Source organism: Strongylocentrotus purpuratus, unplaced genomic scaffold, assembly GCF_000002235.5.
Source record: "Strongylocentrotus purpuratus isolate Spur 01 unplaced genomic scaffold, Spur_5.0 spur5_contig_821, whole genome shotgun sequence".
Lineage (NCBI taxonomy): Eukaryota > Metazoa > Echinodermata > Echinoidea > Camarodonta > Strongylocentrotidae > Strongylocentrotus > Strongylocentrotus purpuratus.
Window position 1 is genome coordinate 1,019,169 of NW_022145526.1, and position 59,312 is coordinate 1,078,480.

Below are 59,312 nucleotides of genomic sequence, written 5' to 3' on the forward strand. Positions count from 1 at the left end.
TTAATTTTGTTTGTAAACTTTTGTAATTTGGCTACACGCCGCGATGAAAGTTTTATTTGAAATAAACCAATGAATGAATGAATAAATGAATATAAAAATGCCAGCCTCATAGTCAGAGACTTTTTCAAGTACCCCAAAAGTGCCTTTTCTTACGTAGGAAAAGTGCCCCTATAACTTCGTAAGAAGTGCCATTTTACAGAGCAAACGGGCCCATTTTACCTTGAAAAGTGCCCATTTCACTTTTGACAAGTGCTCCCCTTCCCCTCTGATAATTACCCTATTTACATGTGAGAGGTGCCCCTTTTACTTTGACCAGTGCTTCTTTTCCTTTGTAGGAAGTGCCTCTTCCCCTTTTAATAACTCTTATGTCAACTTCGGGACAGTTTAACCGCTGAGGTATTGAAATCCAGAACGTTTTTTGGCCAAATCTACGGGCGGTCTCACTGACGACCCAAGTGAATAAACAACCAATCAGCAAGCTTGTACCATAGATGGTATGGGCATTTCGTCGTTTTATAACGAAGGATGACGAATTTCAACGCGAACGGCTCTTCGGTGATTTTTGTTTTCGATTATTGTTTGTGAACTATAACAACATGAACATGGATATATCATAAATTGTTTTAAAACTTGATGATAAATTGTTGAAATATGATGAAAAAAGTCGTTATGTGGCTTGGTCGAGACAAGTTGTGCTAGTCGTGTAGTCCCGTCTCGTCTGTACTGTATTGTGTGGCATGGAATAGGCCATTTTCGTAATGTAATCAGATTTAATAGCCCCCCCCCCCCCAACATGATTCTTTGTAAAGTTCCTCAATTCAAACTATATTATTCACCTGATAAGAATAATAGTATTTCAACATTCAGAATGCAAACTGCATGTATTAAGTGTGGCAACAGCTAATGTATGTATATTTGATTATGTCTATTGAAATACTATTATTCTTATCAGGTGAATAAAATAGTTTGTATCGAGGCACTTGATTCACCTTGAGGCGTCATTGAGAACGCCCGTAGATTTGCTCAAAAACCGTTCTGGATTTCAGTACCTCATCGCACGGAATCTAAACTTTCGATTTTTGTTTCTTCTTTTCATTTGATATAATTGATTGACATTCGCATTCTAATAACATTTCATGTTTGATATCATTTACATGTTGAGGCTTTTTCATGTAAAAACGTGGAAGAGTCTCAGAAAATAATTGTACCGTGTTTGTTTAATCATTTGATTATGATCTAGGAGTAAGTTGTATGAATATATATAATTTTTAAAATGATATACTAAAAGGAACTAAATGTATTTAACATTTACATCGTGATGTTTTGTCTTTCCTTTTTTTTTAATTTTGAAAAACCCACTTTCACGGCGTGGTATAAACGGCCATTTTCATTTCTATGGATTTTTAGTGATGTTTTTGTACAATTATACGAAAATAATATCGACCTGCAACATTTCCGTTTAAATAAACTAAAATTGACATTGTTTTAAAATAATGTAAGCTTTGGAATAAAAGACCTAGAGTGGTTTTCATTCATGTTCCGTTCGTTGCTATATTTTCGCAAGAATTGATTTATTTGATTACAAATCTTTAGGCTAATTAACACCATTTTACGTTATACTATAGTTCTGTCCTGTTATATTTGTAACTATATATATAACAAATGTAGCGAGACATTAGAATGACTTTACTTATTGCATGTATGTTGCTTCATTTAAACACTTGAATAATATGGTTTAATACCGATTATAACGTGAACCAAAAAGAAAGTGATTGCATTATATTTTAAAAACTTGTACTTTCATTCAATGGAGTTAAAAACATAATTTCAACGGCATATCTACGGTTTGGGTGGGGGAGGCACTTGTCCCCACGCAGAGCCAAGAACTCATTCTGGCATAATTTCACTGCAAACGATACATAAACAAAAATGGGGACTACTTCCACAAAGTCATCTCCGAACAGTTTTTGTGAGTCGCGTATTGAAATGCGAGAACATGACAATAACGTGTTAAGTAATCTGAAAATGATTTCTCTGGAACAGCAAATAGGGTTAAAACATTCCCCTCGAGTTGATGTTTTGAAAAGTAGTTGAGATCATATTTAATATGCTTCTTGATTATGTACCTGCAACGAATTTATACACTCAAAAGATATGTATGCTACCCCGTTAGTTTGTTCGTTAAAAAGAAAATCACCTCAGGTTTAAATTGTGCACACTTTTTGTTCGATTCCCGTTTTACGTGCAGGCGAATCATTTGCGATTACAACTCATGGAACAGCATTAAAGATCACGATTTCCAAAGCGGTTCCACTCCTTGAATTGCTAAATTATGTTCCTTTACGTAAACAAAAGATGGATGAATTAAAAGTAGTATCAACATACAAGTGGATCCCCCTTTTAATTCTATTATCTCAAAATTGAACTTTTTTACCTGGTAGTGAATGTAAATGGAAATATATATAATGAAAACAAATACGAAAATAAAAATCACTCAAAAAAACACAATCGATCAAGTTTTTCTCTATTTATACTGAAGTGTGTGCGTTTGTGATGTTGTGTGGTGTGTGTGAGTGTATATTTTGTGTGGGAGGGGAGGTCTTTTATTTTGTTGAGTGTAGGCGTTTAATGTTGGCTTTGATTTTTTGGGGGGTAAATGAGAGATAAAAGTGTATATGGAGAGCTAAAATATCCATAAAATGTCTATCGGATTAAGTGCCCTGTCGGTTTTAGAATAGACCAGATTCTAGCCGTTTTTTTAATTGTATCATCTTTGAACGCGTGCACCCACGCTCGACCCACGAATTCCTCATTTCCCACATATTTACCTAAGCCAAAATGCGCGTGTATTTCTTTTGTACATAATGTATAGCTAGTGTGTGAGCGAGCGCGCACATCGTAACAGTGAAGGCAGTTGACTAGTTCTCGAACACCGGCCCTTGTCATCTGTAGTCTTGAGTTTAACCCATTATACTTTCGGTGAATGCTTAATAATTAGCCATGTATATGAAACTAGTTATTTCATAAATCCATAAAACGCCAGGGTCTTTAATCTTCCCAGGGAAGAAATGATGAGGCAAAATGAGACCAAGTCGTTGACCAGGTTTGAACGACCCATATTTTTAAAGGAATGGGGACTGAAGATGATATCACCATAATAATCAAATAAGATTTTGTTATAATTGATATTGTAAATATCGTCTATAATCTTCAGTTTATTTGATTTGCTGAATTCTTGGTGATCAAGCGCTTCACAATTGCAATGGATATTTACAAAGCCATCAGGTTATCTGAAGAAAGCTGATTATCTGTTATCATTAAACCTTTAGCACTTGCTTTACATCTAATACAATCAATTCTTTGTTGGATTTAGATATCTAATCAATTATCCAATAAAAAAAGTATGTCATACACAATTCCTTATCGTCATGAAAAGTTAAGTGACAGCTGAAATTCACTGAATTGTAAAATAAATTAGTAGAAGTAGTTTGACCGGTTTTGGACGACCTATTTTCTTCAAAAGAAATTAGACTAAAGATGTTGTGATAATTTTTTGTGAAGGACGTTGATACTTTCAGTTTGTTTTTATTTGCTGAATCCTTGGTGACGTTTGCTTATCAAGTGCTTCAAAATAGTAATTATTATTTGTCAAGCCCCATTAGATAATCTAAAGAAAGCTGATTATCTATTTTTATTAAAATCTTTAACACTTGTTTTTTCCAAAGTACATCTAATACAATCAATTCTTTGTATTATATTTAGATGTGTGATAAATTTATCTAATCTTATAGATAGGCATGTCACGCACAATTCCTTATCGTCATGAAAAGTTCAGTGACAGCTGAAACGCACTAAAATTGTCGATTTCATCTACTTTAAAACCCATTTCCTATTCATATCTTCATACATTTTGCAAATTGATTTGTTGTAAAGGCAGCTCATTAGATTAATTAAATCAAAAATGTGCTTCTTGCTTTCGTTCTTATCCATCTCTAAAGGCTTTAGTCAGTCCAAAATTGCCCGTGTTTTCAGCGAGGCAACCAAATGCCAGTGCCTATAGCGTTGAGGGAATATGACAGACACTTTGTCCCCCGTCCCCATCCCCACTCAGAGCATAGAGCCCAATCTGGCATAACTTGGCTACCAACGACAAAAGACAAGATGGCGACTACTTTCGCAAAATCATCTCAATGCAATTTCAATGGCCTCCGGTGCGTCACCTATTGAAATGCGCGAACATGACAATAACGTATTACGTAATCTAAAAATGATTTCTCTGGAAAAGACAATAGCGTTTTGAAAATTGTTGCGATCATATTAAAATATGCCCCCTAATTATGCCCTGGCGGCGAATTGAAACCCTAAAAGAAGTTACATGTCGTTTTTCCGAAGGTTCGTATTTCCGAAGTTTCGTATTTCCGAAGGTTCGTAATTCCGAAGGTCCGTAATTCCGAAGGCTCGTTACTCCGAAGGTCCGTTATTCCGATGGTTCGTATTTCCGAAAATGAAACATGGTTCATAATTCCGAAAATGAAATAGGGTTCATAATTCCGAAAATGAAAAAGGGTTCAAAATTCCGAAGGTTCATATTTTCGAGAAAAAAAAAAGGGTTCATAATTCCGATAAAGAAATAGGGTTCATAATTCCGATAATGAAATAGGGTTCGTAATTCCGATAATGCAATAGGGTTCATAATTCCGAAAATGAAAAAACGTACCTAAAAAGAAGGGAGGGGAGGACCGAAAAGACTGAACAGCCCCCCCCCCCCACCCTTTCCATATCAAGGGTCCAAAAGAGGGAGAGAGATAAAAGGGAAAAGAAAACTATTATTGAATAAGAACCAGTGAATTATGCGGCCGCCGGATAATCTTTCCTTATGTTATTCTTTGTTTTTATTCTTCTATCATTTCCTCTTTCTATCTACAACATAACATCAGGAATGAAAGAATTATCTGTCGGCCGCCATTATTTTATACCTTTCTACCTTTCTACCTTTCCTTATGTTATTCTTTGTTTTTTCATTCTATCTTCTGTTCTTTCTATTTTTCCGTATGGTACTCTTTTCTTTTATCCTTCTATCATTTCCTCTTTCTATCTTCATTTTTTAATCTTTGTTTTCCCTTCTATCTTTTGTTCTTTCTATCTTCCATTTTATCATTCTTTATTTTGATCCTTCTATCTTCTCTGTCTATCTCTCATGTAATTGTTTGTTTTCATTTTTCTATCATTTCCTCTTTTTATCTACAGCATAACATAAGGAAAGACAGCTAGATTATTTGGCGGCCGCCAGATAATTTTATCTATTCATATGTTATGTTGCTTTACTTCTATCGTCTTCTCTTTCTAATGCATGAATGCAAAGTAGATAAGCCTGGGTAATCAGGCTACACATGAAGAGAAATTATTCATTTTCACCATTAAAGTTCTAATAATATTTTTAACAGGTTTAGGTATGATTCAAAGCACAAGCTAACATTAAAAGGCGGACGCGGTTTATTTTAAAACGCTAAAGAAATGCCTAAAATACAGGCGTAGATCAAGGGGGGCCAAGCGTGCCTTCCTCCACCCCCCCCCCCCAATAATAACAAAATGTATATTTGAGAAATATAATTCGAAAATTTGAATGATAACATCTTTAGTCTACTTTCCTTAAAATGAAACAGGTCGTTAAACCTGGTCAAAGGACTTGGCCTCATTTTGCTTTATCATCTCTTCCCTGGGAAACTATAAATACCCTGGAGTTTGTATCGATTTATGTAATAACTAGTTTATACATGGCTAATTATTAACAATTTACCGAAATTATAATGGGTTAAACACAAGACTAGATATGAAATGTTGATAGTCTTTTTATAGTCCTGCATATAGTGTTTATGTAGAGGAACATAATTTTGCAATTTGAAAAGTGAAACCGCTTTGTAAATCATGATTTTTAATGCTGTTCCATTAGTTGCAATAGTAAACCATGCGCCTTTACGTAAAGAGAAAATCGAAAAAAAAGTATGCACAATTAAAATCTAAGGGGGCGGGAATTTTAAAAAAAGGGAGTATATTGCAAATGCCTTTCGAGGAGTATTCGTGCAACGAATTTTAAAATATAAACTTAAGGGCATTTTCAAAACCCTATTTTCTGTTCCAGAGAAAATCATGTTCAGATTACATAATACGTTATTGTCATGTGCGCGCATTACCATAAGTGACTCACATGGCCTTTAACATTTGTTTAAGATGATTTTGCGAAAGCAGTCGCCGACTGTTTTTTGTCGTTGGTACTGAAGTTATGCTAGATTTGGCTCTGTGCTCTGCGTGGGGGGAGGGGGAGGGGAGAGGAATACATTGCGCTTGGATATATTCCCTTAACGTTTTGGACATTGACATGAAGTAGTCTCGCTCAATGGGTATAGATAATCACCTTTCCTCAGAATATACGATGGGTTTGTAAATAAAACGAATGGTCGATGAACTTGCTATGCAAACATCACCAATAATTCTGAAAATTATAAACTGGACGGTATAAACCTTATGATCATACCAGATAAAATTTAAGTCAATATTCCAAAAAGAAAAGGCGAGCGACTGACCGATTTCTCATTCGACACCTTAACCCCAGAAAGCTTTAATACCCTAGAAGTTGTTTCACTGAGTACAATTTCGCCGACATCACATTGAAACGCATGTATTACAATTAAAGCCCCTCTAAAGTGTTGCGAGCCTCATAAAAATTGATGACAAAATGTCACTTATGTAGAACTTGGCATGAATTATGAATTATGAATATGTCATGTATGTCCTATCTGTGAAATTTAGAAGTTAGCAGTGTCCTAGTGTTCAAATTATGCAAGGAATCCCGTTTACCTTCTAGACTTCCCTGTCAGACACTATTGCATGACTGACTGACATCTTTTTTTCTTTGGTAATAACATACATAAAATGAGCTATAACAGGTACATGAGCATTTGTCTACATCAATAACCAACTACTTGTAATTGCCAAAGTTACACTGATTGAATCTTTGTGCAGCACAAAACGTACGACCATTCGGTACAATGGTCTGAAATATCAGACTATTATAGAGGATTGCTATCACTTATGTCGATTCTACAACTAATGGTCGTTATTTTCCCACATAAAGTCATTGCAATCCCTTTCGTTTTGAGGAAAGTTCTAAATCAGTATTGTCTTTCAAATGCCATTGGAATTTAACCTTTTCATGTTGTTGACCTGCAAGAGGGTCATAGTACCTTTAAGTCGACACAATGTTTCTATCTTTTCCCCCAAGGAAAATTGTTTCGGACATCCTGACGGCTTTTCTAAATCCCCAAAATTGCTAGGATCTTTTTAAAATTGTTACCCGTGCCAGGAATAGAACCTTCCACCTTTGCAATTCTGGTTAAGTGATTAAACCACTGGACCACAAAACCAATGTTCATGCTCAACCCCCCCCCCCCCTCCTTCCGTATATCTCCCCCTCTCTCTCCCTTTCTTACTATCTCTCTCTTTATCTCTCCCTCACTGATAATGACTTGTGCAAGACATAACTCTATCGATTAGTTTTAGATAAATCTATCTCCAAGACACTAAGTGTTGTTTGTATTTGAAGAACTTTGAAAATTACAATTGCGAAAGGTCTCAATGGGTATAGATAATCACATTTCCTCAGAATATATGATTGGTTTGTAAATATTACAAACGGTCTAAGGACCTTTTAATGGATAACATCTTAAGTCGACACTCCAAAAAAGGGCAAGCTACTGACAGTTATTTACTTCGACACCTTAACCTTGTAGTTGTGTAGTCTGTAGTAGTTTTATTTCCTACCTTTTACCCGTTTTATTTTACGTCTATTTTTAATGGCATGTGTATTTGTATTTTGTATTGTATCAATAATATCTTAAATGTTTAATATTTTAGGCCTTATATTCATTTTGATCTAGTTTTTAATTTTTTAATTTTTTTAATTTTTTTTATTATTCATTTGATAAAGTTTCTCAATCTCTCATGGTATGTTGTTTATATAATGTCTTTGTTTTCTACAATGTATTCTATTTTTTTGTAAATCTTTGTATGTACAGGGCTCTTTTGTAAATAAAACTGAATGAAATAATAACCCCAGAAAACGTTAATACTCTCGGAACTGTTTCACTGATACGCCATAATTATTACAAGTTCGCCGACATCGGATTACGGCAGTTTTTTTTTTTATACTTATAAGGCTCTCGTGAAGATGTCTATGCCTTTTGTGTAGTAGCTTTTACATCACCATTTTAATATTTATTTGCAATAGAAGTCTCGTGATTTAAGGCAATAGACTTGACATGCGAAGGGCAGGGGTTCGGGCACCAACAGGGTATACAGTCATTTCAAACTTAATCTCGAATTTCAATGTCAACATGCACCACTAGATACCAGAAATATCCCGAATCTTGTTTTCTTCTAGTAGAGGCCTAAAGATATGAAAGAGGAGACTCTCAACTTTACAATTATATGTAACTCATTAGCATTGGACTTTCCTTTCACAATAAAGATATAGTAAAATACCCAGTCCTATAAAGAAATGGGGTTTACAGTTTACAGTCTATAGAAACACTCTGACTCAAATAATAATAATAGAAACGGTGCTTTAATATAAAGCGCTTACAACCGAAGTCTCTAAGCGCTCTAATAAACAAAATACAATGATAAACAATTACATATCAAACACAACAAAAAGAAAATACAAATAAACCTACAAATTACAATACATATGAAATATACATCAATGTGAACAAATTAGTTAATCATCAAAAACAATTTTGAATAAATGTGTCTTAAGACAAGTTTTGAATTGGTTAACATTCTGGCATTTTTAAGTCGCTAGGTATTGTGCAATGGTGACAAAAGAACGATTAAAACTCTATAGAAATTCATATGAACATGATAAAGTGATTAGTCTATTCTCTTAAAACTTGGCGTACTATAAAATAAACACATCCTGTTCTGTATAGTTGACAAGTATCATTACAAGAGCTTACACTGTTTCAAAGTTTTGGGTAATCAGAATTTATCAAAGTATTTAGGGTCGTTTAAAATAAAATCAAGAGAAGACAAGCTTAGGTTTACTAAAAAACTGTCAAAATTACCACTTTTAGATTGTTAAGTGCTTTAAAAAAAAGTATTATATTTCAGGAAATACCGTATTATCTTTCGGGCCACTTTAAATTGATTTTAGACTATGTCAACCAAAAATACCTTGAGCTCGAATTGAAAGTCACACGGGGAACGTTTTGGTTATCTGGTGGTGCCTTGTCCTTTGCAATAAATTTTCAATAATTTATTGCATTTTACCCCGGTCCCCATTATAAACAAATCCTCAGAATGGCCATGCATTATGGCCCAAGGCATGGGCACACAGAGGATTTGTTTATGTTGGGAACCGGGGTAAAATGCAATAAATTATTGAAAAATTATTGCATTTTCTGTTTTTTATTTTATTTATGGAAACAGCCCCCTACCCTAGCCCCAGCTGCGTACAGTCATGGTTCAGTGACAAAGCAGTGGCCTCGTAACTGTGAGGCCCCAGGATCAAAACCGTGTCGATGTGCTATATTAGTGCCCTTTTGTGGGGCATTAATCCTCATTATTGTCATTTATGACTTAAGGGCGTAGGTCCCCTATTTGATAAGCATAGAAGCATACACATGCTTTAGCAGTCACGAAAAAAAACACATTTGCAAATTATTATTCAATACAATCTGAGAATGTATACTTTTATCTAGATCTATTATTTTAAAATTATTTTTAAAATAATTCCATAAATTGGGGTAAAAAAATAAATTTTCCACCTATATGAGCGACAGTGTATATATGAACAAAATGCAAAATAAAATATAGGTAGCATAACAAAAATGTAAATGGTATTAATCGTAAAGGGTATTAAAATGCGAATGTAAATCAATATTATAGAATTATCAGTAAATATCCCCAACATAACTAAAAGGTGCAAACTCCGAGCGATAAATATCCCAAATTTTAACTCGTATTGATATTGATAGAGGGTCGATGTCAAAATATGTACACCCCCCCCCCCCGCCCAAAGAAAATGGTTTTGACATTATTCTAAGGCCCAACAATTGCTGGAATCTTTTTTTTAATTGTTCTTCAGGAGTATAGTAAGAATGCTTTTGATTTTTTTCTTCCTCAAGTGAGGCCCCCCTGCTGACATGAATTTACCATTTTCTGTATTTATAATACATCGTGTAGTAGTTTGTAGTGTAAAATAACATTATATATGATGAGGGTGACTACCCTGCTCTACCAGCCCACACATCACAAAAGACTTGAAGATTAATCGCAATAGGTATTATCAAAGAAAGAAACATTTGTCCTTATTTATTTAATGTTTAAAAATAATTGTATTACAGTCTCTCCTATATACAAAACATACACGACAGATTTAATTGCTAAAAAAAAGTCTCCTTCATTCTTCCTGTTGAAATTTGTTCCCTTTTGAAGAATTAGCTTTAATCCAATAACCATACTTGAAAAAGTTAGCCATTACAGTGCCTTTCCTCATTTAAAGACAATTTTGGACAAAGATTGACATTTGTTTCATTAGTTTACCAACAATTGATTCCGCACCAAAAATTACAAGCTTCATCTTGTTAAAAAAAAATAACGTAAAAACCTGAATCGGACGCTTAAAATCGTAGAGGCCACTTGAAGTGTTAAGAGGGATGACATGTTTGGTTGTACATCAAATACCATATTGAGGCTGAATAGGACTGATGATGAGGTGCATGAAACGTAATTCTTAATTCACTTGTAGTCAGACGGATGCTTATACAGAATCCAGATCTTCTCCTTCCGTTCTGAACAAAAAATCGATAAAAACAGGGTCACTCTCAATTATGTGGCGATAGATAAAATGGATCCATCTCAGCTCAATAAAAGTGTGTTTTAAAAGTCCATTTTTAAATCGAAAAAGTTATACCCATTGAATTTCCTATTTTGAAAATCGTCTGGAAGAAATTTGTCCAGAGCGGGTGTTTCAAATGATACAGCAAACTTCTTGATCATATCGTACATGTTAACTGACAGAATGAAATACTATCTAGACTGAGAAAATCTAATGTAAATCAAGCACTAGAGAAAGGTATATTTAAATATCTTTCTTTTAAAAAGCAAAAACTCACCTGGATTCTCATCGATAAAATAGTAATCCTTTCGTCTTTTGGTCGATGGATAACTGCCCATCTGTCATTGATTTGATTTTAAACGTGTGGTCAGTTTTGTCTGTTTTGCGAGCATCCTCGACACCTTCGCCATCTTTGGGTTTCTCTTTGTAAGTTTTTACTGTTACCAATTTTTTACTCGTTTTAAATTGGACACGGCTACGTTTCCCAATGGCTGCAGTTTGGTATTCAGGATTGTTTTTACTGTCATTGTCATCATCAAAGAAATGTGCGGTCACGTAGATCTTACGATGTGAGAAATTTACGATCTTCGTCGTTTTAAAATGACCGACTCCTAAACTCCTAAAGCCATCTCGAATTCCTCTTAAGATTGAAAATACTCCCCTCACACCAGTTTCAGTCGCATCCGAAACTGTCTTTACTACTAAAGCCATTTTCCTCTCCCAAATATAGACTCCACTCCTGCGAATTAGTCTCAGTGTAATCGGCTGACTGCGCGCGAAGGTGATGAAGAAATGAGTGCTTGAGAGAAAATTGTGCTGTTACGGACAAAACCGACCTTTCATCCCATTTTAATGGTTTCGTTTAAATTGCAGTGCAGATAATCTGAGAGCCTCTCCCGAAATAGCCAACCCATTCTATTTGTCATGCACACGTGACCTTGTAACTGTAGGTCCGATTTTCAACAAAAAAAAATTAAAAGATGCGCACAACTCGAAAGAAAAAAGTCAGTGAGCGGACGGACGCCATCGATATGCGTTCCCGAACAATCAGAACAATAGTGGAGGGGGGGGGCATAATGCCCCGGCCTTATTAGGGTTACCTGGGTCGGGGTACCTGCCAAGTGCCCATTTTTTTAATGCAAAATAATGAGCTAGATAAGCAGAATAGGTAACTAGATCAATCATGGTGGAAATTAAAGATCATTTCACCCTGTATCACGGAAGACCACGGCCATCTGCTTTAATTGGTGGGTTGTGCCAGCCAGACGTACCAAATTCCATTTAATTTTTTTAAAGTTTTTTTAAAAGCACGGGGGCCTACCCTAGCCGAAGGACTGTTCTTCCGTAGGGCCGTGCATACACACAACAACAACAACAAATAATAATAATGAATACAATATTTACAAGTAAATACATTCAGGCAATAAATGAAAACAAATACGAAATACATACTTCACTTATTAATGTACCTTGATTCAAAAGATTTAATAAACAGTAAGTGTAACAAAAAGAAGAAGAACAGAAAAAGAGCTGAAGTGGCAAGAAAGTAACCAGTTCAAACTTAGAGAAAACTTATCGAAAACTAACGCCATGTATTATCAATGACCACTGTCAAACGTTTTAAAGGGTAGGTAGTGCCTGTCGGACACCCAAATGCTAGGCGCCCTTGATTAGTGCAAAATTTGAATCAATTTAAGAAAATACTACATTCATAGCGAGAAAGGTAAATGGATCATAACTCTCTTTATCATAAACGACCACTGACTGACGGTGAATAAATGTATTGGAATACATTAATAACGAGAACAGTAACTGGGTACCGCCTCATTGAAAAATTGTTCTCAGCCCGACGATGTCGCTCATAAAGGTGGAATATTTTACTTTTATCCCAATTTATGGAATTATTTTAAAAATCATTTAAAAATAATAGATCTAGATAATAGTATACATTCTCAAATTGTATTAAATAATAATTTGCCAATGTGTGTTATGCGTGACTGCTAAAGCATGTGTATGCTACTATGCTTATCAACTAGGGGACCTATGCCCTTAAGTTCTAAAAGTCAGTAATGAGGATTAATGCCCCACAAAAGGGCACTAATATAGCACATCGACACAGTTTTGATCCTGGGGCCTCACAGTTACGAGGCCATTTCTTTGTCACTGAACCATGAATGTACGCAGCCGGGGCTAGGGTAGGGGGCAGTTTCCATAAGTTTAAAAAAAAAAAAAATGCAATAAATGTTCAATAAGTTATTGCATTTTACCCCGGTTCCCAACATAAACAAATCTTCTGTGTGTCCATGCCTTGAGCCATAATGCATGGCCGTCCGGAGGACTTTTTTTATGCTGGGGACCGGGGTAAAATGCAATAAATTATTGAAAATTTATTGCATTTTCTTTTTTTTTTATTTATGGAAAGTGCCCCCTACCCTAGCCCCCTGCTGTGTACAACCACTGTTAAGTGACAAAACAATGGCCTTGTAACTTTGAGGCCCCGGGATCAAAACCGTGTCGATGTGCTATATTAGTGCCCTTTTGTGGGGCATTAATCCTCATTACTGTCATTTATGACTTGAGGGCGTAGGTCCTCTAGTTAAAGGGGCATGTTCCTCGTATTCCAGAGGGCGTTCAAAATACGTACCCGCTGGCGGACGGTGCTAACTGCCTATTGACACCAACAGAATACGGCTCTTACGCAGATGGCATGTTCCGAATGCCCGCACAATGCCGATTATCGCATACATGTGCCGAAGTAATATCAATCGCAGTTCGGCTCTAGGATTCGGCTGCTGTTTCCACCCACTTTCGTGACGACACGATCGGCAGCGATCAGCTGGCTTTGCGAATGCAGGCCAGGCCGCGCGTACTTTGATTGACAGCTGTATGCAAATTAGAAGTCGATCTTCGGAACCAAGATGGCGATGACTAGAGCAGCGATAACTAAACTGGCGGGAACGTGCCCCTTTAATAAGCATAGTATGCTTTAGCAGTCCCGCAAAACACACATTGGCAAATTATAATTCAATAAAATTTGAGAATATATACTATTATCTAGATCTATTATTTTTAAATTATTTTTAAAATAATTCCATAAATTGGGATAAAACTAAAATATTCCACCTTTATGAACGACAGTGTACTTCCGGCGCTCACATACTTAAGGACCGAACTTCAGCATCGCTGCTATATAGACGCTCTTGAACTTCAACGGAATTATTCATACCTTGAAAGCGTTTACCTCACCTGGGTGGAGCGTGGTACATGTAGATTCATGTCTTGCCATAGGAAGTCAGAGATATGGTAGGAAGTATAACCCCGCACCTTGTGATCCATAGTTCGGTCACTCCGGTGTCCTTTAGACCTCCACATACATGTCACCATATTTTGCTCAGTTGTACAGTGTTCATAAAGTTTTATCTTATTTTTTTTCTTTTCATCGCTACTATTATTATTTTAAGTAGTAGTTTTATTATTATTACAATAATTATCATCACTATTATAATTAGTTTTAGGCAAACACCTACATCCATGTTATTTGAAGACCTTGATTCAACATGTACATAATATTAAATATAAAAACTCATTAAATAAAGTGTCTTGCAAGAATTCTTTTCTGTCAAAGTTTGTCCATTCATTGTTAAAGCAGTAACACCACGATAAAACAGCATAACAGACATTTAGAGCGTAAAATGCGAGATTTTTCAAAAGAATAATTGAATCTTGTAAGACATGCCAAATGTCTATTCAGACAAGTTGAACCATAATGTATGCAGTCACAAAGTCTCTAAAGGCTTTTAAAAGAACTTGTTTTGCCTTATATCTCATAAACTTCAAAATGTCTGTTATGCTGTTTTGTCATGGGGGGGGGGGGGCAGCATAGTCCGATGACTTATCCGTTAGACCTCGGCACCTCTATCTGCGTTTTATCAAAATGCAATTATGTTCAGTTTTAAGGGGTTAACATAATATCAAGGATTTTTCTTCTTCTTTCTTTATGATGATAAGTTGGATTTCTGTTTTACTTTTATCTATAACTGAATGAGTGATACTCCGGTGGATAAAATCTGATTTCGATTTCCAGGCATTTCGTGGAAATCTCTCAATATCGCTTTATATGTTTAGGATGTTTCGTTTATAGGTCAAATCGAAGCGTTTATCATTGACAGTTTTTATCTCTTATTTACATATCTTTGAAGGGTTTGCGTTGCGGCCTTCTTATCATATCACCTTTTTTGATGGAGTGTTTATATGACATCAAAAAGGTGAAATACACTGCACAGCTAATAATAATTCTTTAATAGTAGATAAAACAGTCACCGTTAGGGGAAAGAAATGAACTTTATTAAGACTTACATTATAATAGTTAAACATGACATGACTTGTTTGTATTTTTTTCACTACTAAGAGCAGAGTATGACGAATTGTTGTAACATTATGAATATATATATATTCCAATCCTTAGAAGTATTTTATTATTATGAACTGTTTCACAAAATTATCATGAACTATACACAATGAGGTGGTTTCACAAGGATGTAATTTAATGTCCCCCCCCCTTTGCAAGTCTTTATTCAAGGGCGTAGCAAGGAGGCATTGCTTTAACGCGAGTAATACAATGGGGGAGGGGGTATGTTGGACCACTATAAGCTTGCACGTTAACACGCAAACTTGGGGGGGGGGTAACAATTAAGCGAAAGGGATAAGGTGCATGTTTAAGTTTAAAAACACCTCACATCGAATGCATGGCAGAGTTTACACAGTTATGCTTCAAAAGTCGAATCACATTTTGTCTGGTTGAGCTTTCACAATTTGTCAGTTAAAGCTCGTCTGGATATGACGTGAGGAAAACCACCGCGTTTTAAAAAGATTGTTATAATTCACACTTCTGTATTCTATAAAACTGACCTCAGTAAATACACGTAGGACCTTTGTTAGCTGTATTGCAATTCATTTACACGAAACAAAAATCGGGGCGGGTTTTCTCGGTAGTTTACTACGTCATATCTGAACAATATGTTTGGGAGCCGGGTTGGGTGGGGGTGAACGACCTCGGGCACTTGCCACTATTCCATGGCCCCCTCACACCCCTCTCCTCATTATGCCCGAGTCTGTCATGATATAAACCATAAAAGTATTCGGTTTATAAACATGGCATATAAGACAATATATACCATATACAACAATCAGCATATATCATTCGACCTCTCATCGTTACACCATATTATACATTTTACGAAAAGATATGTACACAACGAAACCACTGTCAAATTGGTTGATTTGTGAAAATACTATTCCGATACATAACATTATTATTCTCATGAATCCAATATTATAGAAATGAATTTCGTTCTTTTACCGATGAATCAACAAATAAATGATTGGTCTTTTCATTAATCTAATTTTGGAGTTGCTTTTTTTACTTTGAAATTGATTACATTATTTTGTTATCAGAAAACAAAAACATTTGAAATATCAGATATACTGCAATGAGTAACTAGTTACACAATAAAATTAAAGGAACATGTACATGTATATCTACAACAACTTGAAAATCAATAAATGATTCCGTGAAACGTCTGGAGCTCGATCCCTCTATTGCTCCTTTGAAATCGCTATTAATCAAATTTAACCACTATATGTGCGAAATGATTTAAAATTCTCAATAAACAAATATTCTATGACTGACCAATTGTTATGTAGATTTCTCTCCATGGACCTTGTTCTTTTGTCGTCGTTAAATTCTATGCTCATGTTTATTTTCAATTTTTCATATTATCATTCTTTTATTGTACATGTAGTTATATTGAAAGGACGCTCATTATGTACATTTTCTTTAAAAGATCAAATATTATGAAGAAAATTGAAAGTAAATTTGGAATCCTTTTTTTGTCATTAACAAATTAAAAACCTACGAAAATGATAAAACATTTGATTTATCATTACCGCACTCACTAAATTGAAAAAATGATTCATCATTTCAAATACCACCCCTGTTCAACAATAATAATGTTCTCATTACTGAAAGAAATTCCCATTTTATAGGCAATGACATGTAGAAATGGTTTTCAAAGGTGAATGACGTCACAGGGTCGTGACCTTGCGAAGGGTCATGCCCTTTAAAGCTGCATTTATTGTGTTGAACGTTGCTCCGTCACTTTGAGACGATGAACAGTACTCCACCTCTGCTCCTTGACGAGCCCTCATCACACAAACAAGGTTGGTCTCCCATGTTCTCCAGATTAACCATCCACCTGCGAAGAAGATGTTTAAGGGCTCCATGCCAGGTAGATCGACCAGAATTCCGTACCCGCCATCAATATCATAATAGTTGATGCGCGACTTTTTCGAATGGGTCCAATATAATCGTTGTGCTACGGAATTTAAGAGAAAAAAAATCAGTTAATAATACCTCAATCACACCAACGAGACCGATACTAAACCGACTACAGACCCAACATGCATGTCAGGTAGCTCGATCACACTTCCGGACCCGCCATCAATATCATGACATTAGAAAAACGACATTCTCGAATGGGGCCAATACAAACGTTGTGCTATGGAATTTTGAAGAAAAGAAAAGGTGCAACAGTTAATATTAATAGATCAGCCACACCAACAAGATCGGTACCAGACCGGCTACATACCCAATACAAAACTGCAATACGCTGGATAATACAATTAATTAATTCGTAAACGACATTACCTCTCAAAAATAGCCGTAGAATCAAAATGCTTTACAAACACAATTAATGTTTTTAGTATCATTTTTCCAAGCAAACGCTTATTGTGATAGCAGATTTATTAATGAATAATTCTTGATGTAAATATTTCTATTACACGTATTATTATATTGTGTATACGTTCAACAACAAAATTGTCTATGTTGTATCGTTCAAAAGTAATTAGATTTGTATGTATCACAAAAGAAAACAAATTTAATTCAATTCAATTCAATTAGAAAGTTGGAATCGTAGTTCTTATTTCCATGAAAATCTATCAAAACTTGTGTAAATACGAAAATAATAAACAATAAAGAAAAGCTTTGATTTAGAACGTTCTGAGGAGAAAATTCGGACAAAGTCGCGATAAGTATAAATGGATAAATCAAAACTGTATACAGAAGATTAGTACCATCGTAGATCCCAGTGACAGCTAATTTCATAACAATTTGCTTAATCAACCATAAAGAAAATTATGTGGAGAAGAAAAAGCCTACAGAAATGGATTTTGAACAACTATTTTCAAAACAACGTTGCTCAATATGTTATTGCAAAGCATACCATGTCTTCGTTATGAAAAGCAATGAATCAAATAAACAGCTCATAGTTTATTTACAATATCCGTCGGTTTTCGGGTTTTATTTTTTTCTGGGACGCACTGTATAAGCATTTTTAAGAGTTAACATTTGATAGCAATATAGTAACACGTAATAATAATGTACGTACAGTCAAATCAATTGTTAGCATCCAATTTAGCAGTTCGTCAATTCAAATTAGTCAATGTTCTTTTATCGTTCTTGTATTGAATAATCATCACATGTGTGCATGTTTTTCCTTTATAATGTATCTTGCAACAATTACAATGCCATCAACAAAGAAAAAATAATTTGAAACAAATTTTAATTATATAACTTGTTATGTATGAATTAATTTGTTGTTAATGTTTTCTTTCTGCTGTAGGTTCAACTTTATGATTGTCCGTTATGTATATTACTTTTGTGATTCTCGGACACCTACCCCCCTGGACATCCCCCCCCCCCCGATAACCACCCCCAGTCAACTACCCCCTGGGGCAACCACCCTCTAGGACGATTACCCCGGGACAACTTACCCCGGACAACTATCCTAGGGGGTAGTTGTTCTAGGGGGTAGTCGACTGGGGTTGGTTATCCGGGGTGGATGTTCAGGGGTAGGTGTCCGGATACGTACTTTTGTACATATTATTTGTTATCCAGGGCACTGAGGGACAGCATTTTTTAAACCGAAAGGGCAACCCTGTTTGAATGAAACTAAACAAAGAAAGGAAGAAGTTACTCTCTATCGGATGCCCCCCCCCCATACTTTAATTTTGGCTATGCTGAGCCCTGTCTTACAAAGAGTTGCGATTGATCCAAATCAATCGCAAGTCCTCTTATCAATCGCCAGTTTGCAGTCTCCTATCTCTTATATACATAGTCGCGATTGATATCAATCGCAAGTAAGTTGCGACTAATATCAACTCTTTGTAAGGCAGGGCCCTGGTGTCACCATCTGTCTTACCAGTTTCGTCCATTGTAAATCCATTCACAAATTTTAATTGAGTGAATGTAAGTAGCTCCGTATAGCCGTTAAAATCCATGTCGACACGGAATAGAGTGTAAGGCCCGATGAAATACATATACCTGTCAAATGACAAAATATACAAAACTTCAATTCAAATAATATTGTTTCCCTAACTCAATCAAAACATGAAAAAGATAGAACTAATATGAAATGACATTTGCAATATAACATAAACCATGCAATTTATTTGTAATTATACAATATTAAATGTCCAATAGTAAACAAGGCATGTTAGGATACCCACCTCAAACATTATTTATACATTTATTTATTCATTTTCATTTCGCATGACAAGTGTTCCCCATTGATATGATTGAAATATGCCCTTTACCGCTAAAGACTCGTTCAGGAATGACGCGGGAAACCGCCGCAAAAACCGCCCTCTTTGACGTGTAAATGAATGGCGACTGTAAGCAACAAAGAATGTACAGGATAGTTGATTTATACATATGTTTGGAGCATAAGTTAAACCCAGGAATGTCAAGCGCATAACACTCTACGTCACAATGAATGTTTAAAATATCCGCCGCGGTTTTGCCGCTTCATATCTGAACAACCGTTTAGTGTTTCGCGAAAGCGTCTTTGTGCGTGGCACAACTTACTGGATACGCTATTATCGTTCCATAACGTATTGAATGAGAAAGTTATGAAATATGCATTATACGCGTACACGAGTGCGGTCATAGGTTCAACGATGGAGCTCGAAATAGTTTCCTCCCCAATCCCAACCCTGTATGTGTATGGGAGTGAACTTTATATTGGGAGCTCAATGGAATGACTGACCAATCAGAAACAAGTTCCACTGTCGCAAAATTTGTACATCACTACGCTATGGTCGTGTTCAGAGCTAATTGATCTGATTTGTTTGGAGCGCTATGATTGAACCTATGACGGTGATCGAGTATAAGCGTAAATGGGCGTGTCACAACTATCTTTCTCAGTAGCTTTTCTTACCCCCCTGTTGGTCAATGATAAAACGGGGAAAATTGTCTACTGTATTGAGTACTTCAGATTCACCGTCATAAAAATCATCAGAAGGCAAAAAGAAGGGAGCTCGACACATTTCATCAACAGATCTCCAGTAAAGCATTTTCCCAGCACTATACACTTCCAGGTCGTTGATAACTTAAAGAGAAAAAGAAAAAAGAAAATGTCGTTACCTCTAGCTTCAATTTTCTTTTTAATGTGTTTTAACGAATTGATTGATTGTATTTCAGTAATAGATTAGAACGAATTACAAGAAATCTATGGCAAGGATTCCTGACGGAGGTGAATTTTTAGAAGATTGGAGGGTTTGTGTAGGCATTTATTATTATTATCATTATTATTATTATCATTTTCGTTTTTGTTAGTGTTATTACTATTGGTACCATTATAAGAAGTATTATTATTATTATTATTATTATTATTATTATTATTATTATTATTATTATTATTATTATTATTATTATTATTATTATTGTCATTGTTTATCATCATTATTACTACTAGTAATAGTAGTAGTAGTAGTAGTATTAGTATCATTACTATTATTATGACTAATATTATTATCATTACTATTGTTATGGCTAATATTATTATCATTAATATATGAACACTAATATTGTTACCTCCGCTACATCCGCTCCTGTATTGCTTCTCCCAACTTTGGGCCCCGTCGAACATAAATATATATAAGTAGAATGACGTTTTTGATGGAATCCAGTAGAGCGTATCATCGACGTCGTCGTACGCGAAATCGTTGATGACGAGGTTCGAATCGAAATAAGGTGTTAACCTCAAATCCGATACATTGGCTAGCATTACGTGTGTTTCATCGACGCTTTTGATTAGCAGCTGCACGACGAACTCTTCCGTATCAAATAAATAAATAATAATTATAGAACAGTTTATATATAGTACATATTGCCTTTGAAAAAGGGGGTATCATTGCGCGTGAATTCAAGTGAGAACGAAGTGAAACAAATAGAAAAATGGCTGGGAAATGTCTTTGTCTAATGAGTAAAATGTCAGAGGTAAAAAATGTAATTGGGAAACACATACATATATTTGCCCATGCAACTTTTTATGTCTGTATTGAAATTGAAAAAGGTTTATTTCTTGTTCTTCTTGATTTCTTGTAATATTCTTCTTCTCTTCGTTTTCCTTCTTCTTCCTTTTTTTTTCTACTTCTTCTTATTTCTCCTTTTACTTCTTCTTCTCCTTTTCCTAGTGATCATGTAAGGGCTATAAAGCCTATCATGAAGATGAACAGACCAAGCATAAGAGGTAGACAAGCGAGGTATAATGGCATAAGACGTGTCAAGGTCGAGTGGTTTAAGCACTTGACTTGAAATTCAAAGGTCGTGGTCCGATCCCCGACACGACCCTAATACCCTTTGGCAAGGTATTAATCTACATTTGCCTACATCAATCCCAAAGAACGAAATGAGGACAGACGAAAGCATTTGTTCTATTAATTGCCTATACCCTCACAGTGACCATAATTATGGTAGGAATACTCCCCAAATCCCCAGGGAGTGGAGATGGTGCACATTGTGCGTGAATGACTATGAATAATATCTGTAAAGCGCTTAGAGATGATATTCCGTATTAAGCGCTATATCAATCCGGATTATTATTTTTATTTTCACAAGGGCACCACAGCCCTCAGCTCTAGTAGCTGACAGCCAGTTATCATTGTGTTCATCGTGTGCTATATTTCCTTGTTGGATGTTAATATAGTACACGATCGCAGCCTAGAACACTTCCAGGGACTACTCCTGAGGCATCTTAAGCCCATCTTACACTATACGATCTGACTACGATGAGATATAGGAAGAATTGGCAATTGCAGCTGATTTGAAAAAAATTGAACTTCTAAATTCGGGCCATTGCCTTTGATGCCAGGAATTTTAAAAAGAAAAATAAGCTCAAAAATACTCACATTGGCAACAAATTGCAAGGTTCTGAATCGTAATTTTCAATCAAAACTTGCGATTTTTTTTTCTCAATTTTTTGTCAATTCCATACACATAAACATTTTTCTAATAGACCTTATGTTTCATTAGAACAATGAAGCAATAAAAGGAAAACATTATTGTTGCCAATTTGAAGAACAACATGTGATCAATGTAGCCCTAAAAATAATTTCTGTCTTGAAAGGGTTAAAGTGAATTACCGCATCTTTCTCCATCGTAACCAGGCGGACACTCGCAGCTGTGTAAGCCAAGGCTTCCATCAATACAGGTCGCTCCATTGAGACAGGGATCCAACGAACAACTTTTTTCTGTCGCTGATTTAAAACAAAAAGTTGATAAATCTATTTTGTTATAATAACATGATCACAGACACTTTCGAAAGATTATCTCAAAAGCAATGTCAATACCCTATTGTATGTCCTATATACATCATGTTCGGATTACAATATCATTCCAATGATTTACAGGTGACATACAAACCCATGCAAATTGCCTGAGGGTGGGTGCAGGGAATTGGAGACCGCAGGAAATTGGAGACCACCAAGCTTGAACCCATCACTGTCTGTCCGTGTTGACTCCAATATTGCTATAGCGCCATTTGTGGCTTTTCACAACACTACTGCATATATCCGATCCATTTTGAAGACTACGATATGCTCTTTCTCCGAGAAAATTGGGCAATTTACCAAGGTAACCAATGATGATAACGATAATGTTATAGTTGAAACATTGGACTGTGTTACTATGCTTGGACAGGTGATATAATTATCGGGTTTCCTGAGAATTATTGTTTCCTATTGCTAATTTTAATATTCCGTTCATGTTTTTAAAATAATTTATAATTAATCGTGAACGTGAAATATTCCGACATTAGTTTACCTAGATTATTGATAAACATTAATTTTCGGTAAGATCTATTATTCCTTTTTACCTTGTCATACAGAAAAAGTGAGACAAACCATTACATAATCAATCATCTCTTCATATTGAAATACTTGTAACTCCCCCCCCCTTCCCTTTCCTCCCCTATCCCCATCCCATGTTCCATCGCTCTCTCTGTCTCTCTCTGTCTTTCTCTCTCTCTCTCTCTCTCTCTCTCCTCATCCCATTCTCTCTCTCTCTCTCTCTCTCTCGATCCTTGTCTAACTCTTTCACTCTTTTTCTCTAAATCCTTTTCACCCTATCTCATTCCCTCTCTCCTCGCCTTATTCTCATCTTTCTCTGTCGGTCCTTGTCTAATTCTTTCTTTCTCTCTCACTCACTCTCTTCTCTCTTCTTCAATTCAAATGATTCTATTTCTCATGTAAAACATAGTACAAGACTATTTATATCACCAAAAATATGCAATGAAACGACAAATATAATGGAAACAGCACGAGAAAAGAGGAAACTAACTTGAAGCAGAGCTTGTTGAAGTGTTAGTTCCTCAGATGCTGTTTTACAATATAACATGAACAAAGTATGCTTAGAAATCAATAAATAGACAAATATGTAGCTAAGAAATTCTAAATTTGAGGGGAAAACATATTTTTTTCAAAGAAGGAAAAATTGGAGGAAAATAGTAGAATTCAAAAAGAAAGAAGATACAAAAAAGGGATAATGAAAGATTGCAAAAAGCTCTAGAAAAGGGAAAATGGATCAGTAGAATGAGGGAGAAAGGGATTGAGAAAGAGATTGAGTCGAGAGTCAAACAAACCGAGATTCGATCATGTATATGTCTTTAAAATTTTAATCTTTAGCTTTTTGACAAATCTCTAGACAAATCTTGGGTGAGCGCATAGGCATTTGCACATGTCCTTTGCTTGCTCTCCAAAAAGAGCTCCTGATTGCTTGTTATTCTTATGCATTTGTACAATTTTATGTTACCATCTTTTTGTATTAGTAACCTGGAAACTACTAGACAAGTTGGAGTTCATGAAGTGTTGTTTTTATGTCATATTCTGATGTATCAGTTTTTGGATTTGGTTGTATCTCCAGTAGTTTGGTAGCCATGTATTCCTGTGTATTTCTATGTAAGTACCATTAGCTATTGTACATGGCCTGCTTTATTGAACTTGAATGTAGGGATTACAGATCAAAACACAATGAGGTCTATTCATCTTGGTGTCTTTGTTGCACTATGTTTAGGTGCCTCAGTGATTTACTTTGTGCAATGTAGTGAAGAATCTTTTGTACAGCCCATTCAATATGGTCCTCTCACCAGAAAGCACTTTCTCACTAGAAAGCACTTTCTAAAGAGAAGAATTTCCTACCATCCAAACTGTACAGCTTCCTTCCAACTAAAACTCCTGCATGCTGGAGATGTTCATCCCAATCCAGGGCCGGATAGGGAAGATGGTGATACACTCTCGTCATCAGTGATCGAGACATCATACTAATCATCATTTTCAACATGCGACTAAGTATCCCCCAGCCGAACTCTTGCAATGGAGACATCCAAGGTTTCAGCTTCCCCAGGACGTCAATGATATCATTCAGTCACTTGGAATTCATCGAAGGAGAACACGCAGAGGATCTCGGGGTGGCCAAAGAAAGAACAGTATCAGACGGAAGAGCCATGGTAATCCATCTTCGAACTTTCAACTTTGCTCTGTAAATGTACGGTCTGTCTGTAACAAGACTGCTCTGATACATGATTTCATATGTGATAGCAACGCGGACCTGATTGCCATGACAGAAACCTGGCTGACGGACAATGATGCAACGGTTCTGCGTGAACTCATCCCTACTGGATATCGTTTTGTTCACCAACCACGGATGGGCCGTCGTGGTGGTGGAACCGGTCTCGCTTATAAAGAGATAATCAACGTCCATCAAGTTGCTGCGGGTGGAAAGGACTCCTTTGAGTTTGCAGAATGTTCTATCTCATGTAAATCATTTCGCTTGCAACTAATTAATATCTATAGACCGCCCTATTCTGAATCACATCCAGTGACGGTTACATCTTTTGTATCAGAATTTAATGACTACATTCAATGTCATTTGTTGTCAAACACTCCTTTATTAATCATAGGAGATTTCAATATTCATGTGGATACTGCCAATGCAGATGCTAGACTCTTTGTAGATCTTCTCGAATCGCTTTGTTGTAAACAATTGGTTAATTTCTCTACACATGTACGCGGTCACACCCTTGACCTCATGATATGTCGTCAGTCTGATGATATCGTATTTGGGTCACCATGGCCACATAGTTCTATATTATCTGATCACATTCCAGTCATGTGTTTTCTAAACTCTTCTAAACCTCCATTGCCTTCTAAACTGATATTATTTCGAAAGCTGTCTGTTATTGATGTGAATAGATTGAAGTTAGACATCGCTGAAAGCGAGCTCTGTATGCACACACCTAGTACCCTCACTGAACTAGCTTTGTTGTATGATACTACGCTTAGTGATATCTTAGAGAAACATGCCCCTGTTGTTACTAAACAGATAGTGTTACGTCCCCAAGTACCGTGGTATACTGACTGTGTCAGGACAGAAAAAAGGAAAAAGAGAAAGGCTGAAAAGCGCTGGTTGAAAACTAGGGCCGATAGTGATTGGGACAACTATAAGTCTGTTCGAAATGCAACATTGAAACTTTTGAACAAAGCTCGTGGAAAATATCACAGAGATCTGATCATGGAAAATAAGGATAATCAAAACAAGTTATTCAATGTTGTCAAGTCTCTTTTGAACATGTCTAATAAACAACCCCTGATACCTTGTAGTACTGATAAACATAAGTTTGTGAATGACCTAGGTGATTATTTTCGTGACAAAGTCGTGAAAATCCACAAGAATATTGAAACTAGATTAGATGCAATGAATGAACCCAGGACCTATTCTCCATTAGCAACTTACCATGATGTCGATGTTTTGAGCAATTTCAAACCTCTTTCTGAGCACCAAGTTGAAAAACTTATACTTAACCTCAGTAAGAAGTCATGCTCTTTAGATCCTATGCCCACGAAACTTCTTCTACAATGTATCGACATATTAATTCCTGTGTTCACATCATTGATTAATCTTTCTCTCTCGACTGGTCATTTTCCCATGCAATGGAAAAATGCCCTCATCACACCTTTATTGAAAAAATCTGGTCTTGACGTAGATTTTAAGAACTTAAGACCTATCAGCAATCTGAAATATATATCGAAGTTGGTTGAGGGTGCTGCTACCCAGCAAATTATGGATCACCTCAATAACAACTCACTTTTGCCATGTACTCAGTCTGCATATAAACAATTCCATAGTACTGAAACTGCACTGCTAAGAATACAGAGTGATCTATTGATGGCTATGGATTCTCAGAAAGTCACTCTTTTACTGTTATTAGATCTAAGTAGTGCATTCGACACCATAGATCATTCTTGCTTATTAGAAACTTTAAAGACCTGTTTTGGCATAGATGGTAGTGTTCTTGAATGGATAGAGTCGTATTTGGCGAATAGATATCAGAAGGTCAAAATAGACGATGTGATCTCTGATGATTTGCCAGTGCCTTTCCACAAGGTTCTCGGCTGGGTCCTTTGTTATTTACTCTGTACACTGCTAATCTCATTTCAAATGTTCGAACAAATTTCCCCGAGATATCATGCCACTGCTATGCAGATGACACACAGCTGTATGTATCATTCAGACCTGATGAACATGCTAAAGAGCGATGTGTCTCACTCCTAGAAACATGTGTTGACTATGTACGTGGATGGATGTTGCAAAATAGGCTCATGCTTAATGATGGTAAAACTGAATTAATGATCATTGGCACACCTAAACAGACATCCAAAATCAACTTAAACAGTGTATCAATTGGAGACTCTGTAATAGAACCATATGTTAGTGCAAGAAATCTTGGAGTACAGTTCGATTCAAATTTGAATATGAGAGAGCACATCACAAATGTCTGTAAATCAGCATACTACATGATCTATAATCTCAGACGTATTCGTAAATATTTAGATAAGGACATTACGAAAGACATTGTACATGCATGTATCACCAATAAGCTGGACTATTGTAATAGTCTACTGTATGGGATCCCTGACTGTCAAATAGTGAGATTGCAACGGGTTCAAAACACCTGTGCAAGGCTGATCTGTGGTTGTTCTAAATTCACACGGATCACCCCAATTTTAAGAAATCTACATTGGTTACCAGTACGCCAGAGAATAACATTCAAAATCTTGCTGATTGTATATAAAGCACTTCTTGGTCAAGCTCCCACTTATATCAAAGAACTGTTGAAATTTCAAACCTAATCAACACAATCGCAACTTGCGCAGTTCCCGAGATACTTTGTTGCTACAGATCCCATCTATCAAAACAAAAATAACGCTAGGTGATCGAGCATTTGCTTGTGCAGCCCCCAAACTCTGGAATAACTTGCCATTTGAAGTCAGGAAATCATCATCTGTAAACGTTTTTAAGTCAAAACTGAAAACACTTCTTTTTAATTAACTGTACCGTAAATCTAAGCATATCAGGAGCTCTTGTAGCGCAGTAGAATATATACCTAATGTTGGATAGTTTCTGCGCTTTATAAATGTACTATTATTATTTTTTCAATGTGTATAGACTGGTACTTTGTTAAAGAGATGGATCTATGTTATTCCAGAATACTGGACCGGTGTAAATAATTGTTTTTTGGGCGGAAGCTGTTCTCCTTCTATCTCTTTCTATCATTTTCTCTCTCATCTCTCTCTCTCTCTCTCTCTCTCTCTCTATATATATATATATATATATTTCTCTCTCTCTCTCTCTCATTCCTTGTCTAACTTTCTTTATATCTCTGAATTCCTAATACTCTCCCCCTCTCCCCCTCTCTCTCCATATATATATATATATATATATCTCCCTCCTTGTCTAACTTTCTCTTTCTCTGAATTCCTAATACTCTACCCCTCTCTCTTTTGCTCTCCCTCTCTATCTCTCTCTCTCTCTATCTCTCTCTCTCTCTATATATATATATATATATGTGTGTGTGTGTGTGTGGGTGCACTTGTAATGACCGTCAATCGGGGAGGTTCATATGAATACACAACTTCCAACTGTGGAGACACAGCAAACCGTGGAGCTCCACAGTTGCAGAATCATTAAAACGAGATTTAAATCAGCTTTGGGACATCTCAGTAGTACCCCATCAACGTTCGGCTGCGATTTAACTCCATCCCCGGTTTCCCACTTTGGAGTCATAGCTTGCAGCCTGAATATGTGTATTATTTTCCGATCTCAAGAATAATATCAAGTGAAGAGCGCCAGCATGAGGATACACACTGCACAGTCTGTATCTTATTAGATGCAGCGCATGCGCAGTGCTGGTGCAGTGCACCTTGCGACGTGCCTGTTAACGTATATGGACATGTCATGGCGGGATTAGTACAGCCACAACTGGCAAAAGTAAGTAGAACTTGTCTAGATCTAGAAAGTTTACTTTCATTTTTAATCCAGTCTAGGCCCATTAATATTCTATCAACTTTTTAAAGAATTCCTTAGGCCTATAGATCTAGTTCTATTCATGATATTGGGTACAAAAAACTCATACATAGATCTAGATCTAATCTAGATCTAAGTAAGATGTAGATCTAGATTCTAGGCCTAACGTTAGGCCTAGACCTAGACTAGTACTACTAGTCTAGGCTACTAGTAGTAGATCTAGGTCTAGTATAAGTTCTTCTTAGGCCTAACTTTAGAGTTAAACTAAAGGAATATCTAGTAACGTTAGATTTGAAGGTCTATTTCACATCAGCCAGATTTAGCCTAAATGTGTGCATGGGAAATGTGGAGCCATAGGTCTAGGCCTATCTGTAAATAACTCACATGGGTCAGATGTGTATAAATGTGTGCATGGGAAATGTGGAGCCATAATAATCTGGGTCAGATGTGTATAAATGTGTGCACGGGAAATGTGGAGCCATAACTAGATATAGATCTACATGGGCAATATGTGTTTAAATGTGTGCATGGGAAATGTGGAGCCATATATATTACACATGGGCCAGATGTGTATAAATGTGTGCATGGGAAATGTGGAGCCATATATATATATATATATATATATATATATATATTACACATGGGCAAGATATGTATAAATGTGTGCATGGAAAATGTGGAGCCATGTTTAACTGAACTATTTAAGGTGGATTGAAGATTTATAAATGTGTGCATGGGAACTGTGGAGCCATTATACATGGGCCAGATTTGTATAAATGTGTGCATTGGAAATGTGGAGCCATATCTATATATTTTATACATAGGCCAGATGTGTATAAATGTGTGCATGGGAAATGTGGAGCCATATATATATATATAGATCGACATGGGCAATATGTGTTTAAATGTGTGCATGGGAAATGTGGAGCCATATATATATATATTACACATGGGCCAGATGTGTATAAATGTGTGCATGGGAAATGTGGAGCCATATATATATAAATATATATATATTACACATGGGCCAGATGTGTATAAATGTGTGCATGGGAAATGTGGAGCCATATATATATATATAATGGGCCAGACGTGTATAAATGTGTGCATGGGAAATGTGGAGCCATATCTATATATATATATATATATATTACACATGACCCAGATATGTATAAATGTGTGCATGGAAAATGTGGAGCCATGTTTAACTGAACTATTTAAGGTGGATTGAAGACTTATAAATGTGTGCATGGGAACTGTGGAGCCATTATACATGGGCCAGATTTGTATAACTGTGTGCATGGGAAATGTGGAGCCATATATATATATATATATATATATGGGCCAGACGTGTATAAATGTGTGCATGGGAAATGTGGAGCCATATCTATATATATATTACACATGACCCAGATATGTATAAATGTGTGCATGGAAAATGTGGAACCATGTTTATCTGAACTATTTAAGATGGATTGAAGATGTATAAATGTGTGCATGGGAAATGTGGAGCCATATATATATTACACATGGGCCAGATGTATAAATGTGTGCATGGGAAATGTGGAGCCACATAAACACATGGGCCAGATGTATAAATGTGTGCATGGGAAATGTGGAGCCACATAAATATATTACACATGGGCCAGATGTGTATAAATGTGTGCATGGGAAATGTGGAGCCATATATATATATTACACATGGGCCAGATGTGTATAAATGTGTGCATGGGAAATGTGGAGCCATATATATATATTACACATGGGCCAGATGTGTATAAATGTGTGCATGGAAAATGTGGAGCCATATATATATATTACAAATGGGCCAGATGTGTATAAATGTGTGCATGGAAAATGTGGAGCCATATATATATATTACACATGGGCCAGATGTGTATAAATGTGTGCATGGGAAATGTGGAGCCATATATATATTACACATGGACCAGATGTATAAATGTGTGCATGGGAAATGTGGAGCCATATATATATTACACATGGGCCAGATGTGTATAAATGTGTGCATGGGAAATGTGGAGCCATATATATATATTACACATGGGCCAGATGTGTATAAATGTGTGCATGGGAAATGTGGAGCCATATATATATATATATATATATACACATAGGCCAGATGTGTATAAATGTGTGCATTTGAAATGTGGAGCCATATATATATATATATATATTATACATGGGCCAGATTTGTATAAATGTGTGCATGGGAAATGTGGAGCCATATCTATATATATTATACATGGGCCAGATGTGTATAAATGTGTGCATGGAAAATGTGGAGCCATATATATATATTACAAATGGGCCAGATGTGTATAAATGTGTGCATGGGAAATGTGGAGCCATATCTATATATATATTACACATGACCCAGATATGTATAAATTTATGCATGGGAAATGTGGAGCCATATATATATATATATATTACACATGGGCCAGATGTCTATACATTTGTGCATGGGAAATGTGGAGCCATTTATATATTACATATGGGCCAGATGTGTATAAATGGGTGCATGGGAAATGTGGAGCCATGTTTATCTCAACTATTTAAGGTGGATTGAAGATGTATAAATGTGTGCATGGGAAATGTGGAGCCATATCTATATATATTACACATCAGCCAGATATGTATAAATGTGTGCATGGGAAATGTGGAGCCACATTTATTATTGCATATGGGCTAGATATGTATAAATGTGTGCATAGGAAATATGGAGCAATCTATATCTATTGCAAATGAGTCAAATATGATAAGATGTGTGCATGGGAAATGTGGAGCCATGTATTTACATGACCCCCTTGATGTACATCATAATGGATGTGTTTCATAATACCTCATGATTTTAACAAATAATATAATAAAATTGAGCATGGATATGAGTAGCAATATTTTGGCAAATTCCAGTATGATAAGGGGGAGGATGTGGGAGGGGGGGGGGTGTAATATTTAGATATTTTCTTCCAGCTTGCTCACAGCTGTGTTTCTGCATAATATTACTAATATTTACTTGACCTGTTTCAGAATCGGATTCTCAGAAGTCAAACCAGACAGACAGTTCCAGATATTTTTAGTGAAGTTGATCCTGAAGGATTTACAGTGAAACAGCTGCCTGACAAAGGTGAGTGAGGTTACATACATGTACATGTAGATTGTATTAATAGTGAAAATTCACTGTAGCATAGATATCTAACATTAATATGCTCAATAAAATATTGATTCAGAGCTAGACTATGCAAGGAACGCCTGGTATGGTTCTTTGATCACACCTCATCGCCTATTGTCTGAAAATCACCAGCTCTTTTCAGAGTAACTTTGATACCCTTCGCAGTTAAACAGGTCAACTTCTTTAGTAAAATCTATACCCTTTCTGTATATTTCATTAATTTCATGCAGTAGAATATTTGATATGCTTTCCCTCATATTTTTCTGTTTTTATAATCTTAATTCAACACTTAATTGCGTGAAGCAGTCTTCAGTGGCAAAGTGTTGAAAATAGAATCAATTACCACTACTGCATTTTCGTCTACAAAATACTCAATAATCTAGCCCCTTATTTAGAATCTTTTGGTCATAATCGTCCAGTTTACTTTGTTACTTGTCATTCTACCTTAAATCCCTTATTTATCCTGAAACCAAAGACTGAATTTAAAAAACGTTCTTTTTCTTTCACTGCTCCAAGCATCTATAACAATCTACCGACTCATATTCGCACGGCAACTTCACTCCAAATGTTAAAAAACCAAATTAAGTCACTCCCTCTATCACTTTAATGCATGCACTGGTACCTAATGTTATATCATGACTTTTACCATAAGTTAGTTTTGTTTGTTTGTCTGTTTGCAGTTGTGTAGTCTATTTTTACGGCATGTGTATTTTTTGAAATATTTTTTTTGGTCATTTTTCTTTGTATCAATAATATCTTAAATATTTAATATTTAAGGCCTTTTGTTCATTTTGATCTAGTTTTTATTTTTTTAAAGCTTTTTTTTTAATGTTTTCTACAATGTATTCTATTTTTTTGTAAATATTTGTATGTACAGGGCTCTTTTGTAAAGCAGGAGGTATTAAACTTGATTTGGTTAAGTGTTTAAAGGTTAGACCTTGAAATGAATTTTAATGCCTCCTCATGGGGTTGAATGTCAAAAAGTTTTTAGAAAATCTAGAGAAAACGTCATGTTCATCATGACATGCATGACACTGTAATTTAATATCTGCAGCATACTAATATTAAATACAGTGTGTTGCTTAAAAGTCTGCTTGATGGCAATGTGACCAAAAAGACACACAAATGTTATTTAAAACTCAACCAATTTTGAAAATAAGTGCCTTCTTACAAGTACGAGTCCGAGTTACTTATCACACCTGAGCATTATCTTAAATGACAGACAAATATACTTGTAACATCATATTCACAATGTTTAAACTCGCATGATTGATCTCATGAAGATTATGTATTTCTTCAATCACAGGTAGAGCAGTCTTTACCACCAAAACGTTTGAAGAGGGAGAATTCCTTTTGTGGTACAGAGGAGATCTGGTAACCAGAGATGTGGGGGAAAGAAGAGATGCAGACTGTGAAACTTGCTTCAGATACTTTTTCACATGGAAAGGGACGAAATGGTGGTAAGTCTACATACTATGACGACTTGATTTATTGAAAAGTATATTTTGTAATGATAGGTGTTGAAAACAAACCTAAGGCTATATGCTTATGACGTAGTCGTAAACATGTGGGTTGACAGGGCAACATATTTTCTACCAGTGGTTTTTGTTTTTTCCCTAGAGAAAGATCGAAAGCTAGTCATATCTGTCAAATTCTATTCCGTGCTTTTGAATAAACCCGTGGACTGACCACATACAGTACACATACAGTTTTCTGCAGAAAGTATCAATACGGCAAGGACAGCATAGAACAAATATGCAACTTATATTCTTCTCTATCTATTCAAACCTGTTTTAGCTATCATACAAAAAACACAATCTTACCAATGACAATTATTCTACCTTGTCAGTCCAACAGATCATATTCCATTTTGGAGAGCATAAAATGAGAATATAAAACAATATTTGGTACAAATATTGGATATAAAAGAAAGGTGCATTACACTGAAAAGTCCATTTTTTTTTTGTACACTCCACATTTCATCTTACAGATGAAACAGATTCGGAAATTTCTATGCAACTTGCACCACCTCCCTCTCCCTCCAGTGAAGTTTTAAATGATGAAACAGATTCGGAAATTTCTACGCAGCTTGCACCACCTCCCTCTCCCTCCAGTGAAGTTTTAAATGATGCTGGTTCATCAGTTCCCTGCAATATGTCATCGGAAGACTCTTTTTCTACTCCCCCTTTCTTCTACACCTCATCTTCACTTCAGTCTGATATTACTTCATCTGTTCATTCATTACTTCCCCTAACACCTCCCCGCACCCCCCAATCAACCCCTCACACAACCCCTCCCTCAACCCCTCGCCTAACCCCTCTCCCAACCCCTCTCCCAACCCCTCCCTCAACCCCTCTCCTAACCCCTCGCTCATCAACTCCTCATTCAACTTCTTCATCTGCTTTGTCTCCTCCTCTCCCTTCCCATCCTCCTAATTCATTTCTTTCAATGTCTGTTGTCCAGCGTCATCCTCGCATTGTAGCTGGATTTCTCATTTCGCTACTCCTGCTTGTTGTCTTTATACATCTTCTGCTTTTAATTTCTGTTATCCTTCTTTGTTAAATGTTCATCATTCATTTTGTAATTTCCCAAATTTCCTCTTCTTTATAATCTGGGAAGATGATCTGAGATGGGCCAACATATGTCAAATGGTAAGATTTACTGAAAAATCATTTGAAAACTTGAGAACAAAAATCATACAGTTGGTAAACATAATCTTCATTGAGGATGTAGTTTTCAATGCACAATTCAAACCCTGCATTGGATTTCCTGCTTTCTTTGCTCATTCTAAAATAATATAACACTGCATACATGTTTGGTCCGTTTGATATGAATTCAGGTTTGTGCTAGTAGCCACTTTTTATATTGTATTCTTTATTTGCTTTTTGGAGCTACGTTCCACTTTTAAAGATTAGATAGATTATTTTCTTCTTTCCCCCCTCATTCTACACGTCTGTTCTTGTTTATCATAATGCTTTTTTTCCTTTTTCCCATGCTATTTTTTAATCTTTCCTCATCTCTCCCTCCCTTCTTCTCCTTGGACTCATCTTTCTTCTCCGCATGTTCCTTCTCCCCTGCCGAAGCCTTCTTCCATCTCTCCCACCCGGTGTAAACATCTTGTGGATAGATATGTCCGAAATTGTACATTTTCCCTTTAGTCTGTTGCCTCTCCTTGCCCTTTCCCCAATTTGGTCGCTTCTCTCTCTCTTTTGTTATTTTTGTTATACCATGTAATGTCTTTGGCTCTCGTATTTCAGAGGGTCTAGAGAGGATATATTTTGTTCGCAATGCTGTTGCCCGTGGCTTGTAGGGCGTGTCGTTATTCGACCTTTGTGTTTTTTTTGTTTTTTTTTTGTTATTTGTATTTATATTGAAAAAATCTTCCACGGTTAGTTCGTCGTCTTTTTTCGCCTCGGTACTCTTGTCTGATGCACGGTGACATTTTGTAGCATTACAATTTTAAGGCAAATGAAAAGTAAACATATGCATGTTTAATGTTCATGATATTGGTTATGATTTCCAATGCCTACATGTAATGTTACCTATTTGTTTCCTATGTTACTTGTATTTCAAATTTCCTCCTAAAATTAACCATGCGTTAACAAAAATCATGACTGTAACGATTCTTCTTTGAGTGATACCCTACTTGAAAAGTAACAGTTAATCAAATAATATCTGACAACAGAGAAAACCTAAAGTGAAATCACAAATTGTAACCCACATATACTTGTATGTTTCAGTGATTCATTGTAATTTTAAACATTGATGAATCTAATGTTTTCATTTTTTTTCAATTTCATTTCCAGTAGGGATGCATCAGTCGAACCAACTAAACAACAACTGGGACGACTCGTCAACCATGGTTGGAGGGGTGAAGTCAACAGCAGAATGAAGATTAGAGAGAACCCTCACAATGAACCAGAACTGGTTCTCTTCTCATTGAAGAAAATCAAAGAAGGTGAAGAAGTGTTATATGATTATGGGGTGGGAGATAATTTTGTATTCCCAAGTCCTACTCAATTACACAGTGGAGTCCAAGATGAAAAACCTGAAATTCTGCAAAATTCTGCAAACCTCCCACCAGACCCAGAAAAAGTTTGTTCACCATTCTCCGAGCCTGCCACACAAGAACTACTGGAACCAGATGGAAACTTTTCACAGTCCAATGTTCGAGCTGATGATGATGAAACATCTGAAGATCGATGCAGAAACCCCCCTAATAACGAAACAAATTGGGAACCATCCCCTAAGCCTGCCACACAAGCTTTAATGGAATCAGATGGTAAGATTTCACAGTTCAGTGTTTCAGCTGATAATGATGACACATGTGATGATCCATGCCGGAACCCCTCTAATAACCAAGAACATTGGGAACCATCCCCTGAGCCTGCCACACAAGCGTTAATGGAATCAGATGGAAAGCTCTCCCAGTTTGATGTTCCAGTTGATAATGATGACACATGTGATGATCCATGCATAAACCCCCCTAATAACCAAGTGCATTGGGAATCATTTACTGAGCTTGCCACACAACCTTTAATAGAACCAGATGGAAACCTTCCACTTTCCAATGTTCTAACTGATGATGCTGAAACATCTGATGATCTATGCAGAAACCCCCCTAATAACGAAACAAATTGGGAACCATCCCCTGAGCCTGCCACACAAGCTTTAATGGAATCAGATGGAAAGATTTCACAGTTTAATGTTTCAGCTGATAATGATGACACATGTGATGATCCATGCATAAACCCACCTAATAACCAAGTGCATTGGGAACCATTTACTGAGCTTGCCACACAACCTTTAATGGAACCAGATGGAAACCTTTCACTGTCCAATTTTCTTGCTGATAATGATGACACATCTGATGATCTATGCAGAAACCCCCCTAATAACCGAGAGCACTGGGAACCATTCCCTGAGCCTGCCACACAAGCATTGATGGTACCAGATGGAACCCTTTCACAAAATATTTTTTCAAGTGATAATGAGGACATATTATCTGACCATAATGATGATAGTGATGATGATCCAGACTATGTCTGTGATTCTCAAGGAGATTCTGACTCTTCAGGGAAGACTTCATTAAATAATTCTCAAGCATCATTGCCTAAGGCTAAATGTACATCAATAAATGGCATCACTCGATCACTGAAATCTCTGTCATCAGATCAGTCATTGGAGGCATCATCAAGATATGGAGGCATTGATGCTGACCATGAGGGGATAACTGTGATGAAGACCAACAATCAAGGAGGGCGAAAATATGACAAGGTAGCTTATTGCATGATGTGTGAGAAGCCCCACAAAAAACTTCCTGATCACCTGCGGTCACAACATTCCAATGAAATAAAGGTGGCGCAATACATGGCAGCAACGAATCGAAAAGAAAAGGATAAGCTATTGACATTGATAAGAAATAAAGGAAATCACATGCACAACTACAGGGTCTTCGAAAAGGGTCATGGAGAGCTTGTGGTCGTATATAGACCTTCTTGTGAAGCAAAGCCCCGTGATTATCAGCCTTGCAAAGATTGTTTGGGATGGTTTGCGAAAGCCGAATTGTGGAAACACCGCTGCATTTTGAAGCAAGAAGAGCCGGCTAAGGAGCAAAAGAAAAAACGAAGAAGACTATTAGCACAAGGTCGACTCTTGCTTCCACCAGTGCCCTGCACATCAAGAGATTCTATAACACACAAAGTACTGAGTGGTCTCAGCGATGATGAAATCAAGGCCTGCATTCTAAATGATCAGTTGATTCTAGAATTGGCCAAGGTGTACTCTAAGAAATTGGGCCATGACGAAGAACAGCACAACCACATCAGATGCAAGTTACGAGAACTAGGAAGACTTGTACTTCAGTTCAGACGTTGCAGCTGCAATGGCAAGGCAAGTCTGACTTCCCTGATATCACCAAATGGTTTTATGACTGTCTTGAGTGCTGTCAAGAAAGTGGCAGGCTTTGATGAGGAGAACCACTTGTTCAATACACCAAGTCTAGCACTTAAGCTGGGACATACCTTAAGAAAGGCTGCCTTTGTGCTCCTGAGTAAGGCTTTGATGGACAGAGATGGGGATGACATGCAGAAACTTGTAGAAAAGTTCATCAAGCTGCTTGACACTTGTTGGGGATCTGAAATCTCTACTCATGCTCTACGAACTTTGTACCAGAGGAAACGAAACCAGCCCAAACTCCTACCCCTAACGAGTGATGTTGTGGCTTTGTCAAGACACCTAGAGGTACAGGCTGAACTTTGTGTAGACAAACTGTCATCTGGGACCGCAATCGAAAACCATAGCACATGGAGAGAACTCAACAAGACCATGCTGGCTCATCTCATTGTGTTTAATAGGAGGAGACAAGGGGAAATCAGCAAGATGACTCTTGATGACTACAATAAAATCAAGAAAGGTGAATCTCATATGGTGGAAGGACAACTAGAGATGCTGAAAGACTGGGAAAAAAATCTTGTAAAGTTTCTCTGGAGAGTTGAGGTAGTAGGAAAACGTGGCAGGACAGTGCCGATCCTTGTGACAGACTCCATGAAATCATGTGTAGACACCCTTGTATCCCACAGGGAGGAAGCAGGTGTAAACCCAAGCAACAAATACCTGTTCGCCGTAGCCAATAGTGACACTACATCTCATGTTCGAGGGTCAGATGCTCTCCGTGAGCTGTCAGAAGCATGTGGAGCACAAAATCCTTCAACACTTCGATCCACAAAATTACGGAAGCATGTAGCTACCATGTCACAACTAATGAGCTTGAGGGACCATGAGATGGACGCCTTAGCAAACTTCATGGGCCACGATATTAGGATACATAGGGAGTATTATAGACTGCCAGATGCTGCTATGCAGGTGGCCAAAATATCAAAGATCCTGTTCGCCATGGAGGGAAAAGCTGGGAACCCGGTCCAGCTGATTGGCACTGCAAAAAGTCTGGATGAGCTTCAAATCAAGTTAGATGAAGGTAAATTTGTGATGAGGGTAGAATTATACAGTGGGGATCTCAATCCAAACCCTAATGCGATGAGAAACATCATGGCGAGGGATGAGTGGGATGAATAACAAACCATGTAGCATGTACTAATTTTAAGAATCAAGTATTTCTGATTTCCACTCAACTTGACAATTATCAAATACAAAATATGTAAATTGATAAACATGCTGCAACATTATTGAATTAATGAAAAGTGTTGTTTTCAAATGAACCATGCAGTTAAATATTCCTCACTATATTGTTCACTTGTTTGTTTCAATTTATTTAGATTAGGGGTAATTAAGGCATTTGTTTGACTCGATCCACAAATGTAGCATATACCTGGTGCCAATTCTACCATGTTGTATTTAGAAATAATTGATTATATTCTTTTGTTTTAAATTACAAGTATGTTTTCTTTGCAGTTGACCCAGATTTTCTTTTTGGTGAATATTATTGATTATTATTTTATGTACAGAGATCGACACTGGAGAACAGGGACCTGAATCATGTGATGACAATTGTGACAGCGATGTTGATTCTGGTGATCATGATGTCGAACGTCAGCTACCTGGATGCTCCCAAAAAGGTATGACTTTAAGTCCAATGAGAGCATCTAAAAAAATTCTTTTTGCAAACCTAAATGTTAATTTTGCCTATTGTACCGCACTCTCAATCATCCTCAAAAGCCAAAGTGAAACCAAACTTTTTCCTGTTGAAATCACCACGTACCAATATTTGTGCATTTTGAATTGTTAAAAATTATAGCACAATTATAATTGTAATGTAGCCTCACAAAAAGGCTGTTGCCAATGACGAAGAAAATCTATTAGTGAATTTAATTGGTCTCTATATCTAAACTTCTCTAAACTAAAAAAAAATTGTGTACATACAATAATATAGACTCAGAAAGTATTATGTGATCGTGGCCCTTTTGTTCTAGACTGGGAGTCAGGGGTTGTCAAGGTAATACAAAATGTACTTTTTTTCATGCACACAGCAATCACTACAATATACTAGGAAATGGATGAAAATGGAGGCAGCCAGGAGCCCCTCCCAAATAAACCCAAAACTGAGCTAGATTAGCAAAATAAATGACCAATAGAAACCGGGTAGAATATGTGAAACATAACCCCATCTGTCATGACACTGTCAGATAATTTAAAGACTTGTTTGTGCCCGACTCCCCTAAACGGTAGATGCCCATAATTTCACGAAATATGAGCTTTACAAAATTATATGATGGCTTTCTTCCCGCTAAAAAAAAATCGTTTAAGTGTATTCCTCCCAGGATCACACTCTATTCTGCATCACTGCAAAAGAGGATTTAAATATTCTTCCTCTCCTTCCATCCTCATAACAGTAATGCACTCTTCAAGTTCATGGGTCAGAGACTCAGAGAAACAGTATGTGATACTGCATTTATTATTCTGCATAGTATAATTGCAACATTTTTTTTGTTATTGTCTTTCATTAGGTACCAAAAGGCAAAGGCAAACGCAACATGTACTGGAAGAGGTTGATGAACAGCCAATAAGGAAGAAACGAAAGACAGCATGGAGCGATGCGGAAAAGTCGGCTGTCCAGAGACGTTTAGGAGCCTTTATGACTGTTCATTCTAAGCTACCTGGCAAGAGAGCGATAGACGAATGCTTGAAAGCTGAAGCTGTGCTGAAACACAGAACGTGGGTCAACATCAAAGACTACGTAAGAAACTCGAAGGTTACCAAAAGCAGAAAAACACAGCCTTGGTAAAAACATTCCCTTTAATATCAAATCACCATTTTTATATTGAATACACACATGCTTTTGTTTTGAGTCACCAAACTGCTGAAAATGCTCATAAATTACAAGGCATGTTCTTGTTATTACAGTCTAAAATGTGTATTCTTTTACATTTGGTTTCTCCATGTATTCATAAAATGTTTACCCACTCTACTGGCAAAGGATTTGTTATTTTGAGGTTTTATTATCATTTTTGTAGGCATCCGGCAATTTGTAATTGTGTTAGGGTCTTAGTGGACCTATGCTTGGCCACTCCCAGATATCAATGACAGGGAGCATATCGTTTAGGCAACATGTACTGATTACAATGAGAATTTTGCAGCATGAGTTGGAAATATCCTATTTGAACAAGAAAAAAAAACCCATAGATTTTTTAACGAAATAAATCAGTGGAAGTTGTAATCAAACAGTCAAGTATTTGCATTTACATACCATAATGGCAGCATAAGAAGGCAGTAGGGGAATTGACTAGTGTAATGCTTGTACATTTGTGACACAATTAAAACTTAAACAACATTTATTATGAGAACACGTTCAGTATAGTGTATTAATATCATCATCAAGGGAGAGTGCCCTTACTATGTGTAAAGGGTGCCCCTTTTCATTTTGGACAGAACTTGTGTTGTTTCTGATATTATTATGGGGTTGTACTAAACACTCGGGTCGCGGCGCGCTGAAAAACACTCGGGTCACGGCTCGTTTGGCCATCTTTTTTTAAGTGTCTTCAAATCGGCTTTTTAATATAAGGGGGAAATCTTATTTCAAATTAGCGACTGTTTTTACACTCGGGTCGCGGCTCGCTGGGCCATTTTTTCAATGATGTCTTCAAAGGGGATGCGTGGGGAAATTTACTTTAAAAACGAAGTTGTAAGTTGTGATTGTTTTTTGTTCAATGATAGACAAATAAGAAGATTATAATTAAGGCTGACATCGGGAAAGACAAATATACTAGGTGGGTAAAGTGGATTTTAGATAAAGTGTAATAGTACATAGGTATATGATCTATTAATATGATAGAAACAAGGAAGAATGGATACAGTGAGAAGATGAATTGTGGGAAATTAAGAACTACCAAGAGAGGAATACAAAAACAAAGAATGAAAGAATGAAATGAATATTTCCATCATTCCTTGTAATATCCTATCAAGTTTTATTCCTCGCTTTATTTTCATATTTGTCAGTCTTTAAAAAATATTCTTTCTAAATTTTATTCTACCCCTTTATTTCTCATCTTTTTTCTATCATGTAAATCTTTATTTCCTCCACTCTTTTCTTTATATCTTTATCACTGTTAAATTTGACCAATGAATTCTTTCAATTCCCTTTTTATTAAATATTTGTTTTCTTTCATTCTTTGTTTATGTAATCCTCTCTTGTTAGTTCTTAATTTCCCACAATTCATCTTCTCACTCTATCCATTATTCCTTGTTTCTATCAAATATACAGTTCATTTCCCTTGTAGTATTACACTTTCTCTAAAATCCACTTTAATCACCTAGTATTTTGTCTTTCCCAATGCCAGCCTTAATTCTAATCTTCTTATTTGTCTATCATTAAAAAAATAATAATCACAACTTCCAACTTCTTTTTTAAGAAAATTTCCCTACGCATCCCCTTTGAAGACATCATTGAATAAATGGCCCAGCGAGCCGCGACCTGAGTGTAAAAACAGTCACTAATTTGAAATAATATTTTCCCCCTTAAAAACCGATTTGAAGACACCATTTTGTTTAAATGGCCAAACGAGCCGCGACCTGAGTGTTTAGTACAAGCCATTAATATGGGATAGTGTAGAGATAGAATTTGTACACTTTTGTTTAATTAGCAATGCAGTAGTTTCTGCAGATTTAGTATAATTGTGGCAAAAAATAGAGGGGGAGTCAATGATCAGTGCCCCCTTTAAAAAGTAAACCGAATGTATGTTTGTTGTGAATTAATAAGAACAGATCTGAATATTATTCTCAGATTTCCCACATACATAAAATATGTCAATTTAGTGTTTAAGCACTAGACTATAGATGATGGTTGTAATGTGAATAATTAGTTGTGATGGGGGTCGGGGCCCAAAACCTTTTTTTTTTGTAATACCTTTGCAACAAAACAAATAAAAAGGGCTATAATAAAGGGTTGGTTCCAGTATAATCATATAAACCTACAATATTAATATGATTCACCGTACTTCTTGCTGATTCAATTTCATCCCTGGTCCCTTTTTTTTTGGGGGGGGGGGGATTTGTGATGTCAGTGAGTTCTCCTTCATTCTTCATCATTGTTCAAAAGTTGGCTTCTCCAACAAATTTGTATTGCGTCAGATTTGTGTTAAATGTATAGCACACAACTAATGATGATGCTATGATAGGAATGTAAAAAACAGATATGCTGTGTAGCTTTTTTAACCTTAGGTACTGTTAAACTCTACGTAATTATGTTCATCAAACTAATATCTGGAATCTTTTACATCCATTTTGCCCCCAAATCAAACTCCATCATGTTAAATGGTATCTTTGGAATGTACTATTGTTACCACTGACAAATATTCATATATAATATTTGAGAAACTTGGAAAATGGATATTATTAATTTTGTCAGACTGAAAAGGGAATTATCCCTCAAATACTAACGCATTCATATTTATATGTATCACATGATTTTACAACAAAAGAAAATAAAATGGTATATAAATCAGGACTTTCTAGCAAACTGTGTGGTGTGCTAGTACTCTACCTAGGGGCTGCTATTTTCTTAGAGAGCAGTAGTGACTCTTGACCTTCAGTTTCAGTTTAGTTTCATTTATTTCACACTAAATAATTTCGAAATTACATGTGAAAAAAGGAACTTAATCAAAAGCATATAGCTTGTAGAATTTAAGTTCCTCAAAATAATGTTGACACAGTGTCATTCATTATAAGGTAGAAGTATGATGATACAAAATCAGAGTATACAGATAAAACAATGAAATGATATGGATGATGGATGTAAGAAAGAAGAGAACTAGGAAGGGAAGGTAAAGCATGGGGGTCAGGAGAAGAATGAGGAGAGAGAAAAGGAAGTTTTTAGAATAGAATATTCAAGGTCGGGATTCACAGTCCAGAAAAAAATAGTATACTTGTGCATTACATGTACAAATTTAATACTAACAATTTGATATGTTTTTTAAAGCTGCAACAGTTCTTAAGCTATTTGAGATTCGGATCAATGGTGCTTCAGTAGTTTGGTCCTGTGTATGAAATAGTTTTTATGGCGAAAACTGCCCGGGTTAGGGAGGATGATAGTTTGTACGTGTTGCATGTCGTGTTTGGTATGTGTGTAAAGCATCATTTTTTGTAAAGCGTTCAATTATGGCTGATGGGAGTATTGCTAAATAACATTTAATTATTTTGTTTGTTTAATATTCAAGGAGACTTTGTTTGCCTGGATCAAAGAGAGGGCTTTTGGCTTTCTTGCTGTGTGTAGCAGCAGTGGGCTATTTTTTTCTTCATTTCTAGTTATGAGTTATGTTGTTCAAAGTTGTTACAGATGTTATCTTTTGTTTTCATTAATTGGTTGCCTAATTTCTTGTTATGGTTTGAGGGGGGTTTTGTTTTTAGGTTTTAGAATTCTAGATTTTTTTTAGAATCCCTGGGGATTTTGCGGTAGTAAACCCCATTTATTTAAGTGGCAGAATTCATTTTATGCCTCAACCTTTCATATCATTCCAAACACACAAATATACTATACATGTGTATAAATTAAGGATGGCCGGCCAAGAATGAACAGTAATATGATCTGTTATTTTAACAAGACCTCAAAGAAATCATGAAATATGCGTAGACTGAGTTGATCAATTCTCCAAGTAAATGATATCAATATCATCTATTTTGCCTTCGTTTGTATTCTAACCTCATTTTCTGTGGCAATGTCAACTTCACAATATTGCACCATTCTTTTACCCAGGTGATGTTAGAAATAATTATTTATTCGTAATCACAATTATAAGACATTTTTCTACTACATGCATGTTTAATCTGTAGATTTTTGCAAATGTGGTGCAATGCCTGTGGTTCAATTGTATTGATTGGTACTAATGCCCTTTTTATGTACACGTTCGGACTTAACTCCTAATTGCATATCATCGCTGGACGTGTTTAACTTGTCTCTTGTAAATTTCATGATTTGCATGTGCCTTTGAAGACTGTCAAATAATTGTATCGAAATAAAGTATATTTTACAGAAATTCAAAGAAGATAAACTATTGTTTATTACAATTGGCATTTATTTGATTCTATCTCGTCTTTTTCCTCTGTAGTACAATACACCTGCTGGTGTATGAGATATTTATAGAAATAACATGATAATTCTGTGATTTTTGTTTTCCCTCTTTAACATAAGTCATATTTTAAAATTAAGAAAGAAAATGATTTGCTAGATAATACTGCATAGTTTTAAAACTGTAATTATATCCAATTTTATAGTGGCAAGTATGTATATGTTTGCAGGAGGTGTGTTAAAGAATTTAATAGAATTCGAGGATGAAAGGAAAGAAAATATTCAGGGAAAGTGGTTTGATACCACATTGATCGAGGAATTGTTAAAACATGTTGAAAAAGATGACAGTTTCGTCCTTAAATTGAATGAAGATATAGTTAGAGAGAGAGAAAGAGAGGAGCACAGGAGAAAGTTTTGCAAACTTTTTGTGTGGTGGTGTCATTAAGTTCCGTTGGTACGTACAGTGGATGGAATTATTAAAGTTAATTTCCTTCATTATATCTTTCCCAGCTTATCTATTAATAATTTCAACGTGTGCAAGCACTGTAACATCATTTGCGATATAGTGATTCCTTACAGTTAAAATAATGAAGACATATCAGTACGCAATATAGTACAAACAAGCTCAATCTTTATTTTGTATATGTGTCTTCTTTCTTCAAAAGACATAAACGTTATTCACAAAACATAACATTTTCACAAGTCGATACGTCAAAATGCAAACATGTATAAGAAAAGAATAAATGTTACAAACATATTTTGATGATAGTAAGAGAACAAAAGGAATCTCATACAAAGAAGCAATGATATTAATCCAAACTCTATACCACTAGTGATAACGATTAATTTAAAAACATTTACAAATATGAATTGTATTCTTTCCTTGAATTGCCGAAATCTTCCCCCTCCCCCCGAAAACAAAAATAAAGAAATATAAATATCCTTATGATAGAATAATGGTTTTTATATACATGGGGGGGGGGGCTAGAAAGAACGGAACACCTGCGATCTACAATTACAACTTCATCATTGACCTAATTCTTACTTCATTAAGAAGATCATTCTTTTTCGAAATGATAAAAAATGATGTCAAGATCATCAACTTTGAGTCATTATGTCATTGTAATTGGAAATATCCGGTTTTCTTTCTTTCTGAGCCACACAATATAGTGTGACAGTTCATGGGCAATCCCTTTAAATTACCTTGATCTCTTGACACTGATAAAAGCTAAGCCAACATTTTTATTGAACCTGAGTAAGTGGAACTGATGTTGGGATTCCTAGGATTACATTTGTAATGGCTTCCATCAGGGGCGGATCCACGTAGCGATTTTTCCGGCCCGCCCCCCCCCAGCCCCCCAAAACGATAAAAAAAATAGGATAATAACGTAAAGTTAACCTTTATAAAACAAAAAACAAAAGCGCCCCATCCCCCCCCCCCCCGCTTATTCGCCGGCCGGCTGAGACGGCACTAAATTTTGTATTAAGATTTGGCTACCCCCCCTCCCCATTGGCGCCGGCTGGATCCTCTGCAGGCGTGGATCCACGGGGGGGGGGGGGGGTGACGGGTCAACAACAACAAAATCTCACGAATTAGGTCACACACAAAAAAAATAGTGGTCTCATATTCACCGGCTGACTAAGTCGGCGCAAAATATTTCCTGAAAAATTGCACCCCAAAAAAATGCTTCCTACCCCCCCCCCCCGCTTATTCACCGACGGCTGAGTCGCAACTAATATTTTCTCACGGATTGGGCCCCCCCCCCCCCTCTTCCCGCCGGCTGGATCCGCCACTGGCTTCCATACAGTAAATCAAGATCATATTTATCAAGACTTTTTACATGATACACAACGGTCAACTGTTGACCATAACTCTTGTTTCTAAGATTGATATTATATTGTGGAAATTAAGATTTGAAAGACAGTATTGCCTTCATTGTTTTAAATACAAGCAAACATAATAATATCCTTTTTTGCATGAGTTAGTTCGAAGTTTACAAGGAAAAGATAAAAATCGACAAACTCCACGTTTGCTAGGTCTTATGCCTACTTCCCCGATTGACAATGACTAGATGCAGACACCGCACTTTCATAGCTCAAATTCAGACGAATCATGTGTAAGAAGAAGTAAACGTTTTTTAGTATCTTTTGACATTGGAATGGGCTTATTGTGATTTTCTTTCCTCAAATTTGATAAAATATTGCTTATAAAGCCTATATTTATTACCTCCACAGTTTCATGGTGTTTTGCCTACCTCCCCGATTGAAGGCGTTTACATGTATGGGTGTGTGTGTGTATCTCCCTTCCTCTCTGATAATGCTTACCTCGATGGAGTAGTAGCCACATTATAAGTTGCACCAAAAGGACCTGAAGGCAAAATGTTGACATCCATATCATTCATTATATGAAAGGGAGAAGGGACCATTCCATGGTTTTGGAGTTATCAAGAAACTACATGACGGTTTCAATTTTTACCTTCATGGATTTCCATACATCTACGGTTCCTTGACGGCGAAAACGTAAAGATTATAATATTAATAATGATACTGATATAACTACTACTACTGCTACTACTTTTGAAGAAAAAAATTATAATAATTATAATAATAATCAAAGTTTCTTTTAAACAAGAAAATATTGACGTAGTCTCGTATGAAAAAATGAAATCAACCTAATAATAAAGATTGATTTGATATCATTTGATTTTATTTATTTATTTTTCCACGCACATCTCTACAATTAAAATAACATATATAAACCATAAAGTATTACAGTTTATAAAATAAACTTAATTATACAAATAACGAATATTAATAAGTATCTATGGAACAAAATAGGTTTACAGAGTACATTTAAGTTTGAGAACTTGGAGACAAATATTTTATATTGCTTGATTTGTTAATGGCATCAGATACCCCAATTATAAAGATGAAAGCAGTTGTGAAATCTACCAACCTACTTATTCGATAATTTGCTTTATTTGATCTTCTCTTAGGGGAAACTAGAACCTTGTGTATTATGTGGTATTCATTAAAAGTATGGGGTTAATTATGATCGATGGATAATAAATCAATCTTACCGGTTTCTCCGTAATCACCATCTTAACTTTTTTTGTAAATACAGGATACTGCAAACGATATATTGGCGTACTTTCTAGGACGGGTATAGGGTACAACACACCGATGCATCTGTCGTTTCTCCGAATCCCATTCCCAAAATTGGAGTAATTAACACACTATTTACTAGAACAATCCCCGCCCCTAATACAAACGCACAAACGCACAAACGCACACACGCACACACGCACGCGTGCGCCATCACCACCACTACCGCAGCATCAGAGGCGTATCCAGACTTTGACCTCAAGAGGAGGTGGGTGTTCTCGTCGTCCAGAATCTAAAAGTCCCTAATATTGCTATAAGAAGACGATCCAAATACAGAGAGAAAGAAAGAGAGAGAGGGAGCGAGAAAGAGAGAGAGAGAGCGAACGAACAATACGACGTTAAAGGGCCGTTTATGGTATGAAACCTAAGGCTAGGGAGATGTCAGTTTATCTCCCTGCTAAGATAGAGATTCGTAAAATGACGTAATGATAGGGAATCTATACTTAAGTAGGCTTGCGGTTGCACCATGTGAGAAAGAGGGAGGATTGAGGAGGATTGCAAAAAAAAGTTGGTTATCTTTCCTAGGTTATAGTTCTAAGGAGAACTATAGCGCGGATTGGAGAGGATGGATGGCGGGAGTGGCTCGACGCTTCGAACAGGCATATCTATATTTGAAATATAAAATAATACGTTTTGTGTGTGTTTGTGGGGGGGGGGGCAACTAGTCTATAGAAGTGATATATTTTGTTATTGGCTCAGAGTCATATATAGGAAAAAAGGGTGAAAAGGTCTTCTTTTCGAAAAATGCGACAGGACTTGATTGCATTTGTCATGTGACTAATCGTTATCTTTGCGTCAGTTCGAAGTTCACTCATCCTTTTTTTTTATTTATTCTTTTGTATAATGTTATCTGTGCCTTTATTGTTTTGTAGAGAGTAGTGGAAGAAAGAACATAACTCGAGCTCTATTCTGAAAAAACTGTGCTTACTGTTAGTAGCCCTAGATCTAACATTCTGCAAAAGATGGCTTCCACAAAAACTGCTATTTTTTCGTCGGTATTTGCAGCCGGCAGAGATAGCTTGATAGACGTCATTTCGACTGCGGATAATTTTCATACGAGGACTGCTGAGCACATGACGTCTGTTGCAAATGACACCCTTGTTACCATCTATGCTGTAGTGTCTTCGATTGGCGAGAAATCTAAAGAATCAGCAAAGACTATTATAAAGAAAAATGTTTCTAATGTTGACAAAGAAGACGCTGTAGAATTTCCAACACACATGGGGAGAGTTAGAGTATCGGTCTACAAATATAGGCCTAGTGGAAATTATGAGGATGCTAGAGCCGACGCACAGTGGGCCAGGGAGGGACCAAAGTGCGCCAAAACTCATGTTTGGGGATTTCTTTTTTATAAATCCAGAGGAAATGTTTAGATTTCCAGGGATTTTCGCTTAAATTGTATTACCAACATTTTCTCTGATGTCTAAGCTTTAAGTTGATACCAGATTTGGCTGCCCGATTCTGCCCGTTATTATGTTAGAGCTGTTTTCCTTGCAACATTGCCCCGAAAAATGTGTTTATTTTGGTCTGCGGTGTCAGAACAAGTGTCACGCGCCCCCTCGCGCCGTGATTTATGTCCACGAATCCTTCATGATTTATCCGCGGACCCCCAAAACCCACATTTTCGGGGCAATGTGGCAAGGGAAATCGGCTTTAACATAACAATGGGCAAGTTTGGGCAGCCAAATTTGGTATCAACTTGAAGCTTAGACATCAGAGAAAAGGGTGGTATTAAAATTTAAGCGGTACACCGCGGAGATCTAAACATTTCTTCTGGATTTATAAAAAACATGGATTTTAGTCCATTTTTCAGTGAATTACCCTATAATATATCATTAAGATTGTGTTTCTATTAATTTTAACCCATTCATTCAACGAAATGAACTATCAGGAATATGTGAGAGCAATTTCATATCAATAACTTAAAAACTTCATGTTGAATTGAAAGATTTATAAAATAGGTCACTTTTGCACTAAAACTGTGAATATGTAGGATTTTGCTGATTGAAGTAGTAAATTTATACCCTTATTGTGCATACCGGAATTAAATATTTCACTGAGGTATTCCTCTATGTATTACCTTTCAACTGGGCAAGAAAAAAATTGAAAAAAATAAATCACCCAAAAATAGTTTTGGCGCACTTTGGTCCCTCCCTGGCCCACTGTGCGACGCCGCCCTAGAAGGCAAATCAAACCGTAATTACATAGTCAAACAAATATCAAATGGTGATCTAGTTGTTAAACGGGCAAAAAAAGGACGTGTCTGGACGGAGAAAAAGATCAAACTCTAGAGGTAAGGTAATAATTTCGAAAATTATCTCAATTTCAAAAGGTTATGAAGAAAACATCATTAAACCTTATAAGACTATTTAGTAGCCAATACATTTGAGGTATAGTAACAATTTTGGTACAATGTGCTTTTTGTCAGATGTCTTTGAACCATATATACTATGAAAAACATCATGCAAATGACTAAAAGTACTTACTTAAATTTCTTAAGTCGAAATAAACGGTGTTTTTGGTATCGTTCATAATGTGTGGTTATTTCCTGCTTCCGCACTTTCCTTCATAATTGTGTTACGTAGTTCTGTGGAAAATGTTTCAATTACGTTTTAGTAAAACCTTGAAACAAGCATAGTCCGTGGAATAAGAAGAGTATGTCTTTGTAAGTCTATTTTGTCGGACATCACCCAAATCAAATTTAATCCTGATTATTCAGGGTGACATTTTTTCCCTTAAAAAATGTGACTACCAAAGTATCCAATGTTGATAATACCTTCGACGTTGCTTCGAAATAACTCAAATCATCTTTGTAGTAGGTCTATACATATATATTATGGATTAAATGGGATCGTCTACTTCTTATACATTTTTTGTTTCGTCAGAAATGATGGTGGCTGCTAGCTTGGGACTTCGCCTATATCTTGGTCTTGTATACATCTAATCGCCTCTGCACCAACATCGTTTGGGATGCCATACATGCCGATAGAGGAAAGCTATTTCTCCATCTTAGGTTACTTTCTAAAAAAGTGTACATTTGTGTATACCAAGCATATACTCTTGGATTCTTGCTTATTGAAAATGTCTACGTATATGATATATATCTATATAAATATATGTTACCCTTCCTGCTCGAATAAAACATTGCTTTTCACGTTTTAAACGAAAGTTTTATCATATTAATTCATGTAAATACATACTGTAGGATTAATAGGCAATGACTTTGAATAAAACGTGAAAGAAACATTATTACATTTCTAAGAATAGACGAATACACATCGTAATAGAGGGTTAATATTAAACCTTTAGGTTTATGAAATACATGTTTTAATCAGGAAATAAGCGATATTTCACTGCTAAATGATATCAATAAATAGGTTCTAGGACAATTACCCCCTATACTATCAACCCCGGCCAATTACCCCCGTGGACAATTACCCTCGGTAAATTACCCCTAGGACAATCAACCCCCTCCCCCGTGGACAATTAGTCCTGGTAATTTACCCCTAAGGTCATTTACCCCCGGAGGTCAATAACCCTCTGGTATGGGGGGGGGGGGGGGGGGGTTGCACATGATATCTTCTCTTTTGGCAATTTCCCTTGGGGATTATTTTCCGAAGGGGTTGATTGTCCTTAGGGGTAGTTGTCCTGATACGCAATAACTATAATAGTGATACAAATTGTACAGCATGTAAGTTGAAATATAGTGTTCTTCTTTGATTAGTCTTTGCTTCAACTGCTCGACTAGAATTAAATTGATACAGAACAAAAAAATAATTTTCAAATTTCATCGACAGTGATCTGTATGATTGCGTACTGTATTATGATGAACATATAGTTATAAATCAATAAACAACCTCTAGTTTTTTTTAATTCCTCATTGTTTAAACTTTTGTTGTAAAGGTCAATTATCTCTTCACTTATACTCAAGCAAATTTATGTTTGTTTATCGATAAGAATTTCCAGAGACATTCCACACTAACTTATAATGAGCTAGTTTTAATAATAGCAGAATTTTGTTTATGGGGGTTATTGTCCTCGGGGGGGGGGGGGTGGTGTTGATTGTCCAAGGGGGTACTTTTCTGGGGGAGGGTAGTTGTACTCGGGGGGGGGGGTAGGGGTAGTTTGTCCAGGGGGTAATTATCCTAGAACCAAAGTCAGAGATATGGCTGGAAGTGTAACCCCGTACCTTGTGATCCATATTCCGTTGACTTATCCATTAAACCAGGATTCCTCGACATACATTTCATCTTATTATGTTCAGGTGTTAAGTGTTCATAAAGTTTTATCTAAATTGTTTTCTTCTTTTGTTTCATATATATTGTAACTTTCATTAATATTATTAGTTTTATTATTATTACAATGTTTATTATCACTATTTTAGTATCATTGTTGTTACAATTATCATTGTTATTATTATCATTATTATTTGTCATCATTATTCATACATTTATTTTCTTATTAATATATTTAGTTTTAAAGGTCACTGAATATTGGGTTGAATTTCGAGAGATAAAATCTAAATTCAACAAACGTCGGTGTTATAAACCAATGCTTAAGAAGCATTTCGAGGAACGATCTGTCATTATCGATGTTTTTGTGAAAGACGTTGTATTTTAATATAGGTCACATCAAAACATTAAATGGTTTAATAAGCAGTGACTGCTTTATCTCTTTTGCTCATATCTTTGAAGGGTATTTTCAATCAGCCTACTTATTATGTCTTCTATTTCAAAGAAGTGTTTCTTTAAAGGCACACTGCCATACTTGTAGCTACTTGCTCCCTCTATATAGAAAACTTCCCCAATCGGTGCCTGTTGGTCCCCCCATGATCCTCTTTTTCTTAAGTTAAATGAGAGCCGAGTTAATGAGATAGCCACCTGTCACATTGACCTCGCTGGCTCGCTGTGTGGTCTAATCCCTTCTTGCCCAGGAGTGGTGACGGTCTTTATTATCAAAAAGGTCAATATCACTGTACATCTGATAACAATTACTTAATTGGAAATAATAAAATAACCGTTAGAAAGAAAATATATGTTTACTAAGATTTCACATTATGGTAACAAAAAAAGGACGTGCTCGTACATTTTCATTAGCAATAGTAGGATATTACGCATTACAATTTTATAATTTTCTAATGCAACCTTTTAATTGTGAAAGGCATTTTAATATCACAAGCTTGTTAACTTAAAAATAATAAAATATAGTTCAATTTGCAATTCGATGGAGTGAAATATCCATTCATTAAAGATAATCATTTAAATCATAAATGCGTGAGCGTGTGCGAGAGTGTGCGCGTGAGTGCGTATGTTTGTTTGCTTGTGGGGTTGTGTGTGTGTGCGTGGGTGTGTGTGTGTGTGCGCGCGTATGAGCATGTGTATGACAGGTTCTTATCATAATTGTCCTTATATGGAGGTTCTACTGAATATAGTAAATGTATGTGTACGGCGAAGGACTGTATCAATGAAAGGGAGGAAGTTCCATTCGGTTGAACTTTTTAATCTAATGTCCTAATTCAAGTACTGACCAAAGATGACTAGATTTTCGTCTGTATGATATTATTCTTTCCCCATTCTTTCCCCGAAGTACTTTATTTGTCACCATTCGTCTTGAAAATTCAAGTGCTCGTGTAGTACATATTACGTTTTTCTTTAATTGTATTTTCCCCCTTTTGCTTATCAAGCGGAATCATTTATTGTAAATGCCTTAGAGCTAAGTTCAATAAAGTATTACCGTCAAAGCTGTCCACTATTGCCAATAAAGGTTGAATAAAGTTATATGTTCTCCGAACTTCACTGTTCGATAAAGATTGATTGATAAAGGTTTGAGAAAATGTAAACTTTACCTCCCAAGAATATAACTCATATTGTCAGAATCATTCCATTTAAAAAAAAAAGATAAAGAAAAATTATTACAACTTTATATCCAACTTCATGGACAACCAGTGTACCTTTATTATCCACCGAGAACCACATGTACAGTCGTCCAAAAAATCAGAGTTGAAAAAAGAAAATCCACAATACCGACAGCCCCCAATGATTGGTATCGTGGGCTGTTGGGCTGTTGGTCCAGTTATAACCGTCTATAATATTGTATTTGTTGTCAGGATATATCATTACTTCTTTAAAATGAAGCACCAAGTGTTCATTGTGTAGACATTCCCAAAGGGTAGACTTTCCCTTTAATGAACAGGGGGGGGGGGGGGGGGTGATCGTAGAGTATAAAACACGCTTGCTTAGTGTTGCAGCGGCGCACGAAACGTCGTAATCTTTTAGATCCCTTATTGACCATACATTGCGAAACAAACGAATATCACTAGCGATAATATTTTCAATATTATTGTTATTATTATTACTATTTGTAATTATCGGTTATCAGTAGGTATAGTACTATGAACATGACAGACAAAGAAAGCGGACAAAATATACAATTTCTCAGGTAGACAAAGGCAGGCGCGGATCCAGGATTTCTTAGGGGGGCCCAAATTTGAAATTATGCGAGCCAAATATTGTTAAGTAATGGTGACCAACAGTGACGTAATCCGGGGTGGGGGGGGGGGGTCGGTGCAGGGAGGGGCGATTTCCCCCCTCCCTCCTCTGCGAAACGCGGAAGCTTTGACGTTTCATTAAATTATTAGAGAAAGAAGACGATTCGTTGTACCATTCTCGAAAATAATTCTCGTATGAATTTAATTTTTCACCTCCCGCGCAAAGCGCGGAAAAATTTTACGATTTATTAAACTATTAGAGAAAGAAGACGATTCGTTGGCTAGTTCTCGACTCTTAATCCTCGTCTGATTTCAGTTTTTCCCCTTCCGCGCGAAGCGTGGAAGCTTTTACGATTCATTAAATCATTAGAGAAAAAGACGATTTGTTGTACCGTTTTCGAAAATAATCCTCATCTGAATTTAGATTCTCCCCCCCCCCCCTCCTTCCGCGCGAAGCGCGGAAGCTTTTAAGTTTCATTAAATCATTAGAGAAACAAGACGATTCGTTGTACAGTTCTCGACTCTTAATCCTCGTCTGAATTCAGTTTTTCCCCTCCCTCTCCTGCGCGAAGCGCGGAAGCTTTGACGTTTCATTAAACTATTAAAGAAAGAAGACGATTCGTTGTTCAGTTCTCGACTCTTAATCCTCGTCTGGATTCAGGTTCCCCCTCTCGCGCGAAGCGCGGAAGCTTTTTTTTTTCATTAAATCATTAAACAAAGAAGACGATTCGTTGTACCGTTCTCGAAAATAATCCTCATCTGAATTTAGATCCCCCCCCCCTCCTCTCGCGCGAAGCGCGGAAGCTTTTAAGTTTCATTAAATCATTAGAGAAACAAGACGATACGTTGTACAGTTCTCGACTCTTAATCCTCGTCTGAATTCAGTTTTCCCCCTTCCGCGCAAAGCGTGGAAGCTTTTACGATTCATTAAATCATTAGAGAAAAAAGACGATTCGTTGTACCATTCTCGACTCTTAATCCTTGTCTAAATTCAGTCTCACCCTTCCCTCTCCTGCGCGAAGCGCGGAAGCTTTGACGTTTCATTAAACTATTAAAGAAAGAAGACGATCCGTTGTTCAGTTCTCGACTCTTAATCCTCGTCTGGATTCAGGTTCCCCCCTCTCGCGCGAAGCGCGGAAGCTTTTAATTTTCATTAAATCATTAAAGAAAGAAGACGATTCGTTGTTCGTTGTACCGTTCTCGAAAATAATCCTCATCGAAATCTAGTTCCCCCTCAATCCCGCGCGAAGCGCTGAAGCTTTTACGTTTCTTGAAGCCATTAAAGATTAGTATTACCGTTCTCGCCTCTGAATCCTCGTCTGAAATTAGGTTCCCCCCCTCCCGCGCGAAGCGCGGAAACTTTGGCCTTTCATAAGATTATGAGAGAAAGAAGACGATTCGTTGTACCGTTCTCGATTCTTAATCCTTGTCTGAATTCAGCCCCCCCCTTCCCTCCTGCGCGACGCTTTGACGTTTCATTAAATTATTAGAGAAAGAAGCCGATGCGTTGTACCGTTCACTATACTCTTAATCCTTGTCTGAATTTCAAAGATGTTCTTTGTCTGCTCCTATTTCTTCCTACGTCCTCTTCCGATTTGGGGGGACCGCCCCCCCCCCCATCCCCCCCCCCCCCTGGCTACGCGCCTGCGGTCAGATCAAAAACATTTTGATACCTTGTCTAACCCCGCAAGCGGTCAGATAAGCATTCAGGGCCCGTCTTAGGGCCCCTGGTGGGGTCGAGGCGGCGGAGCCGGCACTGGAAGCGCAGGTTTTTTAGGCGTTTAATTAAGGTCAGATGAGCCTTTTTTCCAAAAATTAGGGGTTTGAGGCATTAAATTACCGTCAGATGATCATCTAAGGGCCCGCCGTAGGGCCCTAGGTGGAATCCAGGGGGCAGAGCTCCCGGAAGCTTAGGGGTTTTAGGCATTAATCACGGTCAGATGAGCATATTTTGATGCCTCATTATTTTTTAAGACTGGCAGTTAACTATTCTTTCTTTCTTGCTCTCATTCTATATTATCGGAAATTCTTAACATTGTCGATAGTATAAAATCGAGTGGATTGGGCACGAAACACAACACGCATATTGCAAATGCCACATCAGCACCCGTCATGGTTCTCCTCACCCATTCAAAGGGTGGAATGAACAAAACTGTCATCGAAAGCAGAGATTATGTTTGCTTTCCGACACCCTATGGATCCGTGTCGGCGTATGCCATCAAACATCGTAATGGCCGTTTTGGAGAACAAGCCGATTCTAAGATTAGTGATGAATCTGATCGTAGTTTCATTGTCAAAGAAGCATCTACTGGGGATCTTGTTTTCGCACGTTCAAAATATGGAGCAAGTGTCTGGACAGAAGAGAAAGGAATGCGCCGTTAGATAGGTAACACCAACTATTAATTTCAGTCAAACTATGCAGACAACTTGCATTGACTGCAATAACATGATATCAGAAGTGAAAGAAACTTTACTTAGCATCTTCTCCCATATTGATTAAATCTTCCTTTGTATTCAAATCACGGGTATAATGAATATTAATTGTATCAAATACATTTGCCTGTGTTAGTCTTGAATTGTTGTAAATAGTTGCTAGCATTTCTATTTCTTACGCTTGAACATTTATGTATATAACAACAAACAAAACAAATTAAACGCTTAGTGGAACGAATCATTTCTGAAGGAGGAGGGAGGGGTGGTTTGGTGGTAATATGTTGGCCTGTACATTTTCTTTCTTTTTTTTCTTCTTCATTCTTATTTTTTTTTCCAATATGTGTATTTTATGATTATGTTATCTTATAATTGTACATTAATGTTATTGTGCACCGACTTGCGGAAAAACAGCCTTCGGCTAAAGTGATTGCCGTACAATAATATAATAAACTGAACTGAACTGATTGAATTATGATGATCAATATTATTTTCGTTAATGAATGCGAACTACGTGATGTTCGAAGAATATTACAACTTTGAATCTTTTCAGAATTGAAACAATGAATATGATTCTATTTGATTTATTAAGCTAAAATTCTGGTCGTGAAAAAATTAATTGATTCAAACGTTTGAACTTTTATTTTACAGAAATGGTGGGGCAATGTAGAGCCTCGGAACTGATTATGTGCAATGACATCAGACAACAAGTTCTATAATCCCAAGAGTCCTTCAGAAGAGAAAGCTACAACTAGATTAAACTTCAACGAGCCTATTTCGCCATCCAAAAGCACTTTCTAGATTTCCGTTCAAAGATATCAAAAATATGAGAAGAGTAATTTTAAGAAATGATATCATATCCAGTCATAATGACAAGCAGTTTTTAAAGACAGAATGCAGTATCGTTTAAAAAAAAGACCTACGCATTGTGACTTGTTTAAAAGGAAATATTTGTATAAAGTGCATCTGTCATTCGGGGCGATTTATGTATGTTCCTTTTAATAGCGGTCTTACACAAGTTTGACTTTGTTTTTCTTATTTTAAGACGTTATGAGAATAAAACGGTCAATTTTAGAGACCATATCAAATCAGGACAACCGGCACTATAAACAAAATGTACATAATTTATCTTTTTCTTTAATAAAGATAATAATCGACAATATTTCAATTCATATACACTGATCATAATGGTACGCCTATTCCGTAGTTTGAATTTTCAAATATAAAACTAAATCAGTTGACATTATTTTATCTATGTAAAACGTACACGTTATGTTTTCTCCTTAAAACTTTACTCTTCCCATTTCGTTTCTGTTTCCAATTAAGCCTAACATTTCGTTTATCCAAGTACTGTAATATTTTCTTAATTGATGTAATTAAGTTACTTTCTGTACTACAATATCATATACAATGAATATCCCATCTTTATCTTTTAATATTTGTACTCCTAATTGAACATCAATATATGATTCTACATAAGTTTATTAAGCCCACAGAGATGAAAACATGTAATGCGTTAAAAACCTAATGGTAGTATCTCTATCGTTAGAAGATAATCGGAAGTCTTCATGAAATAGGTCTATTCAAAAGTAAAATTAAACAATATAATCTTAAAAACATGTTTTTTGTTCTTAAAGGTCATGTGCTTTTTGTGCATTCCTTCATTTATTTTATTTCTCTCGTTAAAAATGAGTTTATTTATTAATTGATGTGTCAACAAGAATTGACCCGCAGCACAGGCTGAAGGTGTCAGTTTACAACTAAAATAATCAAATATAATTACCGAGTAACATTATAAACATAAAATGTACAAAAGAAATATGAAATTAACAAAGCGAAAAATACAAAGAATGAAACACTCCATCAGGAGGCCTACACACGTGCTATCAAAGAGATAAGGAAAGAGATATAAAGGTACAGGGGAGAGCGAGAGAGAGAGAGAGTGTGTGTGTGGATGGAGGGGGAGGGACAAGAATAATAAAGAGGGAAATAGAATGACATGAATACAAATACGAGGTGAAAATAAAAGTTGCGGAGAAATAGAGCTGAGCGTGAGAAAGATAGACAAAAGAGAGAGAGAGAGACAGATATACAGACAAAGACAAAGAGAAAGAGAGGAAATAGACGGTAGACTGAGACAGTGTATGAAATATTTACAAGTACAGTGTATACATAAAGTACTATTACTTAACAATACAATGGAAATGAATAATGCGCAAATGATTAAATGTACAAACCTTATGCATAAATAACGTAATGAAAATGTTCACCCCAGGAATTGATAATTCCCCACACCCCACAGATTTTCCTACCGTAAAATACACGCTTAATTCTTTTGCACATAACGTATAATCGATAATTAGCGTGTTTTCGCTCAACGACGGACAGACCTTCTAAGACGCGGGAGCACTGAGGTTTACGGCCGTC

General features: G+C 36.4%; 1 protein-coding gene across 2 annotated transcripts; it reads left to right on the forward strand.

The window, feature by feature from the left end:
- The first annotated feature begins 28,142 nt into the window (after positions 1–28,142).
- On the forward strand, positions 28,143–42,614 carry LOC115922389. Of its 2 annotated transcripts, XM_030981339.1 has the most exons (6): positions 28,143–28,559; positions 31,647–31,743; positions 33,095–33,248; positions 35,595–38,764; positions 39,252–39,362; positions 40,251–42,614. In XM_030981339.1, the coding sequence occupies exons 1-6, from the start codon at positions 28,527–28,529 to the stop codon at positions 40,526–40,528; spliced, it is 3,843 nt and encodes a 1,280-aa protein (XP_030837199.1). In that variant the 5' UTR covers positions 28,143–28,526; the 3' UTR covers positions 40,529–42,614. The 2 variants fall into 2 exon arrangements, with proteins under 2 accessions (XP_030837199.1, XP_030837203.1); XM_030981343.1 differs by lacking the exons at positions 28,143–28,559; positions 31,647–31,743; positions 33,095–33,248 and adding an exon at positions 34,108–34,439.
- The last annotated feature ends 16,698 nt before the right edge of the window (positions 42,615–59,312 follow it).

What these genes read in the sequence shown, in the direction of transcription:
- LOC115922389 (XM_030981339.1), top strand. Translation starts at nt 28,527, where the DNA reads ATGGCGGGATTAGTACAGCCACAACTGGCAAAA. An exon ending in TCAAATCAAGTTAGATGAAG is followed by an intron (nt 38,765 to 39,251) that starts GTAAATTTGTGA and finishes TTTTATGTACAG; the next exon opens with AGATCGACACTGGAGAACAG. An exon ending in ACCTGGATGCTCCCAAAAAG is followed by an intron (nt 39,363 to 40,250) that starts GTATGACTTTAA and finishes GTCTTTCATTAG; the next exon opens with GTACCAAAAGGCAAAGGCAA.